At 34.1% G+C, this 66,036-nt stretch overlaps 1 protein-coding gene across 1 annotated transcript; it reads left to right on the top strand.

Annotated features, from left to right (window-relative positions):
- Positions 1 to 10,758: 10,758 nt before the first annotated feature.
- On the top strand, positions 10,759 to 52,733 carry LOC133321770 (uncharacterized; the record flags this gene model as incomplete). The annotated part of the gene is made up of 5 exons (XM_061530846.1): positions 10,759 to 10,850; positions 28,829 to 29,065; positions 32,104 to 32,262; positions 51,091 to 51,269; positions 52,708 to 52,733. Coding segments are annotated over 5 exons (693 nt in total), but the record flags the coding sequence as incomplete, so codon positions are not given.
- Positions 52,734 to 66,036: the final 13,303 nt, after the last annotated feature.

Here is a 66,036-nt window from a genome sequence, read left to right as displayed (position 1 = left end):
TCTGGTTGGTTTTTCGTTTTTTTCCGATATAGCTACCATATATATTTTCATAGATATAGCTACCATATATATTTCCGCCCGATTTTCGGTTAATGGTGTACTAAATTCCACCGTTTGGTCTAATTAGGAAATTTGGAATACCGAACTGAATTGAGTCTAAAATTTCGTGTATAAAGTTTTGTTTAAGCAGGTACAGATTAAGAATAGCTCCCATATATGTTCGTCTGATGTTACCAAAAAGTTTCCAATACCAATGACATTTTGCATAGGGTGTCTACAGTGCGGAGTATTCAATTTCATTAAAACTGATTCGCATTTATATACACTTTCCTCAGAATTCAGGAAATTATGCTCGACTGAGATGAAATTTTACACAGCTTACCGTAATTAATATCGAATTACATATGTTAAATCGGTTTGGATTTAGAGATATATCCCATTTATTTCTACTTCTAATTTTTATAACCTCCACCATAGAGTGTAGAGTGTATATTAAACTTGCCATTTCATTTGCAATACCTCGAAATATTCACCGGTGACCAAACAATGTATATATATTCGTAATCAAAATAAAATTCTATGTCCATTTCCATGTCCGTCTCTTGAAATCACGATAGAGATTGCAATATTTAAGATAGAGCTCTGAAATTTTGCACAGATAATGGTCTACGTTTTGGTGTAGCCCCGTAATTTGGGGAAGTAAATAAAAGTGCGCCCAATGAGAATTCGAAATACCAAATTGCAGTTGATTAGATTGAAAAATATTGAACCAAACATGGACCAATATCGATATAATTTCGTATGCAGCTTTACTGATCAATGAGTATTCATTATATTACATTAGAACAAATTCTGATGAATTAATAACACTGTGCAACACAAAAAATAATTACCGCGAAATTCCAACAGACAGTATCGGCGTTTTGAAAGTTTACGTCGGGAGGTAACCAAAAAAGGCGGGGCAATATTCCCCCTTTTCAAGAATTTTTATCATTTTCGAATTATGATTTCTTGAAATCCTTGCATGTTAGGTATATTGTGTCTTCGGCAATATTACTGATAAAATATCGAGGAATATTTTGGTCTGCAACTTTAACCCTCAACCGACTCATTAAAGGGGTCTTTTCGGTCACCTTTTCCAGGAGTGATTGAAAACTCATTCAAAACGGGGTTAAAGCTGCTCAGAATATTCTACAGAAATGTTCGCCATAAAATTTTACTATAAGTCTCAAAATAGACAAAAACTCAAAAATCAGCCTAAATGTCGAAAATCTTATGTACCCAAAGATTTTCAAAACGCCGATACACGTGTCTTCTTTTTTATCCCCTCTTTCATAATCTGTTGGAATTTCCCGGTAATTATCAAAATAATTCAAATTTGTCGCACAGTGTAATTCTCAGTTTTTCACCATGAGTGGACATAATTGTGTTATTATCTGTACAATAAGTTGTTTCTAACACCAAGTTGGTTTGGCAAGGTTATCACATTTTGCCCACAACCTTGATGGATCAGAATATTAATAATTAAAAGAGAACGTAAATTCTATATTTGACATACTGATATTTCAATTTTGTGTGCCACACCTTACCTACCCTTCGATTTTTTCAAATAATGAACTGTAAAGTGTGCCACTTAATTTTTTCCCACATTTTCTACATTTCACTATTTGCAATTTATTTCATACGCTACAAAAGCTTACAAAAGCCATAAAAACCCCCAATATATACCCAACATCCCCCGTTTTGACATCCTTGACAATTATAAAAATCGTGTTCACTGACATTTCACATTGGCCGACACCTTTCTACACTGAATGCTACACTTTTCCTCCAACAACCATTATTTAACTATGCAATTTTATTACTATTCCCATATCGTCGCAGTGTCAAAATGTATTGCACTGACATTCAAACCAACAAAAATAACCACATACAAGAGCATTCTTCTCATGTGACAAACCCGAAAAATGTATACAGATGGTTCGCCCTTTAAAAGTACTTCTGACCAGCTTGACAACCACCATTGAATAGTGGTAGTTGTAAATAATCATTTATGCATTCGTCCTGGTCGTGTTTTCATCATGTGGTTATTTTATATCAAGGGAATAGCACGTATTGAATGGCATGAGATACAAACACACAAATACAATATCATTCAACAGAGTTCATGTAGGGTGGTGGTGTGTGTGTTTGGAATACCCATATCGTATGTTTCGAACGATTGATTGTTAATTTGTGGCAATGATTTTCATTATGGTGACAAAATGAAAGCTATTGCTTACAAGTCAATATAACATTTGGAGAGGAATGAAAAAAAAAACTAAATAAATTGATGACAAGTCAAGTGATTGTGAGTGGAGGGTTATCCTTTACTGTTTGTAAGGAAAACAATTTAAAAACGTCGGGGGTTTGGTGTACCACTAAATCAAAAAATAAATAAAATTCAATGCACGCCATTCTAGATTTTTACAAACATGCACCATTTAGAAGAAATCACAGGAAGATGGGGGCTATATCCAAATCTGAACCGGCGTATATAAATAAAACTCAATGCACGCCATTCTAGATTTAATTCGTACATATATATTGAGACAATTTTTCAAACTTCCACCATTTAGAAGAAATCACAGGAAGATCTGAACCGGCGTAGCATTTATAAGCTTTTTATCAACAATAGAATCCTATATAGGTCTTTTATTTATTATAGAAGCTTTTATTGGCCTTTTATTGTCGAAAATTTATTATAAACCACTCCATAATTGAAACCTTGTAATGCCTTTTATCAACAATGTTATGTGGGGAAGTTTCAAATCTTGGAACGATACTAACAATTTTATGCAATGATATTATCTATGTCCATTGCACTTTCAAAAAAATCTAATGACAGCTCCGTTTGTATTCAACATGGGCCTAAAACCTCCATTGTAAAACATAGGAAGAATTTCCAGGCAATCAATGCAAATTGTTCGATTTTAATGATTCAAAGCGGATTCATCGTCAATATTTTGTATATACGTGTGCTTTGGACATAGGGTCCTCCTTTGGACAAAGTCTCAAATAACTGTAGCTCATGATTTTCAATATTTTAAAAATTTAGCTTTTGAGCAACAAATGACCTAGGAATTGTGAAAAATTATATGTAGGAATTGTGGACAAAAATGTCCCGAGCATATATTTATCCTGGTATTGATATGCTTTTTAGAGATTTTACAGGTCGTTCAATTTTGTTGCCCTCCTCTATACCTTATCTAAATTTAAAATTAAATAGGGTAACAAATTTCTCTAATGAAAAGTATCAATAGTGGTCAAAGTTTCGAAGTAACTCCATAAAATATCTTTTGTACATCCAAAGCAAAACTGTGGCACAGGGTATTATGCATTTGTGTATATGTTTGTAATGCGTTGAAGAAAACGAGAGAGATCAATAATTTCTTTTAAGGATATATGTATGTAATCTGCCTGACATTCCATTCCTGACATAATTTGTAATGTGCGAAAGAGTTGGCATATTACTAATTTTGGCGACCATATGCTTCAAAGTGCTTCATCCACGAATTACTATTGTTAGGGGTTGCTCTTCTTTGAAGACCCACGCCGTTGATTACTGTTTTGTTTCGAGATTATACGGAGGAAACATGGATCACCACCTGTGAACGTCTTATAAATGCCGGGAGTTGTTCATGCAATATCGAATGAATGAGCCTGAATGAAGAAATGCCCAAGGATTTCTTTGCTGGCAAATTACATGGCAATGTAAAAAAGAAGTCGTTGAGAACGTTTCTGTTCACAAGTCTGTTGATGCCAGGCAACGCTAAGTATATAGAGCAGTCGTTGTATATATACCTATATTACAGTATCAACTAACTCTATGCCACAATTTTTTTGCATTTCGATGTAATAAGTTACAATTATTATTAGCCAATTTGACTTTATTAGGTTTGATGTTTATCAAAACAACTACTGATTCGCCGTTATTGTGAAGTCCCTGGTGTCAGTCTGTTATTTAATGTGCTATAATTTGCACTTTGTCTGATAAAAATAGGAAATACGCTGTAATTTTAGTTAGAATTAATAGCACCAAAACATGACTTTCTGTAAATGAACCCATCCACTTATATTCAATATTCAATGATAATTATTGTCTAACATGCAATGTGGAAATTCACAAATATGCATCCTGGGCAATAGAAATTTAGGATTGACGAGACAATGAAATAAAATTTAATGAAATATTAATTGGACACAAAATGTTTATATCGACTTGGAATTCTACACAGATAAAAACTATAAATATATGTCCTTGATGGGATATAAGTTGATACATTTTTAAGGTTTATATAAGGAACAAATAATTAAATACGCACTACGAAAATTTAATATTTGGTATAAAAATCCCACAATTTTTATACCCTTCACCACACTGTGGTACAGGGTATTATGTATTTGTGCATATGTTTGTAACAGGCAAAAGGAAACGAGATAGACACATGGTTCCTTTTTGAGAATATGCATAGAATCACTTTCTGAGTCGATTTATGCATGTCCGTCCGTCTGTTGGGAAAAATCTGTTCAGATTTAGATATAGCTCCCATATACAATTTCCTCCGATTTGAGGTAAATGGTGCACCAAAGTCCATATATATCATTCGATTTGCACGAAATTTGACACAGAGCTCTGAATTAGGTCCAGAATGATGTGTGCTAAGTTTCGTGAAAATCGGTTCAGATTTAGATATAGCTCCCGTATATAGTTTCGCCCGATTTAAGGTAAATTGTGCACCAAATCCCCTATGTATCATTCGATTTGCACGAAATTTAACATAGGGTACTGAATTAGGTCCAGAAAAATGTGTGCCAAATTTCGAGAAAATCGGTTCAGATTTAGATATAGCTTCCATATATAGTTTCGTCCAATTTAAGGTAAATGGTGCACTAAAGTCCCTATATTTCATTCGATTTGCACGAAATTTGGCATGGAGTACTGAATCAGGTCCAGAATGATGTGTGCTAAGTTTCGTGAAAATCGGTTCAGATTTAGATATAGCTCCCGTATATAGTTTCGCCCGATGTAAGGTAAATGGTGCACCAAATCCCCTATATATCATTCGATTTGCACGAAATTTAACATAGGGTACTGAATTAGGTCCAGAATAATGTGTGCCAAATTTCGTGAAAATCGGTCCAGATTTAGATATAGCTCCTATATATAGTTTTGTCCGATTTTATGTAAATGTGGCATCAGAGTCCTTATATATCTTACGATTTGCACGAAATTTGGCATAAAGTAATGAATTAGGTCCAGAATGATGTGTGCTAAGTTTCGTGAAAATCGGCTAAGATTTAGATATAGCTCCTATATATAGTTTTGTCCGATTTTATGTAAATGGTGCACCAAAGTCCCTACATACGTTTCGATTGGCATGAAATTTGGCACAGCGTACTGAATTAAGTCTAGAATGACGTGTGCCAAATTTCTTGAAAATCGGTTCAGATTTAGATATAGCTCCAATATATATATTGTCGTCCGATTTAATGTAAATTGTGCACTAAAGACCCAGAGATTGGCCGAACCGCACATAATTTTGTACAATGTACTGAAGTTACTTGAAATTGGTCCAGATTTACATATAACTCCTATATATACTTTGGTCCGATTTTAAATAAATGGTGTACTAAAGACCCATAGGTAGGCCGATTGGCAAAACGTACTGAAATTAGTATAAATTAATCTCGGCTAGTTTCCTTGAAATTGTTTCAGATTTAGATATAGCATAGCTTCCATATATAATTTCAACCTATTCATGTTGATTGTAAGCCAAATAATCAATGGGTGCCTGATTGATATTACATTTTAAACAGTTAAACATATCAAATAGCGTGCGTAAAGTTTGCTTAAAATCTATTTACAAAGTATGGGATATATTGCAGAATGACATGTGTAATTATTGATGTTAGTCGGTTTACTTATAGATAAAGCATTTTTAAGTTCGTTCAATTTCATGTCAATGATCCTTCGAAAATACGACATCTGCAGATAACATATGTAGAATATCCCCAAAGTGGTGAAGGGTATCATATAGTCGGCCCAGTCCGACTTTACTACTTTCCTTACTGGTTTAATTAGTTAAATATCTCCCATCCAAATTATCGACTTATCTTCATATTGCGATCCTTTTATTTTGAGTTATTTTACTATGTCAGCATTATAAAGATTTTGCAAAATTTATTTTTTAACGAAAAGTGTAAAAGCTTTGCACATTATTTACATATCAGGGCATCTGTTTCTGTGCTGATGATGCTGCTAACAGCAACCTCCCCTTCGAGTATTGCATTACACGCCCCATGTTCGTTTTTAAGAAACTACAACAGCAACAACAAAAACTCCATAAATTCTAGAGTATCCAACACACAACGGAAGGATGCAACTATATTCTACGAACGGATTGCAGAACAGATAAAATGAAAAACAAGAAGAAAACACTAACAACAACAGCAACTACATCGAGGAGAAAATAAAACATAACTTGAAAACGAAATCAACTTGAAATGCAGAATTTATTAAAATTACATAAATTGCACTTTCTCTTATCTTTCTGCAACATTTGTTATTGAAAACTAACAATTCATATGAATTGCATATTTCATTTGTTTTCTTGTGTTTTTTGTATTTTTTGGAAAAATGAGGCAAGGGATTTTGATTATATATATCGTTTTTGGTGTTGTTGCCGTTGTAGTTATGAAAACACCATTGCCAAAAGGAAAGAAAATATATTTTCGTTGTAAGCATTTCAATAAAATTTCATGGTAAAACTATATTTCAATCTATACAAGTCTATATGTAAGAACGAAATCAATACGAATAAGCAAATTAATTATAGATATCAAATATTTTTGTAACATGAAATTTCCCTTAAAATTGATTAAGAAAACAAGTTAGCATTGAATTGGATTAATTCGCATAAATTCCAATTCATTTCATGGGAATTGAATCGATATTTTTAGATTCAGTATAACATATTAGTTATTTTTCATGCTTGGTGTTCCTCGAAATAATATCGCTATATAGCGAAGATATAACAATTATAGAAAGCAAATATTTTTGTAACAAATAATTTTTCTTAAAAAATATAATTAAGAAGAACAAGCTGCATAAATCCAAACTTATTTCGTGGGAATTTTTTTTTTTAATATTTAAAGATTCAGTATAACATATAAGATATTCTTCATGCTCGCAGTTATTCGAAATAATATCGTTATATAGCGAAGATATTATTGGTCCAAATTCTGGTATTACCTTATACTCTCAATTTTTGAGATTTCAATTAAGTATCCCAATCAATTTAGATATAACTTGGAGATTTCTGCTCACAGTGATTTAGAGAGACCCCCATAAAATGTATATTAAATAGTTCGGTTACAGTGACTTGAAAAATTAATTCGCCAAAAAACGCCAAGTACCAATTCGTCCTAAGCGGACAAACTTAAGTTATTTTGTAGATCATTTTGATGAAGTCGGATGAAAATATATATGGAAGCTTTATCTAAACCTGAAACGTCTGAAAGGATTTCAACAAAATTTCGCGGGCGTCAAAATGCAATAATTTCAGTTTGCTTTGCAAAACTCTGTCTCAATCGAACAAATATTGGCAGTATGATGTTCCATTTACATAAAATCAGAAGAAACTATATCAAAATCTGAACCAATCTCAAGAAAACTTGGTATACATCGATCGGAACCTAATTCAGTACTCTGTGCAAAATTTTGTCTCAATCGGACCAATGCACCATTTACATAAAATCGGATGAAAGTATATATTGCAGCTATATATAAATCTGAACCGATTTTCGTCCTTGGGCCAAATAAGTTAACTGTGCCAAATTTCATCCAAATCGGATCACAAATGCGACCTGTACTTTGTTCACAAAAATACATGGACGTACGGACGGACGGACAGACATACATATATCGACTTAGAAAGTGATTCTAAGCATATTTCCAAAAGGAACCATGGATCTATCTCAATTCCTTTTACTTGTTATAAATATATGTACAATGACATAATACCCTGCGCCACAGTGTGGTGAAGGGTATAATGATCAAAATAAGTCCATATGTTTATATTGCCCCCTTTATTTTACAGATTTCCCCATTGGACAAATTTTTTACGGAGAATTCACTATGTAGATACAATTTTTGATATAATCCTCACATAAAAGATGCACCCCCTTTTTCGGTATTCGGTACAACCACACTAGGAAATAACATATTCCCCATATAAATCTCCCGATCGACTTAATGAATTTTGAAAGCAAATCACGTGATTTGTAGATTGCAGACATCTTGTGGATTGTAGACATCCTTTTCAGACGCCTTATTTTGATATGTTCAAGGTTTTAGTCCAACCTGAGTGTATGTAATTCGGGTATTATGTCTTTGTGCATATGTTTGTAACAGGCAAAAATAATCGAGAAAAACCCATGGTTCCTTTTGAGAATATGCATAGAATCACTTTCTGAGTCGATTTATGCATGTCCGTCCGTCCATGTATTTTTGTTAACAAAGTACAGGTCGCATTTATGATCCGATTTGGATGAAATTTGGCACATGCCACTTATTTGGCCCAAGGACGAACCCTATTGAAATTGGAGAAAATCGGTTCAGATTTTGATATAGCTTCCATTTATAGTTTCGTCCGATTTTATGTAAATGGGGTACCAAAGTCCCTATATATCTTACGATTTGCACGAAATTTGGTATAACCTACTGAATTAGGTCTAGAATGATGTGTGCTAAGTTTCGTGAAAATCGGTTCAGATTTGGATATAGCTCCCATATATAGTTTCGCCCGATTTTAGGTAAATGGTGCACCAAAGTCCATGAAAATCATTTCGTGAAAATCCGTTCAGATTTAGATATAGCTCCCATATATAGTTTTCCCCCATATTTTATGTAAATGGTCAACCAAATTCCCTATATATCTTTCGATTTGCACGAAATTTGGTATAGCCTATTGAATTAGGTCTAGAACGATGTGTGCTAAGTTTGATGAAAATAGGTTCAGATTTAGATAAAACTCCCATATATAGTTTCGCCCGATTTTAGGTAAATGGTGCACCACAGTCCCTTCTAATTTTTTGATTGGCATGAATTTTGGTATATCGTACTAAATTCAGTGAAGAATTTATTTATTTTATTTTATTTAAGTAAATCGTGCACTGAAGATTCACAGCTAGGCCGATTGAAACAATGCACTGAAATTAATATAAATTAATCACTGGCAAGTTTTCTTCAAATCGGTTCAGATATGGATATATCGTAGCTTCCATATATAATTTCGACTTATTTATGTTAATTGTACACCATATAATCAATAGTGTCTGATTGAGATTAAATTTTAAACAGTGCAGCATACCGAATAGCGTGTGTCAAGTTTGCTTTAAATCGCTTTACACAGTGCCCAAACGACTTTAAACTTGCCCAAATGAAATGAAATTTAGCATAGGTTCCAGAAAGACATAAAAATCACATATTTAAGTTCGTTCAATTTCATGTCAAAATTCCTTAAGAAAGGCGACACCTTTTCGGATACATATGTAGAATATACCCAAAGTGGTAAAGGGTATCATATAGTCGGCCCAGTCCGACTTTACTACTTTCCTTACTGGTTTTCTTTTGTAAGAGCCGATCAGCTAGTTTGAATAACCACCTCATGGTGGAGAGTGTAAAAAGTTTAAGCTGGCCGAACTTTACAACATTTCTAAATTTGGAGTAACCGATTTCATTCAGACTTTGTACATCATAATAATTCACCCAATTTTAAGTAAAGGTCTACCTTCCAAAGGCTCAAAATTTTAGAAATTTGTAGATCTCGTTTTTCATAAACGGGACATTCAAACTTTTCACATCGAAGATGGTACCTATCATTTTGGTATTTTGTAAAGTTGCCTCGAACATTTACATCGTCCACCGCCTTAAGGCTAGAATGATGTGTATTGTCTTTTGATAAAAATCCATTTATATTTAGATATAGCTCCCATTTATATTATCGGCCTATTACATGTTAATTGTGCTCCAAATACTCTCGATTTGTCCCCTTGCAACGAACAGCGAAGGAAATTCATCCTAGAATGACGTGCTACCATTTTTTGGACAATTTTACTTCTATGAGATATCAAAGACCCAAAACCTATCTGATTAACAACAAATATAGTAAAGTGTACTGAATAGCATTCAGAATGAAGGGTGTTAAATTTTGTTTAAATCGGATCACAGCTAAGGTCCTTTATATGTTTCCGTGAAAATGGTGTAGTGATCGTCGGCATTAATAGCAATTGGAAGTGCTCTTTAATAAATTGCATTGGTAAAATATTGTTTATGCAATTTTTGTTGCTTCTACTTTTCGTTTAATCTTTTGCTGAGAAATCTTTTCAAGTTTAGCTGTTACAAAATCGTAAAGCACAAGCAAACTACAGATGTTCAAGATGAAAGAGGAGACACACAAAAAAAACGTAAGAACAAAATTGAACATTTGGTTTTTGCTAAGTTGACAAGTTTGCAGTTCAAGGCAGGTAGACAGACCGACAGACATGCCGATAGACAGACAGACAGAATAACTGACATTGCACATTCTTCTGTTTTATCTTTACACAAATCTATTGAATGAAATTCATGGCAAAGTTTTTGTTTTATTTATTACATTTTTTCTCAACTTATTTCTCTCGCTCTCACACTTTTTGCATTTTCTTTTACCTTTACAGGTGTTCCATCCACCCCGAAATATTCAAGAAGAAAAGCCATTTGAATTTAGCATAAGATATAAATTTATAAGTCAATCGGATGCTGTTGTCAGGTAAGCGAACAAAAAAAAAAAAAAGAAAAAATTGAACAAAAAGGTAGTGAAAAGCGAAAATATCAGAAAAAGAACAAATTTAACATATATAAAATAACGAGATATTGAATGAAATGTGAATAAAATGTTGAAAACGGAGAATAAAAGAATCGAAAGATAATCCAGCCATACTGGCAAAATTCATTGCTATGGAAATATATGTGTGTATGGATGTATTGTTGTATCCAACACCTAGCAGCGTATCAAGAAAATTGTATCCTCCCAATATGTGTTGGAAGTTTGAATTACTTTTGCTTGGATCATCAGTATTGAAAAAAAACGAGGAGGAAGAAGCAGAAAAAACATACGATACAAGGACACGGGAGAATTGAATACTTGTTAAAGTTTTCCATTGCATTCACATTGTTGAATTGTTTGAGATAAAATTGTCAATATCCCAGTGTGGGAACATGGGAGGAGAGTGGGTTTTGTGTGTGTGTGTGTGTGTGGAGGGGGGAGGTCTAGTAGGTGACAGTGTAAACATTTTATTTATTCATTTGCTATTGCTGCTTCTTTGGGATATCAAGTTTATTGTTAAGAAAATTTGTTTGTTGAACAAAACAAAAAAAATGTACATACATATATGGCAATTTAAAGCTGATGCGCAAAGAAATGAGACTTTTTGTGGATAATTTAAATTCCCATGACACAAAGAGAAATGCTAATAATAGATTGAGTGTTGTAAAATGTTTATCTAATTGCGGGTCTATTACAATGTAATCTAACAAAAAATGTGGGCATACTAATTGCGTCATTTCGCTTGCAACACCTATAAAGGATGACAGTTCAAGATGTCGTTTGTAATCCCTAAAATTCGGTATTTTTAGCCTTTTTGGCACGTTTTCAATCTAATTAGTTAATATTTGATATTTTGGGTTGTCCGGTAAGGAAAGTAGTAAAGTCGGACGGGACCGACTACATGATACCCTTTACAAATCAAGCATAACAAATGCCATCTCAAAAGATTTCGGTCCATCCGATTTTAGTCCATCCCGATGTACATATGACATTCCGCTGTCTATCTGCATATTCCTGTCCGGGCGTAATGAGGATCGTTTGCGTACCATTTGTATAAAATCGAACAAAATTATTTATATATCGATTTCGAAAAACGATTTTTATACTACAACTATGTTGTCAGGGTATTATAGCTTTGTGCAGCCCCAAAAGTTTGTAATGCCTCGAAATATTGGTCCTAGACCCACCTTTAAGTATACCGATCGTCATATCTCGACTAGCTGAGTCGATCTAGACATGTGTGTCCGTCCGTCCGTCTGTCCATTATAATTTGTAAACACGATACAGGCCACAGTTATGAATCAATTTTCACGAAATTTTGCATGTAGGATGGGTTATGGCCAATGAAGACCCCTATTATTTGGAAAAGATCGGTTAATATTTAGGGGATGAAATGGACCAAAAACTTTATTTTTGTCGGTTTTTCTGGTCGCTCCAGAGGCCGCAATTATGGCCCAAACACCGCGAATTTTTGCATGGAGAAGGGGATCGGGCCAAAGAATAAGCATGCCTGTTTTTATAAGGATCGGTCAATATTTACCGGGTCAAATGGACCCTGACATTTGTGTAAAAAATGACAAAATTTGTATTCTATAGCATATATATTTAATTCTGAAGGACATAGACCCGAGAAATTGATAGTATATCCAAGAGAAGTGGTTGACCTTTAAATTGATACCAATTATATTGTCGTAGGTACTCGGATGTGGGAGTTACACTTAAATATTTACAGGTGCTTACGTTTTCATATATTATTTAGTAACCTATTACCACACTGGTTTTTTGTGTTGTTTTCGAGTCGATCTATAGACAACAAATGAAAGCCGAACATCACAACACAACCCACGGTGAAGGAAATCTAGACAGTAGCTGTACTGAATACTCGTAATATTTGGAAAATATGTCAGTGTGAGGAAGAGGTGCTGTTTACCTCTAATCGGGCAAGAGGGTAAAAATATCACGAAATATTGCCCAGGCTCGGAATAAACATCCGCAGAAAATTTGAGTTCCGTGGTAGTTGTGTAGGGTATCGTATGATTGGCCTTGTCCGACTATACTGCTCCGCTCACTGGTTTTCTCTCTATGGAAGTTTTTGAGAGATATCAAAAAATATTTACTGAACTGTAATGTTTCGGTCTAAATCATAACATTTTGTATACGTTTGCATCAATAAGATAAAATTATTTATTTATTTATTTTTTTTTTTTTGAAATGTGAGTAATGGGAATTAGGAGCTTTATGCAAATGAGTACCGATTTTAATCAAATGTGGTACACATTGGTTTAGGATTGTCCTAGATGTTTGTATCAATTGATCAGACCCACACAAAATTTCGTTTTAATCGAAATAACGTTGGTATTTGTTGCACAATTTTATGAAATCGGATAAAGGTATATATGGGAGCTAAATCTAAACCGATTTGAACTTAGGCTCATTTAGCTACGCTGTGCAAGATGTCATGAAAATCGGGCAAAGTTTGGGTATTTAGCCCACCATTTAGATAAAATCGGTCAAATATATAGATTAGCGCCATTTCCAAATCTGAACCGATTTAAACGAAACTTAACATACATCATCCAGGCTCAATTCAGAATAATGTGAAAAAATCGGACAATCGTAGGATCTTTGATGCACATTAGTACAATTGATGTGCCATTGACAAAAATCTGTCGAAAATATAATGGGAGATATATCTATATCTGATTCGATTTCAATGAAACATAATAAACGTTAGTTTAGACTAGTATATTGTTCAAAATTTCGACTGAATATTTCAAGAAGTACACATCTGGCAATCAGCTACATACGCAAATGCATTTTTTTATTATGTCTAATGGTTCAGTCAGTGATAAGCTACTATATATTGTAAAATATTTCACACAAAGTTCGCATTGGACTACTAGCTTCATAATTAGATCTTACGAGCGGTAAATTTATTGGGATAAAGTTACGGGTAGTACGGTCATACTCTAGTATTGGTCGAACTAAAGTAATAAATATGCGTTTTATAACGTAAGGATCATCAAATTCAGCGCGTAATGAATCCTAATAAAGATTTTGCTTTATTAATGCAAGACTCTATATGGAGATTATTCCTCAGTTTAATATTACTCCTAGATCTACGAAAGACGAAATATTTTCCAACTTATAAGAGATTCGGATAATAAAAGCGAAAAGTACTTGGTTACAATTTAACATGGACAGGCTTGCGGACATGAATAAATCGACTCAGAAAGTTACTCTATGCATATCCTCAAAAGGAACCATGTGTCTAACTCGTTTCCTTTTGTCTGTTACAAATATATGCACAGATATATAATACCCTGTACCACAGTGTGGAAAAGAATATAATTAGTTATATTGGCCTATGTTTCGGAGTAGCCCCCATATGTTGATACCTCCCAATCTCCAATATTTTGAAGCTTTTAGATACGTTTTTCAATATTGGCCCGAGTTTCCAGATAGCTTCCATATAACAGTAACCCCCAACACTTAATTGGCTGTAATTTATAATTGGGTATTTAATCTCCCTGCCAAACATTATCAATAATACCATATAACGCTACATTCCATATTTCGGTATTTTAGAGAGTTTGGCCACGTATTTCAATGAAATCGGCAGTAATTTACATTTTCGATAAGTTTTGAGTAGAAATCTTCTCCATCAAAAATTATCTGCATAGGTCATATAAGGGTAGCGCCCATTGCCAGTATTTTGAGGGCTTTTCCATTTGTAGTGGCTGTAATTTGTCATTCCGGGATATTGGAGGCTAAAACACATGCTTGTGGAAAAATGTCTATATAGTTCCGCGTTTGTATATAGCACCGCCCAATTTTCCGAATATCGGAATCCTGGTAAATAAAAAAGTTTTTGTTCCAGTAATAGTTCAATATAGGTTAATATTTTAAAATAACCCCCTTACAAAAGTGTCCCGTTTCATTCTCGGTATCTTGAAGTTCCTACCCCAGGTTTGCAACCTCTGTGTCTGTAATTTCGAATATTGTTTCGTCATAACATGACATACTACTACCACATAATGCAATAACATAGTACCCATATAAAGGTCTCGACCGATTTATGGAATTTTTAATGCACTCTAGGTGGCGGAGGGTATAAAAAGTTTGATCCGGTCGAACTTAAGACAAATTATGGAATTCTACAACGATTTAACCTTTTCCATACGTCTGTACATCTTTTGTAATCATACGACCTTCGTTGGGTATCGAGATACAAAACTAAAAGGTCAGGCTCGATATTGAACTATTTCGGCGCACATATAATCATAGCCCTCATATAATACCTCCTATATATATATACATATATATTAGACTGGTGTTTCATCCTACCAAGTGTTATCAATATCAATCCGTTATCAATATCGTTAAGTTTTGGAGTTTTAAGTTTATTTGAAATATCCTCCATTAAGGCAATTCTTGTGCGTCGCGGTTTCATTACAAAAAATGTCAATACCATATTCTGAAAATTTAAGGAAATCTGACACAAAAGGCGTCTTTAATTTTATGTTTCACATAATTTAATATGCATTATATAAAAATTTAACCCAATTTCTGATTACATCGGGAGTGCCATACTTCCCAAACTGAATCGTTGTAGTATAGTTCCACGTGAGGTTTGAACTTTAATTTAAAGTAACTGTCAATATACCTATGATGGACCTATGGTACCTATGATTATTTATACCTTTGTGGTTTAGATTTCTTGGCCTCAAATCAGAAACAAACTAATATTGGAGTCCTATATAAAATACTCAATGAATATATATAATTAATGTTATTTAATTTATCTTCAGTAGAAATGCATTCATTTTATTTGGAGATCGCAAATAAATGTTTTCAACACAATGACACACACAATATATACATAAATAAAATCGGATTACATATCGTTTATAACAATACCAACAAATTATTCAACACAAATTTCAAATTCTTTACTTTACCACAACAATGAATTTCTTATTTCTGATTTTCACACAAAAAATCATTCACACAGCATTTCATTTTTCCTAAATATTTATGTGCATTTGAGTGTGTGTGTGTGTGTGTGTGTGTGTGTGAATATAGACCACTATGCAATATATGCCACAAATAATGACATAGCATAAACATCTGTCATAATACTGGCAACCCAAATGTCAGTCTTTCTCTCATTTCACACTCCGTCCGTTCACCCTCTATGTCTATGACTTTGCCTGCGGACATATAACATATTTCCACATCACTCTTCTCCAGCCGCGGTCAGAGTCCAATCGTGATGGCAGTGGTAGTACCATATCAGTTGTAAATTGGAACAGGAACTCAAATACTATAAAAATCAAAACAAAATAATACAAGTAAAAATTGTTTTCCCATTGCAGAGTGTTGTTTTTAAATATACATGTAATGGACACACATAGATACATTCACACACACTTACTCACACAACCTACAATTCAATTTTATAACCACACATGCATATTTGTTCACACACATACTAGTGTGTATGCCACTGGAGTGAGTATGTGTCAAATTCGTTCAAATGTCATTTTATGCAGTTATTGTTGGAATTTTTCCTCAGTGCGGTTGTTGTTTTCACTTACACAGACGCCAAGAGTGACAAGAACGGGAACAACAACAGCAACAACGTCAGCAGGAGCAGCAGTCATAACAGTAGAGTGTTGCCTTTATTTACATTTAATGTAGTGAAGTTCTTGCGGCTGTTTTATTTGGTTGATGTATTTTTATTGTTGTTGTAGTTGTTCTACTCCAGGAACTAACAATATGTTGTTACTACTTACTAACACTACGTATTCCATGTGTTGTGTTCCACATATTTCTAATGTTGACACTTTGATTGTTATACCGAGGTTGGTATAATAATTGAAATAATGAATTGTTTTAATTTTATGGGGGATATTTGCTTTATTTGTTCGGAATCTTAAATGTCTAAATGTATATTTTCTTATTTATTCTGAAATTATAAATAAACTAAATAAGCTTACTGATTTCAAATGTAATAAGAATGTCCTATTCACATGCAAACAAAATGAGAAAGTTCTTCCGGTAAATATAGTGGTGTAGCCTGTAGCAAACGATTGCATATGCTTTTAGTTCCTATTCCCGAACCAATATTTGCCATATGTCCACTTCAACATAGACACCGGAGAGTCCATATAATCACTCGGATTTTCAAGAGAGTACCAATAAAAGGACCGTATAGAGGTTCCACCATAGGTATAATAACATTTAATTTTAAAGACGTTTCTAAATGTGGGTTAATTTGGAAACCAATCGGCAACAGCAAATTTGGTTGGAAAATATGTCGAAAATATTTAAAAACAACCTTCACGACGTTATATGAAGGTTATACCAAAAATTTTGCTCACTGCATACACTGCACTATGGGTCAGGAACCCAATAATCTTGGGATTTTGAGCATTACACCACTAAAAGGTCAAAGAAAAATGTTTATATATTCATCCCACCAGAAAAAATTCTACGTCGATTTACGGAATTTTGGACACGTTTTCTAACCGTTTTCTAACATCTCTGTACCAGAAATTATTAATATTAATCCAAGTTTCAGAGCAGCTTCCATATAACGGTATTCCCAAATACTCGGTATTTTGGGAATTATAGAGAGATTTTCCAAGCAAATTGACTGCAATTTGGCATTTTGGGTTCTAATTGTAGAATTGTGGGTAAAGGTATACTTTTTGATATGTTCCTATATTTTCATTTCAAGTAACTGTTAATATACCTATTGTGGGGGGTATACAAAGTTCGGCCCCAACAAACTTAACGCTTTTTCACTTCGCTATATATCTTTCGATTTATACGAAATCTGGCATAACGTGCTGAATTGAGCCTAGAGTGATATCTGCCAAGTTTCGAGAAAATCGGTTCAGATTTAAATATAGTTCCCATATATAGTTTCGTCCGATTTCATGTAAATGGTGCCCCAAAGTCCCTATATATCTTTCGATTTGCTCGGCATAACGTACTGAATTGAGCCTATAATGATGTCTGCCAAGTTTCGTGAAAATCGGTCCAGATTTAGATATAGCTCCCATATATAGTTTCGTCCGATTTCATGTAAATGGTGCACCTAAGTCGCTATATATCTTTCGATTTATACGAAATTTCGCATATCGTGCTGAATTGAGCCTAGAGTGATATCTGCCAAGTTTCGAGAAAATCGGTCCAGATTTAGATATAGCTCCCATATATAATTTCGTTCGATTTCATGTAAATGGTTTACCAAAGTCCACATATATCTTGAGATTTGCACGAAATTGGGCATAACGTGCTGAATTGAGCCTAGAGTGATGTCTTCCAAGTTTCGAGAATATCGGTCCAGATTTAGAGATAGCTCCCATATATAGTTTCGTCCGATTTCATGTAAATGGTGCCCCAAAGTCCCTATATATCTTTCGATTTGCACGAAATGTGACATAACGTACTGAATTTAGCCTATAATAATGTCTGCCAAGTTTCCTGAAAATCGGTCAAGATTTAGATATAGCTCCCATATATAGTTTCATTCGATTTCATGTAAATGGTGCACCAAAGTCCCTATATATCCTTCGATTTGCACGAAATTTGGCATAACGTACTGAATTGAGCCTAGAGTGATGTCTGCCTTGTTTCGTGAAAATCGGTCCAGATTTAGATGTAGTTCCCTTTTATTATAGATTGATTTTAAGTAATTGACGCACCAAGGAACCAATAGGAACAAAACGTTCTGAAATTAGTATAACCTAACCTGTGACAAGTTGGTTTGAAATATTTGGATAGAGCTTCCATATATATTTTCGCCCGATTTCAAGTAAATTGGGCATCAAACTCCTCATGTTAGTCAGATTGACAACCAATTTTGCACAACGTACAAAATGGAGCATAGAATTACGTAGATGCGTTTTCTAGAAGTACTGACTAACTGTGATGTTAAATGTTAAAATATATATAAATGTTAAAATATTGCCTATTTGGTTGAAAAATACGCATAGGACCTTCACAATTCCTATAAACTATAAAGGGTTTGGATTCTCAATGATCGACGGATATTTATACTTTTTGGTAGAAAAATTTGCCACCCTTTTAGTAGTCAACATTATGGGAAATTAAATTTTCCATAAAGAAAATTTATTATACAAAAAGATCCCGATGATACCACAATGCAGATTAAATCTGATCGATGTTGATACTTTTTAGCAAGAAGAGTTTCCACCCAATGAGAACCCAAAATTCTTAATTTGAGATGATTCAACTGGAAGTTGGGGTACCATTTTATGCGGTTTAAAATTACGAAATTTGTTTTAAAATTATGATAAATTACAATTAAAATGTGTGTGGAACCTTCAAAATAACCAAAATCTAGCGGCAGCCTTATGTGGATATTTTCGTCTAGGAGGTTATGCCACTTTGGTATAAAAATGGGAATATGAGGTTCAAAATATCGAAAAGTTTGCATGCCACCATGTGGACCGATATATTGCACACTTCTCTCGTGAGTTCGATGGTCATTGAAAAATAGACCTAGAATTTTACTCAACAACTATTTCTAGAAGTTCTGTCATCTCTTGCAAAAAATTATTTTTCATGTTTTCTAGGATTTTATTTTTATTGTGGGTTATATTTTCCGACCTTAACTCCAGTAAAATTGGCCGAGTCCACAGCACTGTCATAAACGCATTCCACAATGGTAGTTATCCACAATTTTTCTAAATTTTAGGGCTTGAATTTAATATTTCAACCTAAAATTTAAAAATTTTCCGTTGGAAATTTTGACGATTATGGACAATAGTGGACATTTTTTATAATTTCCCATTATTATTTAAACAATATATTTAATGCTGTAATTTACCAATTTGATAATTAAGCTTTAAATAAATAAAACACAAATTAATGAAAGACAATTTATATTTAATTTCAACCGTCATTGCCATTCACTCGGTTTTTCCACTGCTTTTCCTTCCTTCTGTATACACAGCATTCCTTCCCTCCCTCATAACTAAGCCCTGCTTGATATTTAAAGTAAATGAATAAATAAAACAACTACAACTTTATCTTTTCTAGTCCTGTCCAATGTCTCCTCAAGTCTGTTTTGTTACGGTTCGTTTGACGCCTTTGTTTGCCTTTCACTCGAGTGGATTGTTGGTACTTGAATGCTAGCCATTTGTTAAACTTTCTTCTATATTTTATTTTTTTGTGAGAAAAAAACTAAAAACAAATAAAAAACATTGTTCTTCATGTCCAACTTTTCCAAGACTATCTGTCCAGGCAAACATCCGTCTGAATGTCTGTTAGTTTATATTCTCTTATCTATTGGACTGCCTGCTGCCTAGCTACTTGTCACTTCTATATAATTTTTTTCTACTCTATTTTTTGTTAAGTTTTATAGTTATTGTTGTTATTATTTGTATTGGTGTTTTATTTAGTTGTTGTTATTGTTGTTGCTGCTGCTGTTCATATTCAAATTAACACTTTGTTGTGTATGCTTTACTTTTTTTCTAATTTTTTTTCTCAGGATTTTTTTGATACAGTCTCTTTTTCTATTTTATTATTCATTTGTTTTACTTTCTGTTTTCCTGTTCATTTAACAACAATGATGTTGCTTTATTTTCTAAATACTCTCATTTTCTTTTAGTTAGAGTTTTTTTGTCATTGTGACATCGTTGGTTTTTTCCTTTTTCTTATAGCACTCCATCATCAACACTCTCCGTTTAAGTGAACACTTCTTTGTTTGTGTGTGTTTGTGTTTATTTAGTTTTATTAAGAGTTGTTCTCATTTTTGTTCTCAAACTCCTTACATTTGTTTTGCTTTCCTGAAGATATGTCAGTGTTGTGTCACAGTTGTTTTATGAATGTACATCACATGCATAGGTACATACATACATACATATGTGTAAGGTTTTATTTATTTTCCTTACTGTTGTCCTTAGAAATTTATTAAGGTTTTTGTTTTGAATGTGTGTATTCATTTGCAACATAAGAAATGTACTAAAGTTTCATACATTAAACATAAGATTTTTATTTGTTCATATTTCTTCAAGTGTGGAATTTATATTCTCTTGAAACTCATTTATTACTGGGTCACGAAATGTTGCCGGGAAGTCTAATATTATTCTCAAAGATTTATTTTCACTTGCAACGATATATTCACATTTATTACGGTCGGTATGTGTAGGCCTTCCAGATCGATATTTTCCCGTAAAAATATATATCAAAGTTGGTTTTATGCTTTAATATCACAATGTTTCGTTTTCGGAATTTCACAAAAAAAGTATATAGGGTACTAGTAACATTACTGAAGTTAGGTATTGGAAACAGATCAGCCAAGTTGTTAAATCACATATTTTCAATAGCATATTTTCATTTTGGTTTCTCACTGGTAAAAAAGCACGCTTGCAGAAAATTGGCACCAAATTATTGTTTGAAGTAGTTTTATCGCTGTTGTCAAATTCTCCAACCAAATCTTCACTTCTTTGGCATTTTGAATTCCCAACCAGTAAAGAAATTTCAAAAGTCGGGCAGGCCGACTATATGATACCCTTCACCACTTAGGGTACATTCAAAAGATGTTCACATGTACAATATCCTGTAGACAGAATAGACATAGCATCTTTGAGCGGGCATTGAAATTGAATGGGACGAAATTACCATTCTGAAATTTATGAAAATTTGTATGAAATCGAACAAAATATATGTGGTGCTATATATAAATGGACGTATTTGAGCAACAATATGCTGCATCTCAGTGCGCTATCCAAAATGTATCTCGACACAAAATCCAATACACGTTATTCTAGGTTCCATTTGAAACGTTGTGCACTAATTCGTCCTAAGCGGCCAAACTTTTATTATTTCGTACATCATTTTGATGAAATCAGATGAAATTATATATGGAAGCTATATTTGAACAGAAACGTCTTCAAGCAAAGCGAACAGAAATAGGCTCCTTCATTTGCACCATTTGCATTAAAAGGGACAAAAGTATATACATCAATCCAGACCTAATTCAATACTGTCTGCAAAATTTTGTCTCAAACGTACTAATATTGAGAGTTTGGTGCACCATTTCATTCTAGACTAAATTTAATACACGCTGCAAAATTTCGTGAATATAGAACATAGACTCCTCGGTGTGCCATTAACATAAAATCGGACGAAAATATATATGGGAGCTATATTTAAATCTGAACCGACTCCAACAAAACATCGCATACTTCAATCTGGACCTAATTCAGAACTCTATTCAAAATTTCGAAAGATTTATAGGGACTATGGTGCCCCATTTACCTTAAATCGGACGAAAATATATATGGGAGCTATATGTAAATCTGAACCGATTTTCTTGAATTTCAATAGGGTTGGGCCAAATAAGTGACTTGTGCCAAATTTCATTTAAATCGGATCATAAATACGACCTGTACTTTGACATATACAGACGGACGGACGGACGGACATGCATAAAGCGACTCAGAAAGTGAGTCTATGCATATTCTTGTTTCCTTTTGCCTGTTACAAACATATGCACAAAGACATAATACCCTGTACCACAGTGTGGTGAAGGGTATAAAAATATTTCCAAACAATACTTCTATCCACAAGGTTCAATAACACTGTGCTACAAAATAACAAAAAAAAAAATTTCAGGGGTTCTAATGTACCAAATTTGTTTAGTTGGAGTCCCTGGACCACGAAAATACCTTTGATTTTTCTGGGTCACTTCGAAAATTCATTTTATAACGGTAAATATAGAGAAAAACGTGGTTTCATGGATTTTCAATTTGAAACTTGAATAACTTATTTACTTTATAACGGATTTATATTATTCTTTTTTTCCTTCGAAGAGTACAATTTTTACTTTCAAACAAGATATATATTTGGTAAATCGGTTGATGATTGGCTGAGTTACAGCGGCTGAAATGTGAAAAAATACGCATAAAATGACAAAATGTATTTTTCTTCGGACTGTACGATGAAATTATGATATCAAGCCATATAAGTTTTATTATATTACGGGAAAGAAAATTAAATTAGCTTTCGAAAATGATAAAAATCAAAAAAATCGGTTAAAAAATGGATGACATACACATTTTTGTATTGATTCTATGCATATTCTCTAAAGGAAATACGGGTCTGTATCGTTTCCTGTTACAAACCGTTATGTTTGTAACAGGCAAAAGGAAACGAGAAACCCATATTTCCTTTAGAGAATATGCATAGAATCAATACAAAAATGTGTATGTCATCCATTTTTTAACCGATTTTTTTGATTTTTATCATTTTCGAAAGCTAATTTAATTTTCTTTCCCGTAATATAATAAAACTTATATGGCTTGATATATAATTTCATCGTACAGTCCGAACAAAAATAAATTTTGTCATTTTATGCGTATTTTTTCACATTTCAACCGCTGTAACTCAGCCAATCCTCAACCGATTTACCAAATATATATCTTGTTTGAAAGGAAAAATTGTACTCTTCGAAAGAAAAAAAGAATAATATAAATCCGTTATAAAGTAAATAAGTTATTCAAGTTTCAAATTGAAAATCTATGAAACCACGTTTTTCTCTATATTTACCATTATAAAATGAATTTTCGAAGTGACCTAGAAAATCCAAACTTATTTTCGTGGTCCTGGGACTCCAACTAAACAGATTTGGTACATTAGAACCCCTGAAAAATTTTCGTGTCGCACAGTGTAATATTCAACTCAATATCTTAATGGATTTTCTATAATAAACATGTATCGTAAAGTTCATATATTTGTTGATATTATTTTTTAAAACATATAAACTCGAGTAAATATTTATAGTTTACACTATCAGCTCTATTAAACACCACACGTCTCTTTATACTCTCTTGGTGTTTTTTTTTTCTTTACACTTCAGAAAATGCTCTTATTTTTATGGTTGAGCTAAACAAAAAATATTGTATTAGTCCTGAAGAAATATTACCACAATAAATTTCCATCATAAAATAAATATTATTGTTGATATATAGAGCAACAACTTTGGATACTGAAATTAAATATATGATGAATAAGAAAATAGAATCTATGAAATGATGTTTTACAACTTAGATTATGAAATTTCATTTATAATGGAATGATATAAAGCTGATATCAATATTCTGACAGTTGGAAATGCATGACACTTATGTAAGGAAGGAAATTGTTAGATATCTGTCAAGAGATACATACATAAATATTAAGACATGTGTTTTTAAATCGTAATTCTTAGTGCATTTATTTCATTTAGAAAAATCGAATAGTGAAAGCCTTTTTATATAAATCTACATACGCTACGGTATCCAGTTAGGAATATTATGAAGTAACGACATTGGTGCCACTAATAATCATATGGTTTTTCTTAACTTAAATATATTGAAGATTTCAGCCACATAATTTCAATTGAAAGTGCGGACATTTTACGTTTCGGTACCTCAATGAGTAATATGATTCTTAACAAAAATGTGCACTTTAGTAAATTTTTGATTTTGCTCGAAAGAGTGTGTTGGATAAATTGGCTGCGTCCTCGCAAAAATATCCTTCATACATATTTTCAAATGAAATTCATTTCATTAGGTATTTCAAATTTTCACAATAATTTAATTTAAGTTCATTTAAGATAAATTAAACAGCAAATTGATGCATACAAATAGACAAAATGGTAGTTTTTATATCCTAAACAACTATGTTGTCAGGGTAGTATAGCTTTGTGCAGCCCCAAGTGTTTGCCGCGAAATATTGCATACTTTAAGCATTATAAAATTTGTAAACACCATACAGGCCAAAGCTATGGAACAATCTTCACGAAATGTTGCATATAGGACCGGTTCCGGCCAATGTTTTCGGTAAAAATGGGTTAATATTTAGGGTATGAAATGGACCAAATACATAAAATCGTGAACATTTAACTCCAGGAAGGGAATCTGACCAAGAATAAGCATACCTGTTTTAATGAAGACCGGCCAATATTTAGCGGGTCAAATGGACCCTAACTTTTACAAAATTTGTTTTCAATGGCCTATATATTTATTCCTGGAGGACATAGACCGGAGTAGTTGATAGTATATCCAAGGTTAGTGGTTGACCTTTAAATTGTACATATATTGCTTTATGTACACGGATTTAGGATTTATACGTAAATGTGTATACCCTGCACCACACTGTGGTACAAGGTATTATGTCTTTGTGCATATGTTTGTAGCAGGCAAAAAGAAAATATATATGGCTGTTTTTGTGAATATGCATTGAATCGCTTTCTGATTCGATTTATACATGTCCACCAGTCCGTCTGTTGATGTTAAATTGTAAACAGGTCGCATTTATGATCCGAATGAGATTAAATTTGGAACAGCCCATTTATTTGGCCCAAGGACGAACCCTATTGAAATTGGTGAAAATCGGTTCAGATTTTGATATTACTTACTTAGCTGGCTTGTTACAGAACTGTTGTTCCATAAGCCGAGTTTAAAAAAGATTTCCAAGCGCGTCGGTCTTGTGCGCAAATCCACCAATTTGGAAGACCACGTTCCACGTTCCATCAGACTAGTTTTTATATGCCTTTTGAGCTGGGGCATTCTTATTCATCCGCACAACATGGCCTAGCCACCGTAGTCGCTGCAGCTCAGTACGACTGACTATGCCAATGTCCTCGTATAAATTGTTAAGCTCGTGGTTCATTCGACGCCGATATTCACCGTCGACGCAGATCGGCCCGTAGATCTTTCGGAGAATTTTTCTTTCAAACACCCCAAGAGCTGCCCATGCTTCAGATCCATACAGCAGCACTGGTAGTATCAGCGTCTTGTAAAGTGTGAGTTTGGTCTGGCGGGAGGTGGCATTGTTTCTAAACTGCTTACTTAGTAGCATCTGTTGGCCACCACAATCCTTCTCCGAATTTCATAACTGATGTCATTCGTTTTATTTATGGCGGTATATAAAGTTTTTAACTACCTCGAAGCTGTAGTTCTCAAGTTCCTCAGTTTGTCCGAGTCCACCGGACGTCTTGCGCGGTGATACCATTTACTGTAAGACCCACTTTGGCAGACTCCTTTTCAATTTGTTCAAAGGTGGCTGTTACCGCTCGCAATGTTCGACCCATTATATCGATGTCATCTGTTCACCTTTGCATCTCGTATGACCTTTTCCAACAGGATGTTAAAAAGATTGCACGACAAACTGTCACCTTGTCTAAATCCTCGTTCTGTATTGAAGGCTCCTGTTATAGCTCCGACATATATTTTCATCCGATTTTATATAAATGGTGGACAAAAGCCTATATATTTATATATATATATATATATATATATATATTTCTTTCGATTTGCACAAAGTTTGGCATAGCGTACTGAAATAAGTCCAGAATGATGTGTGTTAAGTTTCGTGAAAATCTTGTTCAGTTTTAGATATAGCCCTCATATGTATTTTCGTCCGATTTAATGTAAATGGTGCACCAAAGCCTCTACATATCTTGCGATTTCCACGAAATTTGGGATAGCGTACTGACATGAGTCTATAATGATGTGCGGAAAGTTTCGTGAAAATCGGATATAGCTCCCATATATATTTTCGTCCGATTTTATGTTAATTTTGCTCTAAAGCCCCTACATTTCTTTTGATTTTCACGAAATTTGGCATAGCGTACTGAATAAAGACTAGAATAAAGTGTGCTCAGTTTCGTGCAAATCGGTTCTGATTTTAATGTAGCTCCCATACATTTTTTCCGATGTTTGGCCAAATTATATATCTATATATATCAAATTAATATATCCTTATTTGTGTCAAGTTTTTTTTGAAATCGTTTCAGATTTACATATAGCTGTTATATATGTTTTTGTCCGATTTTAAGTAAATGGTGCACTAAATGCTCAAAGCTGGGCCAATTGAAATAACATTTTTAAACTCCTAATGTTTGTCCGATTGACACGAAATTTTGTAAAACGTATCAAATTGAGACTAGAATGGGGTTTTTACGTTTCGTGGAAATTGGTGCATATGCGGACATAGTTTCCAAATATTTTCGACCGACTTCATGTTAATCAAAGGGTATCTGATTGAGATTAAAATGTGAACAGCTCAGCATACCGAATAGCGTGTGACAAGTTAGCTTTAAACCGATTTATATAAATTTGTACCATTGTACGCAAACGACTCTAAATCTGTCCGAATGAATTTATATTTAGCATAGTTTGCAGAATGGGATGTGAATGGATTGACATTAGTCGGACCAATTCATGTCACTGTTGAATTTCATGCCACTGTTCCTAAGTAAAGGCGACGTCTTTTAGGATACATATATAGAATATACCCAATGTTGTGAAGGGTATCATATAGTCGGTCCAGTCCGACTTCACTACTTTCCTCACTGGTTTTTATAGAATACTATGGATGTAATTTTCCAGATTTAAAACCACAACCACCACGACAAAAAAGCAACAAACAATAAATTCTAGCAAATTGTTGTATTCCCCGTGGGTACAGGAGTGCACCTCAGCCTATTGATGGATTGCAATGAATTTGCCATTTCAAGCGTATATTATATTGGACCTGTCATTTAATGCGGATCAATATAGATAATTTTTTAGTAGGAACATTTTATTCCTATTAAGAAGCGAAAATGCCAAATCACAGCTGATGAGATTAAAAATCGTGTCCAACAATTTCAAAATAGCGAAGATTAGGGATTCCGTTATACGAGGGCTTCCCAAACATCCTTGAAATAATATCAAGGTATGTGAAAAATTTCAAAACTTTATCTTAAGTATCATCTTAACACATATACGGACTTGTGGTGGAAGGTATAATAACTGCTTTCGCTTTCAATATAATCAGCCCGAGATACCTAGCCTATCTTCAATGCATCAACGAAAATTAACCTTTGGTCAGTTCTGGATAATATTTAGGAGGTACCCAGACGCAAGAGCCATTTTTTCCTCAAATTGGAATTCATATTGTAAATTATTCGTAATACAAAATAACCTTCCTGATATTACATCAAATTTTGCACTTTTGTGTGTGGGTGTGTTTATTGGTTCGTGTGGCAGCTGAACGTTACACCTTATTATATAAAACCCAGTTAGAAACTCTATAGATGATCTGGCTTAAAAGCATATTGATAAATTATTTAAATGTAGACTTCCAATTTATATCAGAATAAATAAATATTTTTCCCAAATAATCTACATTAAACATGTTGTAGTTATGATCCAGAGAATTTTAAATTTCAATAAACTTAAAAAACAAAATATTTACCACAAAATTTAAAATAATATATTACTTTTGTTCTGGCATTCCACGAATTTATTCCATAAATTCCAATTAATTTCAACAGCGAACAACATAATAATAATTTATTATTTATAGCATTTCTTGCAATAAAAACCACATTTGTTAATGGAAATTTAAATAAAAATTGTCGCATGCCTAAATATTAATCATACCAACACCTGCTATAATAAATACAAATTATGTATGCCATGAGTCTATTTATAAGGCACAAAGGTAATATATTGTATTTAAACAGCACCGTAAAAATGATTGGTGTTTAATAAATTATTTGAAAATTTATACCATTTAAATATTATTTATAACCCAAAATTTAATATCATTGAATTTGTCATGATGCTGTTGACAAAGCAGCCAACTCCTTCCATGACAAATTCCAAACAAATTGCAAGTCTGTGGTTACCTTTCAACATTCTTGGAATACTGCTACTACCTGTTTGCATTTCACATTCATTATGCACATCAACAATACGTATGCCAACCCGGTCTATGTACCAAATTGTGTAAAACTTGACAAAATATCTGGTGTACTTTTCTTAAAACCTATTACATGTTTATTTTCATGTTCCCATTGGATATTGACATTTGGAATTTCTTTCTTTCATTTCTTCTTGCAACAGATATGGTTTGCCCGATAAGCCCTTGGAGCTGGGACGTGTCACGCCCGGCACATATTGTACACGTCAATTCGATGAATGCTATCGCAACAAATGCCGTTTGCAAAGTCCCAATTATCCTGGCATGTATCCGAGAAATGTCACGTGCTACTGGACCATACGGCAAAAAGAAGTTCCTACCAGCAAACATGCCATGATTGCTGTCAGCCAAGAAAATCAACATAAAGCTTTAGTTAAGAGGTAAGTACAATTGTTCAAAGGGGGGAAACCAATCATGTGAGAGTTCTTTTTTATTGTATGTTGGAAGGAGAACATGTATATTTGTGTGGTTTTATCGGGGAGATGTGTGATATGTAAAATAGACAAAATGGAAAATAATTTGTGAAGAAGTTCTTTGGCCTTTTTTGAGTTTGGGAATGGAAAAGGTCAAAAGGAGCAAATTGTATTTGCATTCACATGTTTTACATGTTTTACAATATTCTATAATACGTCGCTAGCTTCTTGGGGAGGTCTTCCAAATTTCTACATATAAAATCATCGCCAGTCGCTTTGGGAAGCCTACAAAATTGAAGGCTTCCCCAAGAGGGAAGCTCCCAACTATTCGAACGATTACATCTTAACAATACATACGCCTACTCTATATGAAATAAAAACGATGGTCTCTCTAAAAGACCATCACCTATAAGTATGATACCCTTCACCACTTGGGGTATATTCAAAAATCGCGTCACATATTTGAAGGATCATTGACATGAAATTGGACGAACTTAAATATATATTAAATATTATTTACATCTAAACCGACTTAAATCAATACAGAAGTGCTATATCTAAATCCGAACCGATTCAATAAAAAAAACTTGACACAAGTGAAGACAATAACAAAATCAGTAAGTTTTGCAAAATGTTGTGACAATCGATAATATCTTGGGTCATTGGTGCACCATTTACTTAAAATCGGACGGATATATGTAGGAGCTACATTTAAATATGAATCGACATCAACAACATTTCGCGCACACCATTCTAGACAAAATCCAGAACGTTATGCAAAATGTCGTGCAAATCGAATGAGATATGTATGTGGGAGCTATATCTAAATCTGAACCAATTTCATCGAAGCTTGGAACATAATTTGCACGATTTCCTGTAAATCGAAAGAAATATAGGGAGTTTGGAACATCACTTGCACAAAATCTGACGGAAATTTATATGGCAAGTGTATTTAAATCCGAACCGATTCCAAACAAAAATTTGACACAAGTTAGGCCATACTAACATATTTGACCATATTATCGGTATTGATGCACCATTTACCTAAAATCGGAAGAATATAGGAACTATATATTGATCCGAACCGATATCAACGAAACTTAGGGCACAGCATTCTAGACAAAACGTTATGCAGAATTTCGTGCAATTCGAAAGAGATATATTTACATAAAATCGGACGAAAATGTATATGGGAGCCATATCTAAATCAGAGCAGATTTCATCGAAACTAGAGGCACATCATTCGTGGCTCAATTCAATGCGCAATACACAATTTTGTATAAATCGAAAGAAATGTAGGGGTTTCGGTGCACCATTTGCTTAAAATCGGACTAAATCAGTACGTGTAAAATTTTGTCTCAATCGGACAAACTGTGGGCCTTTGTTGAACCATTTACATAAAATCGGATGAAAATATATATGGGAGTTATATCTAAATCTGAACCGATTTCCACAAAACTTCGCGAACATCATTCTGGAATTAATTAAGTACGCTGAGCAAAATTTTGTCTCATTCGGACACACCTTAGGCGTTTGGTGCACCATTTACATAAAATCGGATGAAACTAAATATGGGAGCTATGTCTAAATCTGAACTGATTTGCACAAAAATTCAAGTACTTCAACCTGTGCTGGTTTTAGAATAATATGCAAAATGTTATCACAATTGGACAAACCTTAGGCGTTTGGTGCACCATTTACATAAAATCAGACGAAACTATATATGGGAGCTATATCTAAGATTAAATTTAATGAATTCAGTACGCTGTGCAAAATTTTGTCTTAATTGGACAATCGATGAAAATTGGGCCCACGATTTAGGTGAAATCGGACGGAAATATATATAGATATCTAAATCCACTTCTCCAAATTCAATAGGGTTCGTCCTGGAGTCAAAAAGTGACCTGTCCAAAATTTCATTCAAATCGGATCAGAATGCGACCTGTGCTTTGTTTTCAATTTAAGATGGGCAGGACGTACTAACTGAAGGATTTTCATAAATCGACTCTGAAATCGATTCTATGCAAAGGAACCTTGGATCTATATTGTATATTTTTGCGTGTTTTAAACATAACACGTATTTAAAACATGCACTAAGACATAATACCTTATACCACAGTGTGGTGAAGGGTCTAAATATTATAGCAACGATGTCCTCATAGAGAGGCCTTCACCTGTTATATATAGAATTGTATCGATGGCCTTTAACAGGAGGCGTTCAACATTTATTTAATAGCATAGATGGCCTCTGGAAGGGTAGCCTTCAATTTTTCTATGTAGTATCGATTCTATATAGAATAGTATCGATCATTCAGCTATTCTATATAGAACAGTATCGATGGCCTCTTGGGGGAGACCCAAGAATATTATCGACTATTCAACTATTCTATATGGAATAGTATCGATTGCCTGTTGGGGGAAGTATTAGTGTGAATGTATTCGTTCCGAAGCCTTCAACTAAAGGGGTATGTGTAGCTTCTACAAAATCAATAATTTCTTCCTTCCAGACAGTCCAATAAATCATTTAAAATTAAGGATTAATAAATTAACATCCCACCAAGACCAATATACCTTCCCAATTTGTTTCCCCCTTCATCAATTGGCCAAATAAAAAATGTAATTTTTCCCCATTTAACACCACAACAACCACGAGAAAAGAAACCGACAAAAACACATTCTATCCAGGCGATTAGTGATGCCATTCAAGCAATTGATGTATTCCCCTTGGGTGCGGGAATACACTACAGCTTATTGATGGGTTGGTGGGTGGTTGCCAAATTCCTTTAATGGATTTGCCGTCGTATCAAGCATATCTTCATTTTTTGTGTGGTGTATGTGTGTGTGTTTTGTGGTTTCTTTGAAATTCTTTTTCATTCATTTCTTTTTTTACCGGTATCTTCTATTCCAAAGGGGGCCATTGCAATTTTCAATTTAATTGTTTGCACTTGGAATAAATTTGTTCACTGATTTTCTTTTTATTCTTCTCTCTCTTTTGCTCGTTCCAGGTCCATTGCAAGCTTTAACAAAACCTCGCGTTCAATACGTGCCTGGTCGGATTGCACCGGTGAACGTGATCATTTGATATTTTACGATGGCAGTTCAACTAATGATCCGGTCTTGGCCAAATATTGTGGCGGTGATTGGTTGCCAAAAGTTGTGTCACGGTAAGTAAATGCCAGTAAAGATTGAAGATGATGTTTTGGTGTAACATTTTATTTTTCGATGATCTTGATAAGGTGATAAAAATAAAAAAATATGACTAGATACAAATTTTTGAAAGAAATAAGTAAAAAACGACGTAAGTTCCCTAGGAATGTCCTGTATGTACCGCCCACCATTCAAATTTTTCTATTTAAAATACCCTAAAGTAGTCGTCTCCCATATATGAAGAGGATAAAAAACTTTGGTCTTAAAATATCTACCCATTAGATTTTAAAAATTCAGTCGGGTTGGATAATTCGAAAAGGATCCCCAACATATGGAAAAATATTTACGACCTTAATATGGGGGCTACATTCAAATTTCTCGTCGAAGGTGGGTTTTACCCACCAAGAGTACGGAATTCAAAATTGCAGTTCATTCAAAGGGAAAAATAACAAGTGAAAAGCGGCCGGGCCGAACTTTGGATACCCTCCACCATAGATATACTGACACGTACTTGAAATGAAAATAAAGGGAACATACCAAAAAGTGACCTTTCTACAAACTGATTATGTAAACCATAATGTACATCAAATACAAATTTCAGCAATTTTTAATGAATATTTATACCCTCAGCCTTATGGCTAATGAGGGCGTATACACTTTGATACAGTGAAAATGTGCCTCGTCGAAATATTGGTTCTAGACCCCACGTTTTTTTTTTTTTTTTTTTGACCAAATCCATTTCAGAAAATTTTTATTTCATCCAAACTTTGCCTATCTTATTATTTATTCCAAATTTTTTTCAAGTTTGAAAATGGGAAATATCGGTCCACTCCTTCTGGTACGTCCCACACAGGGGCTAGGCCTAGGTCTAAATACGGGCTATAGTACATTATCGAACCTTAAATTCTATCCTCCGCAGGTGAAATGATTACAACAGAGTCTTACAACCAAACCCAAAACGCAGAAGAAATCAGATAACTATTTTATTATAAACCTGTAAGGAAAGCAGTAAAGTCGGACGGGACCGACTATATGATACCCTTCACCACTATGGGTGTATTATGAAATCATGAAATTGTATGAAATAAAATATGTGATATTTATCTAAATGTGAAACGACCTAGATCTATCCATAAACATGTCATTCGTTTGTTACAATGGAACAAAAGTAGGTAAATCGACTTCAAACAAATATCAAGAGGTCATCCGTTGGGCTAGGTCTGTACTTCTAGAAAACCCAACTACGTTATTCTATGCTCAATTTTGTACGTTGTGCAAAATTTGATGTCAATCTAACAAATATGAGGAGTTTGATGCACAATTTACTTATATATGGATGCTATATCCAAATATGAACCGATTTCAACGAAACTTGTCACAGGTTAGGTTATACTAATTTCAGTACGTTTTGTTCCATTCAACCATATATTGGTTCCTTGATGCGTCAATTACATAAAATCAATCTATAATATAAATATAAATCTCAACCGATTTTCATTAAACTTGGCACAATTATTCTGGATTAAACTCAAAACGTATGCAACATAAGAACTTGGTACATTATTTAGATTAAATCGGACGAATATATATATATATATATATATCTAGATCTGAATCGATTTTCACGAAACTCAGCACACATCATTCCAGCATCAATTCAGTACGTTATGCCAAATTTCGTGCAAATCGAAAGATATATGGGACTTTGGTGCACCATTTACATGAAATCGGACGAAACTATATATGGGAGCTATATCTAAATCTGGACCGATTTTCACGAAACATACCAGACATCATTCTAGGCCCAATTCAGTACGTTATACCAAATATCGCGCAAATCGAAAGATTTACATTTACATTAAATCGGACGAAAATATATATGGGAGCTATATATATAACTCTGAACCGATTTTTCCCAATTTCAATAGGGTTCGTCCTTGGGCCAAACAAATGAGCTGTGCCAAATTTCATCGAATTCGAATAATAAATGCGACCTTTACTTTGCTCACAAAAATACATGGACAGACTGACGGGCAGACGGACGGACGGACATGCTTAAATCGACTTAAAAAGTGATTCTATGCATATTCTCAGAAGGAACTATGGGTCTATCTCGTTTTCTTTTGCCTGTTACAAACATATGTACAAAGACATAATACCCTGTACCACAGTGTGGCGAAGGGTATAAAAAGGGGGTTATATGGGGACTACCCCAAAAAGGGGACGAGTATTAATAATTTTTGGTAGGGAGATTTGTTACCATATACGACTACAAAACGCGCTCAAGAACCCCAAAATACCAAAAATGGGGGGTACCTTTGTATGGGGGCTACCAGAAAAAGTGGACCGATATTTATAATTTTTAGTTTAGATATTTGAGAATTCGGGTGAAAAATGCGCTCAAGAACCCCAAAATACCGAAAATTGGGATTACCCTTATATGGGGACTATCCGAAAAATTGACCTATATTCATAATTTTTTGTGGAGAGATTTGGGACCTATTAAGAACTTAAAATACTAAATTACAGCTAATTCGGCAGAAAAATACGATCAAAATCCCCAAAATATTGAAAATTAGGAGGTACCGTTATAAGGGGGCTACCAGAAAAAGTGGACCTATACTTATAATTTTTTGTGGAGACATTTAGTACCCAATAAGAACCCAATGTAGCAAATTTCAGCGAATTCGGTTGACAAACTCACTCAAGAACCCCAAAATACCGAAGATTGGGGGCACCCTTATATGGGAGCTATGCCTAAACGTGGACCGATAAAGTCCATCTTTGAACTTGACTTGCATGCAGACAAAAGACTCTATGCAAAATTTTGGCGATTACAACGGATAGACGGACATGGCTATATCGTCACAGAATTTTACGCTGATCGGAAATGATTATTTCGATGAGTTACAAACGGAAAAACAAAATTAATATACCCTTCATACTATGGTGGAGGGTATAAAAATGCCCAAAATTGGGTAGAACCTATATATGGAGGCTAAGTCAATGCAATTTTTATTCAATTTTTATTATAAGGTTTGTGTTCTGGTCTGATCTTCTGAAAAAAACATCTCCTTTAATTTTCTTAAAAAAATGAACCTCATGCCTTTAAATTTTCGCCAAAATAAATTATTTACCTTAAATTTTCGTATCTCCAAAATTCAGTTCATCTTTGCCAACTCATTTCAAAATTTCCCTGCATATTTACCACATTTAGAGATTTTCCATGTAAAGTGAATAGAATTAGCATAAATTTCAGTTCATTTTTTAATTAGTTTTTTTTTCTTCTCCCCAGTAGTTAAGCAGTGAGCTCGCCAGCCATCCAGTCAGTTTGCCCAGCAATACTTCATCTTTTGCGAGATTTATTTATTTTTTTCCCAACATTAAGAAAGTTTATTACTCCATAGAATTGTAAAAGCATACTCTGTTTGAAAAAATTATCTAACGCCCACTTCAGTGGCTCATTTCATGTCAGATTTTAACTTTGAAACTGAAGGAAAATGGGGGTGGAGGCGGTTAGACAAACATGGTAAATGCTCATTTGCAATATGAAAATGTATGAACGAATTGTGAGAAATGTAAATGAAATAATGGTGGTGTTGAAAACTCCTTCATCACCAAGCAAATACTAACTGACTGTTTGGCAGACACACAGCAGGCGAAGTGACAGACAGACAGACAGACAGACAAGCAAATGAACGATTTTCAATTAGCATTTCTAATTTCCATTTTTCCAATTCGATGTTTGACGGCAATGCTAAAGACGATTGAATTTGTTTCACCGAGACTCATGAAAACGATGATATTGTGCGCTGGTGGTAATGACGACGATGATGACTGTGATGAGGGTAAGCTACAACATTAAGGACCAACTTTGTGTTTCTTTACAATTCCAAATGATGTTTTTTCACTTCTTTTCTCATTAGAAACTGGAGATATTTGTTTTTTCTGTTTTTTAATATTTGGTTCCCAAATATACTTAACATCGCATTGCCACCCATCAGTTTTTTCTTCTTCCATCCTTTTTGCATAATTGGTTTTTCTCGCTTCATTATTTGTTTTACATTAATTTCAACTCCAGCATCGTATGCATAATTTCCATGGTGTGCTACCCGAATGAGGTTCTTATACTTCATATACGAATTCTTTTCTTTTTAGCTATATATGCTTGCGTGTATTTTTTCTTCTTTACCACATATTTCATTTTCCAAATACCAAGCAGATTTTCTTCAGAGAATTCATTGAGTAGCTAGGCAATGTTAGTGGAAAGGGAAATAGCACCAACAAGTTCAAAAGATGGAAATCTTCACACATGAAATAAATTAAGTAATGCCAGAATGTTTTCCAGAATTTTGCACTTTACAGAACGACAGTGGTGTTGGAGATGATTGTGTATAGTATTAATCTACATATTAAAAAAAAAGATTTAATGACGGTCGTTAGCACATTAACACCTAGTCAATTCTTAGAATGTACATTTTGTGTCCGTATTTATTTCTCCTATTATAGCCTTCCCCTAAAGCATAACCAATTCCAACAAAGCTATACTCAATTCCACAGGATGTGTAAAATATCAAGTGAATCGGAAACTATGTTGTGGAGCAATATCTAAATTTGAACCAATCTCAGCAGTGTTCGTCCTTGGGCCAAATATACGAGATGTGTCAAATTTCATCTTATTCGGATTATAAACGAAGGAACAGACCAACATGCGTAAATCCAACTTAAGAAGTGATTTACAAACCTTTTCACAAAAACTTAATACCTTGTGTATGGTACAAAAATAGTTCTACTCGATTTTACAATCAAATGATCTTTATTTGTCATTTCGGATTCTGGAAGGGTAAAATAAGTATTTTCCCAAAAATTTCATATTTTGACATATCCCCGTGCCCGAAAATTGTCATTAAGAGATATTTGGTTCAGATTTATTGTTTTGGCTTGTTTCATAAGTCGAGCTTAAAAATTATTTCCAGGAGCGTCGGTTTCGTGCGTAGCTCTTTCAATCTGCAGGAACCATCAGTTATCTCGCTCTTATACGCCTTCTGAGCTGGGGCCCCCTCATTCATTCTCACAACATGACCAGCCAACGTAGACGCTGCAGCTCGATGCATCTGGCTATATCGATGTCCGATAATAGGTGGTACAAATCATGGTTCACACGACTGCGATATTCACCGTCGACACAGATCGGCCCATAGATCTTCCAGAGAGCTGCCTCATCTGCTTGTGCACGGGCAGTATCAGCGTCTTTTAGAGTGGGAGTTTGGCCTGGCGAGAGGGGTATTTGTTCTGAAATTAATAATTCAGACCATGGAATCATCTGTTGGCCAACGCTATTCTCCTCCTACGAAAACGTGCAGAGTTTAGTCTGTGGGGGACCATTCCCGGACTAGCAGGCTTGTGGAATAATTGTTGGGAGGGGTGAGATGCATGGTGGCTACCAATATCGCGTGATGTTGGTAGCCACTTTTGCATTGTATCCCCTTTCAGCAATTGTTTCATTGTAGAGAGCCTGCATGTTTAGTCCTAATGGTAGTAGCTTTGGCTATGAAGCTGGGCAGAGGCTATAGTCTGTGAGTGACCAGTCTCGAACTGTTTGGGGTTCTACTGGTAATAGCTTTGGCTATGAACCTGACCGAAGGTTTCGGTAGCACGGGTGTCAGGGCCCCTAGGTCTGCGGATCTAGCCTGACAGTTGGTGTTGGCCCTTCGGGGAGCATCGTGCTGGATGTGGTTTATACCCAAATCGCGGGTAGAGCTGTGGCTCGGTGTGGAGTTGCATTACAACCGGGTGCCTGACCCATAGAAAGGCAGGAGTTTTAGATGGGCTCCGCTCCTCATCCAAGGAGGTGATCGCGTCCTGCATTCGGTGTAATCGATTGGTACCTGCATTTCGGTGTGGGGGCGTTGGTTGACGCTTTGTATTAACTGGTGTTTACAACACCGTGGGGTAAGACCGCAAGGTAGCTACCCACGTACTCTAAGCATCTCTGTAGTATTCAAGTCTCAAAGTTGGTACTAGTCTACTGGTCGTCTTGCGCGTTAATACCATCAGCTTGGTCTTCTCGACAGTTACTGTTAGTCCCACTTTTACAGACTCCTTCTCAATTCGTTCAATGGTGGCTGTTACCGCTCGCAATGTTCTACCCATTATATCGATGTCATTGGCGTAGACGAGTAACATGTGTTGTTTGGTGTACAGAGTGCGATTTCTGTTAACGTTTGCCTCTTTTCCAGCAGGATGTTGGAAAGATCACACGACAAAGGTTCATCTTGTCTGAATCCTCGTTCGGTATTGAAGCGTTCTAAGAGGTCATTTCCGACTTTAACTGCTGACCTTGTGTCAGTAGATGATGTTTTTTTCGTGGGTCTTTTCCCAGATTTGGCGCAGTATGCAAATTTGATCAGTGGTGGATTTACAAGATCTGAAGCCGCATTGTTATGGGCCAATGATGCCATTGAACATTAGCTTCAGTCGATTACACAGCACGATGGAAAACACTTTATATGCGATGGAGAAGAGACCAATTCCTCTGTAGTTGGCACATATCGTCTTGCCTCCTTTTTTAAGCACGGGACACAGAATGCTGAGATTCCAATCATTCGACATGAATTCCTCTAGTCAAATGGTACTAATAAGCTTGTGCATGCTCCTGAGCAGCATCTGACCATCAGTCGTGAATAGTTCGGCTGGTAATCCATCGGCATTAATTGATATTCTGACCTCATCTGAGATATTTCGGAATTCCACACAAAAAGGTTTCGGATTTAATGTTGATTCAATTCGTTTATAAAACATTGACCCTTTGTATAGGAGGAACAGAAGGAGAGGGCCTTGATCTTGACTTGGTAAAAATAGCTTGTGGTTGAAATCGGCCTGATTTCCACAAAGGGTGGACCAATTAGATCTAAATTCTTTACACAATTTTGACCACTTTGTGTGAGAGGTACCAGAAGGAGTGAATCGATATTCCCCATCTTCGAACTTGAACTAGTTTGGAAGAAATGTTAGTATGTGAACAGTTTGTATACAATTAGTTACTCCCTTAGGGTGTCATCGAGCGCACACCCAGGATGGACTTACGGACATTTTTAACTCCACTCCAAATTGTCTAAAATTTGAAATCGAAAATGGGGGTCCTCTTTAATACAAACTATGCATATCGTCGATTATTTACCAAACCTTCATCATGTCACAAGTTGGAGTCTATCTAACCATTCCTTATATTTCTTAAGCACATGTCTTATATAATTCGAATGAAGAACTGGATTGGGTCCAAATTATTCACCCCTTAATATAAATGCAGAACTCAAACGACTACCGAAACCGTAAGTCTACATTTAGTCATTGGCAGTGTTTTTCATAATTATTCCAAATTTTGTGAGTTTTGAAATTCTTCATTTAAAACCAGCAAGGAAAGTAGTAAAGTCGGACCGGGCCGTCTATATGATACCCTTCACCACTTTGGGTATATTCAACAGATGAATCCTAACAGACGTTGAAGGATCATTAACACGAAAATGGATCCATAATCATGTCATTCTGCAACCTATACTAAATATTTCATTTGGTTGCTTCTTACAATGGGAAAAAATTATGTAAATCAATTTAAATATGTCTATATATATACATGTCTATATATGTCTATATACATATATATGTATATATATATATATATATATATAAGCTATATCAAACTCTGAACCGATTTCAATGATACTTGCCAGAGATCAACTTATATTAACTACAGTTCATTTTACAAAATTGTGTGGCAATCGCACAAACTTTGGGCCTTTAGTGCACAATTTGTATAAAATCGGAAGAAATGATATATAGGAGCTATATCTAAATCTCAACCGATTTTCATGAAACTTAACACATATCATTCTAGACCTAATTCATTACGCTATGCCGTTCAAATCGAAAGATATATATAGACTTTGGTGCACCATTTACATTAAATCGGACGAAAAAATATATGGGAGCTATATCCAAATCTGAACCGATTTTCAGGAAACTTGACACACATCATTCTAGACCTAATTCATTACGCTGTGCCAAATTTCGTATAAATCGAAAGATATATAGGGACTTTGGTATATGGACTTTGGTACACTATTTACATTAAATCAGAGGAAAATATATATGGGAGCTATATCTGTACTTTATTTACAATTTAACATGGACAGACGGACGAACGGTCGAACGGACGGATGAACATGCGTAAATCGACTCAGAAAGTTATTCTATGCATATTCTCAAAAGGAATCATGTGTCGATCTTTTTTCCCTCTGCCTGTTACAAACATATGCACAAAGACATAATACCCTGTACCACAGTTTGGTGAAGGTATACAAAATATTTGAATTAGATTTGTTGGATTCTCAATGAAGATATCCACGCAAAAACAAAACACTTTCCAATTATTTGCATTGGCTCCATATAACTGCCGAGACCTATGTATTAAATTTCAAGTCAGCAAAATTTAGTAGTAGAAAATAAAATTAATTTAATTCCCAAAATTTCGAAACAAATAACTTACCAACACTACTAAAATTTCCAAAAACCACTGTAGCTGTATCTTTAGACATTTTCCCATTCTCAAAATGTGTACCAAATACAAAAATCCTTTTGTACATTATTTTGTGCTCAGTTAAGCATTTATTGGCTGAGTGCCGAACTTAAAGCCTAACACAAAGCTGTGATTCAGCTTAAAAACATTAATGCCGCAGAGTTGTTGTTGAATCTGTTTTTGGATTTAAAATGAATATTTGTTTATCTACTTTTATTTATTTTCGCTTTTTTCAGTTAAAGTTAATTGAGATTAATTTGAAGGGGTTGACCTTATGTGTTAAAATATGGGGTTGTTGTGTTTTCTCATGTTTTTTTTCTAACGGATATTTTTTATGGTGTTTATTGGTGGTTGCAAAGTGGTTGTGTTTTCTCATTAAGGTTTTTTTGGTTTAATAAGAATATAATTTAAGCAAAGTTTTTTTTATTTATTGGTGGAAGCAAAAAGCATGGTTTTTAATTAACTGTAGTTCATATATTTCTATCTGGGAATCATTTTGTTTAATTTGAGACGTCATTTATTTATAATTATATCCCGTTATATTATTCAAAATCAATGATCTCATTGTACTACGTGACGTATACGTAGCATCAACAGTCATACGATACAATGGTACTCATAATTATCATTATATTCCTTTACATTACCTGATTTTTTCTCTATTTCTTTCTTAAATAAAATTTTCAGGTTAACCTAAATTCGTCGGATTTTTTTTTTATTACAATTTGGCAATGAACAGAAATTTGTTTAAATATTCATTTCGATTCTTTTTTGCTGCGCTTTCAATCAATATCACAGAAAATATTTAGAGCTTCCGCTCGGTTTTTTGTGTTTTTTGTTTTACAAAAAGAGTTTTAGCAAATAGCTGGCAAGAATACATTCACCCAAAAATGCCAACACTAACTGAATACAAAACTAGCAAAACTTTACCACTTAGCATATCGTAGCATTTGCCTAACATGTTAAGCCAGAGTAAAAACACAAAAAAAAAATAAACAATAACAACAACAGCAACTGTACTCGGCACTTTGCCGATACTATTTCCGTTGTTATTCAAATATTCCAAACCCGTCAAATGCACACCTATACAAACACTTATTGCCTGGCTGGCATGGCCGACCGGCATGTGGCTCCAATAACCACATACGTGTCCACGTAGCTGCACCATCACCACCACCACCATCATCATCAGCATTCTACTCATCAACGGCAAGAACAGAGGTAACGGCTGAGCAACAGCTCAGCCCGAGTTATCAACTATTCTGGCAGAAGGCTATATTTATTGTATGCATCCATTGGTGAGGATACTGCTGCTGCTGTTGTGCATTTGCAATGACTGACTCGTAAGCCACCAAGTTTAACCAGTAAATGCTTGACTTTAAACAAATAACTGAACAAAAAACTGCAAAAACAAATGTTAAAATTTAGGTTAACATTCTAGGACAACTACATGTATGATGTAGGGATTTATCCTAGCATCATGTAGAATTGGAAACTGAAGCAAAATTGGTGTTCTGTTATTTTAAATTTTTTTGAGGAATACAGTATTTAAAATTTGGTGAGCAACATCAATTATTAAATATTTACATGTAACGACTTCGGTTATTCTAGAAGTTATCTGACATTATTATTATTTTTTATCTATGACTGTACTTTTACATGTAAATACAACAAAAATACAAATTACGACAAGAAATTGTCTTAAACATCCTTAAAATACCGAAAATCGGGATCTATTGTCATACCGGAACTCTACTTGTAAACTCTACTTGACCCTTATTAAAAATTTATGGTACAAGGATTTTCTACAAACTTAGAACCAATAAGAACATATTGAATTTGAGTCTAAAACCATAAATATCTCGAAAATTAATATATAACGTCACATGACCCTATACTTAATTGATAAATGCCAAAGTACAGTCAATTTGAAGTGAAGTCATTTTCGAACATCGCCTTTGAAAGATAAAGTTTTTTGAAAAAAAAAAAATCAAAACTGAGAAATAAATAACTTGTCGGGTAATGTGGATAAGTATATTCGGGTAATGTGGACCTGTAAGTTAAATAGCAGGTTGTGAATTGCTTGTGATACATTTATATTTATTTTAATCTTAGATAACAATGAATGCAACAATATATGGGTTCATGTTGTGGAATAGTCCCCATTTAACGCTACAGCCGCATTTGTGGTATTTTTAAAGTCCTAGCTTCATTGTCCAACCAAAGAAGCTGTAATTTCGCATATCGAGTTTTCAGAGGGTAGAATACCTTCTTGTAGAAATGTTTCGAACTAGTCCCAGGTTTCATTATTATTGTCCACATTAACCGACTTTGAAATTTTTATTTAAAAATAACTTTCGGCTTAAAAAATAAATAACCAGTAAGGAAAGTAGTAAAGTCGGACGGGGCCGACTATATGATACCCTTCACCACTTTGGGTATATTCAACAGATGGAATCCTAACAGACTTCACATTTTTAAAAGACCATTAACAAAAAAATTAAACACGTCATTCTGCAACCTATACCTATATAAATTTTGGTCAGATATAGAGTTGCTTCTTACAATGGGACAAAATTATGGAAATAAGTTTAAAGCAAAATATCGAAATTTAAACCGATTTCATCGAAACTTGAGACATGTTAGGTTACACTTATTTCAGTATGTTTTGTGCATTCGGCCACATTTTGAGTTCTTCATATACTTATAAATCCAAATTTCGTGCAAATCGAGAGATATATAGGGATTTTGGTGCACCGTTTACCTAAAATCGGACGAAAATATATATGGGAGCTATATCTAAATCTGAACCGATTTTTACCAATTTCAATAGGGTTCGTCATTGCCAATTTTCGTGCAAATCAAGTATATAGCCAAATTTCATCCAAATCGGATCATATATATGCGACCTGTACTTTGTTTTTCAATTTAACATGGGCATTGACAGACAGACGGAAATCGGATCATAAATGCGATCGACTTAAAAAGTGATTCTATGCATGATTCTCAAAAGGAACCATGTGTCTATCTCGTTTCCTTTTGCCTGTTACAAACATATGTACAAAGACATAAAATACCCTGTACCACCGGTATAAAAATAAAACTCACCGATTATAATTACGGCTAAACGTGAAAAATAAAAAAACAGATATTTTTTTAAAAACTAACTATATTTTGAACATTGCAGTTTTGTACTCAATACTTCCTTACTAATTAGGAAAACATATATTGAGGCAGCAATATAATATTGGTCCACATTAGACGCATAGTCCATATTAACCAAAGTTCCTCTATTAAATTAAGTGTAGAATGATGAAATTGGTTCAGGTTTACATATAGCTCTCTACGACTTTGTCCGATTAAGAAGAAATTTGGAATACATATCGTATTGAGTCTAAGTTTTATTTAAATCTGTTACGATTTAAATATAATTCCCTATCGTCTGATGTCGTCTAAATGGTGCACCGTGTAACCACAAACTGTCCGATAGCAATTACATTTTGCACAGAATGGCTAAGATAGCCTACAAGGCGGTGAATTAAATTAAATTTTGTTTACACCAGTTCGTAGCAGGATATAGCTGGGATGTATATTTTTCTCCAATGTCATGAAATTATACACCTATCAAATTTGCTTTTAATCGGTTAAGATTAAGACATAGCATCCATATATATCTTCGTTGTAGATATAGCTACCATATATTTATTTGTGATTTGATCTGCAGTGCTGCAGCATATCGATTGATACGTGTCAAGTTTATGTCATATAGATTCTAATTTACATACAGCTGTCATATTTACTTTAACTTCATCCGATTTCTTGTCAGTGATCCTTTAAAAATGCTACATCAATTATATTAACATGTTATTGAAGAAATACAACCAAACTTATTACAGAACAAATAAAAACGCGGTCAATTTGGTCATATCGAACATTTTATACATTCTACCACGTGGATTGCATTCAAAATTCGGGTCATTTATATGGAGTCTATGTTATGGTGTTGTTGTTATATTAGGTTGTTCATGCTCAAAAAAATAATGTTATAAATTATAAACACTCTAGTTGGAAAACTCAAAAAATTTTGGTAGGTAGATGTTCTACTCAATTAGTATTAAAAATATAAAATTATAGCTAATTTGGTTGAAACACGTGTCCCTAAAAAATTAATCAAACCAAAATACCGAAAAATGAACCAACCCATAATTCCGAATAATGGGAGTCTGTTAGGGTTATTTTCTACTCAATGCGAATCAAAAAATAATAATAATAATTTGATACCAAATTGGTTGAAACACGTGCTCAAAATACGGAATATTTGGTGTAGCGTAACCTCGAAACATGGGCCAGCATTGATAATTTTTTGTAGGCAGATCTGCTAGTCGAAGTGAGTCCAAAATACCAATTTACGGCTGAATCCAAAATACCAAATTACGGCAGTAAGATTTATGCATGTCCGTCCGTCTGTCTGTCCATGTTAAATTGTGAACAAAGTACAAGTCGCATTTATTATCCGAATTGGATGAAATTTGGCATACGTCACTTATTTGGCCCAAGGACGAACCCTATTGAAATTGGGAACAATCGGTTCAGATATAGATATAGCTCCCATATATATTTTCGTCCGATTTAAGGTAAATGGTGCACCAAAGTCCCTAAATATCTTTCGATTTGCACGAAATTTGGCATAACGTATTGAATTATGCCTAGAATGATGTGTGCTAAGTTTCATGAAAATCGGTCCAGATTTATATATAGCTCCCATATATATTTTCGTCCGATTTAAGGTAAATGGTGCACCAATGTCCTTAAATATCTTTGGATTTGTTCGATATATTTTCGTCCGATTTAAGGTAAATGGAGCACCAAAGTCCCTAAATATCTTTTGATTTGCACGAAATTTGGTATAGCGTACTGAACATAGTCTAGAATGATAAGTGTTAAGTTTCGTGAAAATAGGTTCCGACTTAGACATAGCTCCCATATATATTTTCGTCCGATTTTAGGTAAATGGTGCACCAGAGTCCCTATATATCTTTGGATTTGCACGAAATTTGGCACAGCATAATGAATTGGGTCTAGAATGATGTGTGTTCAGTTTCCTGAAAATCGGTTTAGATTTAGATATAGCTCTCATATATATTTTCGTCCGATTTAATGAAAATGGTGTACCAAAGTCCCTAAATATCTTTCGATTTCCACGAAATTTGGTACAGTGTACTGAATAAAGTCTACAATGATGTGTTTTAAGTTTCGTGAAAATCGGTTAAAATTTAGATATAGCTCCAATATATATTTTCGTCCGATTTTAGGTAAATGGTGCACCAGAGTCCCTATATATCTTTCGTAATGAACTTAGTATTAGCTATAAGTTAGACATAAATGCTGCACCTAATTCCCAGGTGCGTCCGATTGGCACACCATTTTGCACAACTTATAGAAGTTATTATGAGATAACGTGTGGCAAGTTTTGTTGAAATTAGTTCAAATTTAGATATAGTTCTTATATATATTTTCATCAGATTTTTAGTAATCGGTTCAAGTTTGGATAGAGCTACCATATTTTCTCCCGATTTTAACTAAATGATGCACCAAGAACTCAAAATGTGGGCGACATTCTGTGACAAGTTTCGATGAAATGGGCTTGGATTTCGATAATAGATTTTATAAATATTTTCGTCCGATTTGAAGTAAATGGTGCACCAAACTCCTCCTGTTTATCAGATATGTATCTAAATAATCAACGGGTATCCTACTGATATATGCTTTAAATGGATTTACATAATTTCGTCCCATTGCAACAAGCAACTCTATATCTGACCAAATGAAAAATGTAGTATAGGTTGCAGATATATTTATGGGTCCAATTTCATTTTACTGATCCTTCAAAAATGCGACGTCTGTTAAGATTCATCTGTTGAATATACCCAAAGTGGTGAAGGGTATCATATAGTCGGCCCGTTCGAATTTACTACTTTCCTTATTGGTTTTTTAACATTTTATGACATTCGGCGATATAAGCATGGCTACCTAGAGTATTTACAGATTCTCCATATAATCTGTAAATACTTAAGCACACACTTCTAAGTTTCCCGTGGCTGTATATAACAAGTTACGCTCCAGTAGAATAAAGGTAGATGTAAAGAAACTCCCCAGAACTAGGAAATCGACAAAGAGACATGTATTTACAGGTCATGTGGAAACTTCCCTATACTCATTGATAGAGTGCATTGACGCGATTTAAAAGCTTACATTGTGGTTTTAAAATTTGTATTCAATACTAACATTTGTGATATGTTATAATAGCATAAAATTGCGAAGAATTATACATTCGACATTCTTTAAAAATAAAGAATTTCGATATAGTTCAAAAATAATATTTTATTTTTAGTATAATTTATATTTAGAGGTTTCCAGACATCTATAACTATATCACCCGGTATAATTTATGATATCATTATATAAGAAAACATTTCTGCTTATAAAAGGCATGACATTTGGTATTTGTGGATCCCTATAATCATTATATCTGATTTGTAATATGTTCCAAATAATATCCGAATTGAATTCGTTATAGATATAAAACAAAAAAATCGGCTTACCTAGCGAATCTTTTTGTTAAATAAATTGTATGTATCACATTTTGCCCACAACTGTACAACCACTATAACATTCACAGTGTGTTTGTTATTGGTGTCGATGCTATAAAATCCACTTAAGAATTCAAAGACCGTTAGGTAAACGTATACAAGTACCTTACGATAAATAAATGCCTTTGCAAAAGGTGGTGGTGGTAGTGGTGTACCATGGTCGTATAGCTACAGTTGGCTGCACTCAGCTTCAGTGTATTTCCAATGTTCTTTTCTGTTCCTGTTTTGCTTTACCTCCCACTGGCGTAAAAAGCCAATTGTAAAGGATTTTACCAGTTGCAATGCCATACCGTGACTACCAATAGCATGTGGTGTCAACGTCAAAACCACACTCTTAATTAAACCCAAAAGTGTTATTTCACCGAGTACCACTACTACTACGACCAGCACCACTAGTAGTACATCTATGGGAGCAGGTAACTGAATAGAAAATTTTTAGTGGATTCAAAATATATGGTTATGGACTGGCAGCAATAAAAAAAAGGAAATAAACAGCAAATTTATAAACACATCCACTTACATACATGCATACGATAGTTCCACATCGATTTCTTTCTTTCTTTTACAACAATTTTTGTGCGATGTGTAAATGTGCAACATAACTGGCAATTCGGTTGAAATCTATTAAATATTCATTAGTGGCATGTTTGGGAAAATCAGGTGGCAAATCACTTCATGTTCACGTTTATGTATTTAATGATACAAGCGAAGGACACTCACTAAATATACACATACAAATATATAGCCATTTTAGCTGTTGTATGTGGATGGAGTATTGAATGCTAGTTTAGCGGAAATAGTGGCCTTCGTGTTCGCTGGAGCGTATGTGTTATATGAACACTCAATCCCATACATACCTGTCCATACAAAGATACATATTTTAATGGAAATTAATAACACTTACGGTATTACAACCATTCCATTTGGTATACCGAGAATACCAATCAACTTGGTATTCAGTTGAAATGTTTGCGAGGTTAATCTAAATGAAATAGCACTCAATAAATTAGGTATTACGAATTGACGTCATTGTAAATGCATTCTTGGGTGTGGAATAAATTAACTAATACGAAAAGTGAACTCTGAAAATTATTGTAAAGGATCGATGTGTGCCCTGTCATTGCACAGCAGGTATTATTGAATAAGAAGCAATTTTATAATTATAAACATATATCATCAATATTAGGTGGCTGTATATAAGGAGTAAACATGTTTATTGGGACATGCGAAATGTGGTTTTATTACAACCTAGATTCACATACGTCGTTTTAAATAGTTTGTTCTAGGATTGTTACATTGTGAAGATTCAATTTTTATTCTCAAGGCATGTAGGCCCACATTACAATTAAGGTGGTAAAATCACTATGGACGCAGGTGGACAGAATTAGAAATCATGCTGGATAACATCGACATTCCTAAATAAATTAATAGAATATTAAAAGATTAGTCGAAAAGCTATGTATAATTATGACTTAACCTGAATATACGACATATATGCTCTCATACTGGATTCCGCACATTTGTTGTTGTTGAAATTGTGTTTAAGCAAAAAATTTCAACTTGTCAATCTCCCCATCAAAAATTATTAATATTCGCAACTTTTGGGATAAGTCCCAATATAACCCATAACACAGGCAAAAGGAAACGAGCTGGACACATGGTTCCTTTCGAGAATATGCATAGAATGTCCGTCCGTCTGGGATCAACCTGCATGTCCGTCTGTTTGTCCATATTCAATTGAAAATAAAGAACAAGTCGCATTTATTATCCGAATGGGATGAAAATTGGCACAGCCTACTTATTTGATCCAAGGACGAGCCCTATTGAATTTGGATAAAATCGGTTCATGTTTAGATATAGCTCCCATATATAGAGTCCTGTAACATAACTAACATAAAATATTGCACAGCGTAATTGAATTGAAATCGGTTCAGGTTTTCATCAAAAAGGTGTACAAGAAAAATAATGTACCTAGAATAACGCGTATAGAATTTTTAAAACCTATTCAGATGTAGATATAACTTCTAGATATTTTCTTCTGAGTTCATGCAAAATATTGAAACAAATAATAAAAGTTTCTCCAATCAAGATACAATGTTTGACAGTGTACTATGCTGCACCATATCAACTGACGTATGCTACGATTGCTCAAATAGGTACATATTTATCCTTGGCTTGCCGATTGGCTTGTAATTGTTCATTGATTTAAATTGGTTCAAATATCTATTTAGATCACATATTTAATTTCGACTAATTTCATTTCAATGGTCCTCCAAAAATGATATGTCAATTCTATCTACAGGGTATTATACATGGTAGTATCTCGTATATGTACCCAACTTTGTGATGGGTATTACATATTCGGCCCCGTCTGGCTTCTGAACTTTCCTTATTGGCTTATATTAAACTATTTAACTTATTTTCTTGAGCTAGTCAATTTATATACTACAGGAACGTGCAGACGATTTATATTCGTCTACATTTAGGCATATCCCCCATATAATGATACTCCCAATTTTCCGCATTTTTAATGATCAGCGTGAAGTAAGATATCGAAATAAAAAAATAAAAGGTTAGGTTAGGAAATAAAAGAATAAACGGTTATAATGATACCCCCTATTTGCGATATTCCCTACGAGAGGTAATCAATATTGGTCTCCCTTTAGGTACAGCCTTGTATAACTCTGCCCTAGGAAAACGTAGTTGATCGCAAAAGTCGACTTTTAGACTTTTCGATTTTTGCCTCTGACCAAACAATCGATTTTTAGACTTTTCGATTTTTGCCATTGACTAAAAAGTCGACTTTTCGATTTTGTCAAACCTGTTCAAAATCAATTTTCGACTTTTACCAACTAAAGCAAAATTGACTAAAAATTTAATATTTTATAAGAATTGTTGTCAATAGATGAAATAAAGTTCTGGAATGTGTAATTTTTTGGTAATTTCGGTTCTGTGATAATAAACCAAGTACTTCTGAAGAAAATCGAAAGTGGATCTTGAAAAGTCGACTTTGCGATTTTCTCAAAGATTAAAAGTCGACTTCGACTTTTAGACTTTTCAATACAAAAAGTCGATTAGTCGAAAGTCAATTTACTTATCCCTCTGTATTTGAGGACCAGACCGGTTTTATTATCTGAATATCCCGTTCAAAAACTTGAAACCCGGTTTTTTTCTTTTTTTTTATTTGTTCGAAGTATTTGGCATAACTATATATATTTTTAGAAAATAATCGAAAAAATAATACATACTGAATTACTTAAAATACAAACATATTGAGTTTTAGTGACATGAAAGTGGTAAAATTGAAAATAGGCCATTAAAACGTTAGAATAACAATTTCTCGCCTTTGAAGCCCCACCTAAAATCTTATGAGCAACATTTTTATAGAATATTTCGAGAATGAAAAATTGCACCTTGTGATAATTAGAGCCAGTTTCAGTAAATAAATGACGAAAAGGACACATAAGGAATCGAGTTAGAGGAGAAAATGTTCTACAATAAAATTTCTCGCCGGCAAAAAAATTATCAGATCGGCAAAATGCTTTTAGATATTTATAATTTTAAAGATGATTCATAAAAATAATAAAATTTGTTTTATTTTATTTTTTTTTTAATTTCAGTGGACCAGAGATGTTAGTCGCCTTTCATTCTAGTCCATTTTCGGCACCCCTACAACAAGGAATACCAAATCGTGGATTTGAACTAGATGTGGACATACTTTTTACCGATTCCGATTCATATGATTTTGCTCAGGGATCTAAAAATCAATGTGAATTTCATATAAATGCAACAAATCCAGGTATGTGCTAATAACAAATTTAAACAACAACAATTAGTATCTCTACGATATTTTCGCAAGCTAATATCTGTGGTCATGGCAATTATTATCGTCGACATCGAGCATAAAGAGTAGAGGCAATTTTGTCTAATGTTTTTGCTTTAGCCTAACGTTTAATGCACCTTCCTCGTAAACGTAACGTTGTTTCCTTCGTTCAATGACACTTGAAAACTGGCTAAGTGCAGACATGAAGTACCCAGATATTGGGGAATAAAGCCATTAGCAAAAAAATAATAATAAAACCTACCTATTCTCCTGCAAAAGTTTAATCATCGTTTTTATAGCCGTTAGCAGGAAAAACGAGATTTTAATTAAATCTTACAATGATGCTGGTGATTTTCTTAGCTCCTGCTTTTTAACTTTTCTGATGTTGCTTTTATTTCTTAGCGATTTTCTTTAGCGTTTTTTTTTATTATTCGCCAAACCATGATTCGTGATTTTCGTGTAAATACCATCAAAGCTACTAGCCCATGACGTCGGCAGGATAGAGTATTCTTGTTGAGTGGATTTGGATTTTTTACTTCTTTTTTTTTGTATTTTTACGAACAAACTAAGTTAATTTATAGAAACCAAATCTACTAACGTTACGTTATAGCTGAGTCATTTTGTCCATCCAGGCGGGAATTCCACTTATATTGCTTACCAAAAGGTAGAATAGAATTTTCAAGAAAAAAGCATCACTCCGTTATTTCCAATACCAAAGCAAATGCTTTTAAGAAACTTTGCTTCCAGTAAACTGATGAAGCAGGAAACTCACAGGCCGTGTGTTCGGAAGCCCTGATGACTTTAGCTGCACAATTGCCTGTTTTAATTATGGAAGTGGTTACATTTTTAACTTGTCTCTACCTCAAACATCTTGTCCAGAATGCCAGCCTTCGTTTTTGCTTTAATTTTGGTTTGAGATGCATTTAATTAAATTATTAATTAGGTTTATGTTTAACTGACAGGCTGTTGTCGTTTTTTGTTCGTTCGTTTTTCGTAGGAAGAACGTTATTAAAAAAAGTTAATTTTGTTAGTGTGAGACAAATACATCACAAGACGTTATTAAAATTACTCGAATCGTTGATGGTTTGGCTAGCTAATAAAAATGAAGTTTCTTGAGGTGTGTTTTATGAAGTTGATTATAATAAGGGAATATTATTAGAAAAAAAACGGAAATTGCCTTTGGGTTTTAAGTAATAAATGAAAATGCTGTAGACCAGAATGAATTAAAATTTCATTTTAGCTGCAGGGTAGTTCTACTGATTTCACCACCATAGATACCCATACTATGGTGGTTAACTTCCAAAATTATTATATTGTTCGTCTTACATCTGGACACCGAGTCGAACTTTCAATCAACGTATTGTTTAAATAAACATATCATTTTTGTGAATTTCTGCCTCTTTCTTCTTTTTAGATCTCCAAAAAGTAACTATTGCTTAAAAAAGTTCGTCTTAATTGGTGAAAAAAATAAAAACGTGTAATAACATCTTTTAGTACCTTTCCTTCGAAATACATTAAATCGGTCGAAATGTTTATATGTGGACCATCAAGTTATTTGGTACATCATGTTCAGAAAAAAATAATAATCCAAATTAAAGACACTCAGGTTGGAAAACTGGGATACGGAACAATAAGTAGGGCATTTGTAATCTTGAAAAAATTAATCTATATTGAATAATCTCTAGAAATACGTTTGTTATTCACCAGGAATCTGATAAGATAAAACATAACTAAAAATTAGATTCAAATCTTAATAATAACAAAAATGGGACGACATCTTTCTATGTCAAAACATCAACAGCGACATCAGCGGAAAATTTTGCAGGAACCTATTTCAAACATTTGATTTTGAAAAATACTGCTAAAACATAAAAAATACGAAAAGAGGAGGGACATTTATGTAGAGGTTATATTTAACCAGTAAGGAAAGTTCAAAAGTCGCACGGGGCCGACAATATGATACCCTTCACCATTTGGGTACATACAAGAGATGCTCATATGTACGTCATCCTATTGATAGATAGAATAGAATAGACTTATCATCTTTGGAGGATCATTGAAATGGAATCTAACGAAATTAGATATTTAGATATTTGTACTAAATTAAAACAAGCCATACAGATACAATCTGAAATCTATGAAAAATTTAATGTGAATCATCGACCAAACATTTGGTATGCTGCAACACTATGCGCCATCCAAAATTTATCTCGACACAATATTCTAGGTTCGATTTTGTACGTTGTGCACTAATTCGTCCTAAGCGGACAAACTTTAGTTATTTGGTACATCATTTTGATGGAATCGTATGAAATTATATATGGAAGCTATTTTTAAACTTGAAAAGGTCTTCTATCCACTACGCTATACAATATTTCATGTAAAGCGAACAGACATAGGCTCCTCCATTTGCATATATATGTGAGCTATATTTAAATCTGAACCGATTTTAAACTTAACCGATTTTAAACTTAACAGACTAAATTCAATACACGCTGCAAAATTTCGTATATGTAGAACATAGTCTCCTCGGTACGCCATTTACATAAAATCGGACGAAAATATATATGGGAGCTATATCTAAATCTGAAACGATTCCAACAAAACATCGCATACATCAATCTGGACCTAATTCAGTACTCTGTGCAAAATTTTACTTCAATCGTACCAATATTGGGAGTTTGGTGCACCATTTACATAAAATCGGACGAAACTATATGGGAGCTATATCTAAATCTGAACCGATTTCAACAAAACATCGCATACACCAATCTGGACCTAATTCAGTACTCTCTGCAAAATTTTACTTCCATCGTACCAATATTGGGAGTTTGGTGCACCATTTACCAAAAATCGGACGAAACTATATGTGGGAGCTATATATGAATCTGAACCGAATTCATCAAAAATTGGCATGTATCAATCTAGACCTAATTCAGTACTCTATGCAAAATTGTGTCTCTATAGGACCAGAATTGGGAGTTTGGTGCACCATTTACCTAAAATCGGACGAAACTATATATGGGTGCTATATCTAAATCTGAACCGATTTTCTCCAATTTCAATAGGGTTCGTCCTTGGGCCAAATAAGTGACATGTACCAAATTTCATCCAAATCGGATCATAAATGCTACCTGTACTTTATTCACAAAAATACATGTAGGGACGGACAAACGCTGCAAAATTCTGAATTAATCGATTCAGAAAGTGATTCTACGCATATTTCATAAAGGAAAAATATATATGGAAGCTATATATAAATCTAACCTGTTACAAGCATCGCATACATCAAAGACATAATACATATGCAAAATTTTACTTCAAATAGCACCAATATTGGGAGTTTGTGCACCGTTTACCTAAATTGTCCGAAGCTATATATGCCAATATTAAAGCAACTTCGATAAGAAAATTTAGCATATATCAATTAAGACCTAATTCAATATTCTATGCAAAATGTTGTCTCAATCGGACAAATGGGGGCAGTATGGTGCTCCATTTACCTAAAATCGGACGAAACTATATGTGGGAGCTATATATGAATCTGAACCGAACTCATCAAAAATTGGCATGTATCAATCTAGACCAATTCAGCACTCTATGCAAAATTTTGTCTCAATCGGACAAATATTGGGAGTTTGGTGCACCATTTACCTAAAATCGGACGAAACTATATATGGGAGGTGTATCTAAATCCGAACCGATTTAAACCAAATTCTGTTTCGATCGGACTAGTATTGGGAGTTTGGCTACCTAAAATCGGACGAAACTATATATGGGTGCTATATCTTGATCTGAACCGAATTTCTCCAATTTCAATAGGGTTTGTCCTTGGGCCAAATAAGTGACATGTACCAAATTTCATCCAAATCGGATCATAAATGCGACCTGTACTTTGTTCACAAAAATACTGTACGGACGGACAGACGGAGATGCATTAATCGATTCAGAAAATGATTCTAGACAACTTTCGGCAAAAATGTGTTTTACCCTCCATTGTCCCAGACTGAACCCTGTATACGAAATGTCATCTACATCGGTGGCAGCATTATATGGGATCTATACAAATATTTATAATTTTTTAGTAGAAATATTGGACACCTCATGACAAAATGAACTACCATAATGCAACTTGAAACTTGGGCCAAAATTGATTTTTAGTAGGAAAATTTTCTACTTATCGATATTCCAATATAAAATTACAGCTATTTATATGCCCAAATACTTCAAAATACCGAATATTGGGGGGATATAACGTATATGGGGGATAAACGGAAACTTCGGCCAATTTTAATAATTTTTGGACGGAAAGTTTTCTACTGAATGAGAATCCAAAATTTTAAATTGCAGCCTATTTGGTTAAAGCACATGTCCAAGCTCCCCGAAATACAGAAATATTGGAGGTAGCGTTATATGGGGGATTCTCTAAAAAGTGAACCAATATTGATAATTTTTAGTAGGAAGATTTGACACCCCTTAATAACCTGAAAAATCAGATTAGAGCCAATTTGCTTAAAAACGTGCCAAAAACCGTAGACAGATTGCATATGTTGAAAAACTTGTCTCTATGCGGGCTAACCTAAAAAGTGGACCAAGATTGATCATTGATTGAAACTATTCGCGTTATTGTGGATAATTTCCACTTCAATAGAAACCCTCATACGGATTTTGAAATTTTGCGATGACTGTATTCATTTTATTCCAATAATAGTGTAAAACTGACAGTCATGATTCTCGATGGACCATATTGAAGTATGGGCCAAAAGTTTTATTATCCAACCAATGCAGCATCATATTTCCGAACTATAGCTAAGTTTCATATCTTGTGATGAAACCTGATATTATTTTTATACCTGAAAGTTGTCATCGACCAAGACCACAGTGAAGGCTTTATTAAGAGTTTTACATTCAAAGGTATGTCGAATCTTTCCTCCATAAAGAGCACTGATTTGCCGAAAACCCTTTGCTCTTCATAATAACTGTATCATATTGAACCTAGATTCAGTATTGTTAAATTACAGATCTTCGTAAGGCTTAGGCGTTCTACACAACCAACACATTACTTCGTATTCAATGTTGTTGTTATTTGCTAATGAAATGGATAAAAAATCATTGCCTATCACAGATACAAAACAAGAACACCAGCAATACAGCAATGCAACAATTTTAATTATTTTGAAAACGAACACTATGGCCCCTTAATCAATTCAAATGATATACAGTGGGGCTTCGTGGAAATTTAGGGAAATGTATTAGGTAAACATAACCTCAGGCTACCTTTACAGCTACAGAAATAGTTAATTGTATTATCTCAGTAGTGGTTTCTTTCTTCCAAATATACAAAAACTGGTATCAGATTAGTACAGGAGTCGCTCATTTTGAAAGTGTTTTAAGGGGACCCCCCTCATCCTCGGGGTCAAAATTTTTGTTGATATAATTCGAATCTACATTGATTTAAGAATGTCTCTACAAAATTTCAAGTGAAAATCTCAAGAACTGTTGAAGATATATCCGATTTATTGTGTCAGCATCCAGTGACGGCTGAAGGGCTTCTCAAACTTTAAACGCGTTTTTCTCTATACATTTTTTTGCTAATGGCGGGCACGATAAATCAAAAACTAATAATCCAATCGGTTCCAAATTTTGCAACGTTTCTCTGGGAGTGTATAGCTCTCGTATGAACTAGGATAAAGCCAATCGGTGAAGATCTTCCTTATTTTTATAGCCTTCACCACACTGTGGTACATGGTATTATGTATTTGTGCATATGTTTGTAACAGGCAAAAATAATCGAGATAGACACATGGTTCCTTTTGAGAATATGCATAGAATCACTTTCTAAGTCGATTTATGCATGTTCGTCAGTCCGTCCGTCCGTCCGTCCGTCTGTCCGTCTGTCTGTCCATGTTAAATTGTAAACAAAGTAAAGGTCGCATTTATGATCCGAATTGGATGAAATTTGGCATAGGTTACTTATTCGGCCCAAGGACGAACCCTATTGAAATTGAGAAAAATCGGTTCAGATTTAGATATAGCTCCCATATATATATTTAACCGATTTAATGTAAACGGCCACTAAATATCTTTCGATTGGCACGAAATTTGGTACAGCCTAATCATTTAGGTCTAGAATGATGTCTGCCAAGTTTCGTGAAAATCGGTCCAGATTTAGATATAGCTCCCATATATAGATTCGTCCGATTTCATGTAAATTGTGCCCCAAAGTCCCGATATATCTTTTGATTTGCACGAAATTTGGTATAACGTACTGAATTAAGCCTAGAGTGATGTCTGCCAAGTTTGCAAAAAATCGGTCCAAATTTAGATATAGCTCCCATATATAGTTTCTTACGATTACATGTAAATGATGCCCCAAAGTCCCTATATATCATTCGATTTGCACGAAATTTGGCATAACGTACTGAATTAAACCTAGAATGATGTCTACTAAGTTTCGAGAAAATCGGTCCAGATTTAGATATAGCTCCCATACATAGTTTCGTCCGATTTCATGTAAATGGTGCACCAAAGTCGCTATATATCTTTCGATTTGCACAAAATTTGGCGTAACGTACTGAATTAAACCTAGAGTGATATTTGCCAAGTTTGAAGGAAATCGGTCCAGATTTAGATATAGCTCCCATATATAGTTTCGTCCGATTTCATGTAAATGGTTCACCAAAGTCCCTATATATCTTTCGATTTGCACGAAATTTGGCATAACGTACTGAATTAAACCTAGAATGATGTCTACTAAGTTTCGAGAAAATCGGTCCAGATTTAGATATAGCTCCCATATATAGTTTCGTCCGATTTCATGTAAATGGTGCACCAAAGTCGCTATATATCTTTCGATTTGCACAAAATTTGGCGTAACGTACTGAATTAAACCTAGAGTGATATTTGCCAAGTTTGAAGGAAATCGGTCCAGATTTAGATATATCTCCCATATATAGTTTCGTCCGATTTCATGTAAATGGTTCACCAAAGTCCCTATATATCTTTTGATTTGCACGAAATTTGGCGTAACGTACTGAATTTAGCCTAGAGTGATGTCTGCCAAGTTTGGAGGAAATCGGTCCAGATATAGATATAGCTCCCATATATAGTTTCGTCCGATTTCATGTAAATGGTGCCCCAAAGTCCCTATATATCTTTCGATTTGCACGAAATCTGGGATAACGTACTGTCTGCCAAGTTTCGTGAAAATAGGTCAAGATTTAGATATAGCTCCCATATATAGTTTCGTCCGATTTCATGTAAATGGTGCATCAAAGTCCCTATATACCCTTCGATTTGCACAAAATTTGGCATAACGTACTTAATTGAGCCTAGAATGATGTCTGCCAAGTTTCGTGAAAATCGGTCCAGATTTAGATATAGCTCCCTTTTATTATAGATTGATTTTAAGTAATTGACGCACCAAAGAACCAATAGGAACAAAACGTTCTGAAATTAGTACAAGTTTGTTTGAAATCGCTTAATATTTGGATAGAGCTCCCACATATATTTTCGCCCGATTTCAAGTAAATTGGGCATCAAACTCCTCATGTTAGTCAGATTGACATCAAATTTTGCACAACGTACAAAACTGAGCATAGAATTACGTAGTTGCGTTTTCTAGAAGTACCGATATAGCCCAACGGATGACCTATTTATACTTGTTTAAAGTCGATTGACATACTTTATGGATAGATCTAGGTAGATTCACATTTAGATAAATATCACATTTTTTTCATCCAATTTTATGTTAATAGTCCTGTTGAGTATACCCATAGTGGTGAAGGGTATCATATAGTCGGCCCCGTCCGACTTTACTACTTTCCTCACTGGTTTAACTTGGTTTTTGGTAAAAAATCGGCGACAACAACAAAACAATAGCAAAATTTTTTTGTAAATTATTTTTCTTCTCTTTTAAATCTTTAATTATATATGTTCAAAGTTACAAACCTTAACAAGCATTGGTATTGATTTACCAGCCCATTGAAAATCTTGACAAATTAAAATCGGGAATGGAGGGGGGTCCCTTAAATCATTTTTTATTTGCCTGGCATTCCACTGTACCTTTGTTAGGTGTTCAATCCCATTGTAAGTACACTTATCCTGTCTTTTTGTTATGCTATGTGTAAGTGTTGCAGAGGTCTATGAATATCTGAAAAATTCAAATGCATGGTTTGATGTTCGTTTGTATGAATTGATAGATGGATAGATGAACGTTGGAGTTGGACATTTGTGTTTTGGCAAAGCAAAACAGGAGTTGCATCATTCCAAAATAATCGATGAATAAATCATTGAATTAAAACACTCACACACATTGTCCAAGTTGAGATTCTGTTGTTGTTGTTTGTAAAATCTGCATTGATTTGTATGTAGCATTTATGTATATAAGATTAATCACACATATGGTACATTCGGAGATGATATTTTTTACGACATTTCAGATAGTTTTATGGGAAATCGTTGGAAATATATGGGGGAGCTACATGTCGCACTTTTATAAGTATTCAAAAATATTCTTTTAAAATCGTAAATGGAAATATTCCTTGAAAAAATATTTCCTAAACTTGCTCGCCTTGAGAAAATTAATGAGAGAAAATCCATGTTATGATGCTATGATCAAGGGATCATAGCAAAAAATACGTGAGAACAATGTTAATTGAAATTCTCAAAATATCTAAATATTGACATATTTTGGTAGTGTGCCACTAAGAATACAAAATACCAAATTACAGCCAATTCGGTAGATAAATGTGCCCAGAATGCTCAAAATACTGACTTGGACCAACTTAAGGGGTACCATATTATAGGGACTTCCCTTAAACGTGGATCAATATTAAATTTTTGTACCCTTCACCACACTGTGGTACAGGGTATTATGTCTTTGTGCATATGTTTGTAACATGCAAAAGGAAACGTCTGTCTGTCCATGGTAAATTGTAAACAAAATACAGGTCGCATTTATGATCCAAATTGAATGAAATTAGACACAGCTCATTTATTTGGCCGAAGGACGAACCCTATTGAAATTGGGAAAAAACGGTTTAGATTTAGATATAGCTCCCATATATATTTTCATCCGATGAATTATGCACCAAACTCCCAATAATTGTCCGATTGAGACATAATTTTGCACAGCGCACTGATTTGGGTTCATACAAACTCCTAATATATTTCCGATTGGGATACAATTTTGTATAGCGAATGCAATTGAGTCAAGAATGATGTGTGTTAAGGTTTGTTAAAATCGGTTCATATTTCTTCCGATTTTATGTAAATGGTGCACCGAAAAGACTATGTTTTTTCGATTTACACTATATTTAGTAGAGGGTATTATATTGATTTTAGAGTGATGTATATTGAAGTTGCAAAAAAGCAAGGGTTGCTCAATTAGGTCCATGTTTACATATAACTCCCGTACAAAATTTTGCTCGATTTCATATAAATGACGTTTGACATGCAATTTTTCATTAATCTCAAATGGTTTTTAATAATTCGTTCAAATATCTATGTAGATTATACATTTAATTTCGCCGGATTTCTTCTGTTCTATCTATATTTTATATATTTTCATCTCTTGTGTGTACCCAAAAAGGTGAAGGATATCATATAGTCGGCGACATTTGAACTTTCCTTACCATATTAAAAACCAGTGAGCGGAGCAGTATAGTCGGATGGATTCGACCATATGATACCCTACACAACTTCCACGCAAATATAACTTTCTGTGGTTCTATATATTCTGAGCTTGGGCAATATTTCACGATATTTGCACCCTCTTGACCGTCTAGATGTCAACAAATATTTCTAATATTCAGTAGACACCCCTCGTCAGAAAATTATAAGTGTTTTCGTTGACCCATGGAAAATTACAAAGCGATCAACGCTATATTTCCGTCCTCTAGTGTGGTAATGGGTTACTAAATAATGTATAAATACGTAAGCACCTGTAAATATTTAAGTGTAACTCCCACATCCGAGTACATACCACAATATAATTGGTATCAATTTAAAGGTCAACCACTCCTCTTCGATACACTATCAACTTCTCGGGTCTATATCCTTCAGGAGTGAATATATACGCCATACAATACAAATTTTGTAATTTTTCACACAAAAGTTTGGGTCCATTTGACCCGCTAAATATTGACCGATCTTTATCAAAACAAGCATGCTTATTCTTTGGCCCAATCCCCTTCTCCATGCAAAAATTCGCGTTGTTTGGGCCATAATTGCGGCCTCTGGAGCGACCAGAAAAACAGACAAAAATAAAGTTTTTGGTCCATTTCATCCCCTTAATATTAACTGATCTTTTCCAAAAACAATAGGGGGCTTCATTGGACAGAACCCATCCTACATGCAAAATTTCGTGAAGATTGGTCCATAACTATGGCCTGTATCGTGTTTACAAATTATAATGGACAGACGGACGGTCGGACACACATGTCTAGATCGATATATGACGATCGGTATACTTAAAGGTGGGTCTAGGACCAATATTGCGCGGCGTTACAAACTGCGGCGTTACCCTGACAACATAGTTGTGTAGGGTATAAATATAGTCAGTTTTTACCCTACAAAGTATGGAGTAAGACGATTTATCTATCTGTTGTAATCATTCAGCCTTCTAAGGATGTTTTGATAAGAAACTCGAACCTGACGATAATGGAATATATCGGTCAGCATTTAGGCATCTCCCCCATATAATAAAGGAAAAAATTGAGATACAAAACTAAAATATTGGATTCGAAATTGGTTAGGCAAAGCCCTTATATAATGATAACCTCAAATATTCGCTAATTCCTAAACTAGTTAATCAATTTTGGTTATCCTTTAGGCGTACCCTTATATAACTCATATAACTGATCCCAATTTCGGCATAGCCTCATTAATTAGGCATTGCCCTCATATAATGATAACCCCAAATATTCGCTAATTATAAGCTATGTAATCAATATTGGTTTTCCTTTAGTTATACCCTCATATAACTTTGAAATGTAAATTGTTTACATAAATCGGTTTGTAAAATTGTCGGTATAGGTCCACTTTTTGGTATATTCCCTATATATTCATATCAAGTACCTTTCAGTATACCTATGGTGAAGGGTATCCAAAGTTCTGCCTGGCCGAACTTAATGCTTTTTTCACTTGTTGATATGTTGATGGTCCCTGGTGCATTTTCCAACACAAATGCCTCTATTTGGAATTTCGAAGGGCTTCACGTGGTTATACTAATAACCAATGGCAACAATTTACCAAGGCGTAGTCCCATATGAAACTCCCTATTCATTTTATGAGTTTTGAGTATAAAATGCAAGTGCCTCTATTTAGAATTTCGAAGGGCTTCACGCGGTTATTGGTATTTTTGCTTTAATGGCAGCTATTTACCAAGGCATAGTCTCATATGAAAATCCCTATTCATTTTATGAGTTTTGAATATAAAATGCATGGGGAGGGTACAATAAGTTCGGTATGGCTGAATATCACAACGTTTTTACATGGTTTCTTATGATTATTCACATCGAAACTCGTGAGCAATAATCGAACGAGAATGTTCACGAGCTCATTGAATTTATTGGCAACTTTAAAACACAACACATGATCGTACGTACAGTCCTACCATGTACGTTTATGCTAAAAATTTCAAACTTTTCAATGGAAATGTTCGATGATGCTAGGTAACAATGTTTCCCAGGTCAGAAATATATATAGTAGCGTTGTAGCTTTCGTAGCCTTTATATTCACTCTTTTGACATTTTCTCCCCTTACATCAGTTTGGCAAGTCCTCTTACAGACAATTTCTGGACATGAATATAATTCTAAAGAGACATATGTGTATGTGTTTTCTGCATTGTATATTTGAATTTGTTTATCGCTCCATCTATTCTACTGTCGATCTGGGTCCTTCCTTCTCTTCTTTTTTTTTGGCATTCACTCACTTTTGCTGTCATACTGTCCCAATATGTATCTATCTATGTATGTATGCGAGTTTGATTTGATTGTTTGGGTATATTTTTGTCAATTTTTGAATTTTGTTGTAAATATTTGATTGCATTATTTGAATGAATTCCAAATCAATAGCCTGGACCTCCGGAGCTATTCGTTTTGCTATTTGTCCATGCCACCCCATGTTATTAAGATAACAAATTTCGTTTTGACAAAATAATGCAAATTAAAAAATATCTACTACATACACATATATTTTCCAATAAAAATTACAAAATGTTAAAGAAGCTTTGATTGGAATATTTATAGAAAAATGGATTATATTTCTTTTTTTAATTTAACAGAAATCGAATAAGAAATAAAATTTGGTTTTATTTTTCGATAAATTACAAGTGGTTTGTGTGCATCAAAGTGATTTGTCAGATTTTTTTATATTTTAATTAAGATTTGTGATTATAGAAAGAATAATTTTCTGTTATAGATTGATCGGCATATTTGTCTAGACAAAGGATGTTGGGTAAAGATGTTGTATCATTGGTACAAATAGTCGTAATTAAAACCAGTAAGGAAAGTTTTTATTTTGAATGTTTGGCTTACGGGGCCGTTTATATGATACCCTTCACCACTATATGTATATTAAAGAGGACTATTAACATGAAATTGGATGAAATAAAATATGTGATATTATCTAAATGTGAATCTACCTAGATCTATCCATAAAGTATGTAAATCGACTTCAAACAAATCTAAATAGGTCATCCGTTGGGCTATGTCTGTACTTCTACAAATCGCAACTACGTAATTCTATGCTGAATTTATTAAGTTGTGCAAAATTTGATGTCAATCTGATTAACTGAGGAGTTTGATGCCCAATTTACTTGAAATCGGGCGAAAATATATATGAAAGCTCTATCCAAATATTAAGCGATTTCAAACAAACTTGTCACAGGTTAGGTTATACTAATTTCAGAACGTTTTGTTCCTATCAGTCCACTGGTTCCTTGGTGCGTCAAATTCTATAATAAAAGGGAGCTATATCTAAATCTGGACCGATTTTTAGGAAACAAGGCAGACATCACTCTAGGCTCAATACAGTACGTTATGCCAAATTTCGAAAGATATATAGTGACTTTGGTGCACTATTTACATGAAATCGGACGAAATACAACGATTGTCTCGAAACTTGGCAGACATCACTCTAGGCTCAATTCAGTACGTTATGCCAAATTTCGTGCAAATCGAAAGACATATAGGGACTTTATGGCACCATTTAAATTTACTAAATCTGGACCGATTTTCTCGAAACTTGGCAGACATCACTCTAGGCTTAATTCAGTACAATATTCCAAATTTCTTGCAAATCGAAAGATAAAAAGGGACTTTGGGGGCACCATTTACATGAAATCGGACGAAACTATATATGGGAGGTATATCTAAATCTGAACCGATTTTCTCAAACCTTGGCAGACATCATTCTAGGCTCAATTCAGTACGTTATGCCAAATTTCGTGCAAATCAAAAGATATATAGGGACTTTGGGGCACCATTTATATGAAATCGGACGAAACTATATATGGGAGCTATATCTAAATCTAGACCGATCTTCTCGAAATTTGGCAGACAACACTCATGGCTTAGTTCAGTATGATATGCAAAATTTCGTGAAAATCGAAAGATATATAGGGACTTTGGGACACCATTTACATGAAATCGGGCGAAACTATATATGGGATTTATATCTAAATCTGAACCGATTTTCTCAAAACTTGGCAGGCATCATTCTAGACCTAAATGATTAGGCTGTACCAAATTTCGTGCAAATCGAAAGATATATAGGGACCGTTTACATTAAATCGGTTAAATATATATGGGAGCTCCAATTTCAATAGGGTTCGTCCTTGGGCCAAACAAATGAGCTGTGCCAAATTTCATCCAATTCGGATCATAAATGCGACCTGTACATTGCTCACAAAAATACATGGACAGACAGACGGACGGACGGACATGCATAAATAGACTTAGAAAGTGATTCTATGCATATTCTCAAAAGGAACCATGTGTCTATCTCGTTTCCTTTTGCCTGTTACAAACATATGCACAAAGACATAATACCCTGTACCACAGTGTGGTGAAGGGTATAAAAATATGGCATTTTTTATTTTGAATGTGTGACTTAGAACTGTGTGGTTTTTATTACTTATTTAAATTGACAATATTTGTGTATAGTTCATTATAAAATAAGGACATATTTGTAAGTCGGATAAATAAAAATAAACTTTTCAATATTTTCACCACTTTAATAATTCCCAAAACATCTCCCATCTCAAATCCACTACCCAAAATTTCGTTTGCATTTCATTGCTTTTAGATTCGGTAAATTAAACCAAATATACCATAAATAATTAATATTTATAAATTTAATCACAGCAATTGAAGCCACACATTTAAAAATGCCCAAATACACAGAGACATACACATACATACACACTAATTACTTTAAGCCTATACCAAATATATAGACAAACACACTCCATAAAGTCATTTAATTATTATCAAAGCATATTTATATGAAAACATTCCAATAGATAAATATTCAATAATTCATTTTTCAAATTCTTTGAAATAGTTTTGTAAATAGCTAAGTAGTTTTGTATTTCAAATTAACCCCCCTCAATTTTAATATAAATTGCCGAAAAACAAAATAAACCCGTTCTATCAATTATCTAAACTGCCATCACAAAATGTATACATATATAAATGCGAAAAACCAATATTCAATAGATAGAAAATATTATAAAAT

The sequence above is a fragment of the Musca vetustissima genome, unplaced genomic scaffold, assembly GCF_032173495.1.
Source record: "Musca vetustissima isolate MV318-11 ecotype Yass unplaced genomic scaffold, APGP_CSIRO_Mvet_v1 utg489, whole genome shotgun sequence".
NCBI classification, from domain to species: Eukaryota; Metazoa; Arthropoda; class Insecta; order Diptera; family Muscidae; genus Musca; species Musca vetustissima.
The sequence above is the reverse complement of the archived record's forward strand: the minus strand, read 5'-3'. Positions and strand labels throughout refer to the sequence as shown.